This window comes from Lampetra planeri, chromosome 4, assembly GCF_965212315.1.
Source record: "Lampetra planeri chromosome 4, kcLamPlan1.2.h2, whole genome shotgun sequence".
In the NCBI taxonomy this organism is placed as follows: Eukaryota; Metazoa; Chordata; class Hyperoartia; order Petromyzontiformes; family Petromyzontidae; genus Lampetra; species Lampetra planeri.
In genome coordinates this window covers 5,283,188-5,355,276 of record NC_136110.1, presented here as the reverse complement: position 1 = coordinate 5,355,276, position 72,089 = coordinate 5,283,188, and the positions used below count along the sequence as shown (strand labels likewise).

Genomic DNA, 72,089 nt, shown 5'->3' with positions numbered 1-72,089 from the left:
AAACATTTCATCTACCTCCCTTCCAACGTAATGCACCAGTGATTTTAATAGAAATCATGGAGTCGCCATGCCTGGACTACCTCTCGTCATCTAACTTAATCACTCAAGCTTGCTCAAACTCTACGTGATGTCTCCCGAGTTTGGGCATCTTCACATTACAGTAAACCCCGATCAATTCTACGTTCGCCCATTTCAGAGAATGCTTCGTTTTCCGTAAAGCGGCGTGACGGTGTCAAGTTTAACTGTTTTCTAGGTCCAAATACCGGATTCTTTGGAATATAAAACACTCCCCCTTGTATCTTAAAGCAAACGTTTAGAGGACTTCTAATAGCCCACTACTAGGCTTCTGCGACCACATTTGTCATACTTTATTGACAACGGGCACACATCTGGTGTGCGTTTTATTCTTTCAAAACTTCTTGTAATCTGCATAATACGGTAGCTACGAGATGATCACCAAGGAGGGCAGTGAATGTTAAAGCTTCCCTGGTGCCCTGGAGTGTTCCTGGAACAAATGCCCATGACCGTGTCATCTGGTCATTGCCAGGTGGTCAATGCCCTAAAAATTATACGGCAAGGATGTGAGATGTAAAGAGCCACTGTGAATGGCGTGCGATATAACGGGACAAAGGGATTTTCTGGAAAATTGTAAAAATAATCCAATTTAGGATGAAAATAAATTGCAAAACAAATCTCATAAATAAATAATTTTCAAAAGTGAGGGCAATTAATGGTACAGTATTATAATTATCAGTGTGAAATTTACTTTTGCTTTTTGTATTATGCCGATATTAAATTACTTATTACCTTTGCTTGGCCTAAATTTTTTATGTAAAATACAAAATATTAGTTAATATTAATCAGGATGTTAATGAACAGGCTAATATGCAAAGTTAACTTTTTAATCCTGTGGGGAACGGTGGCGCAGTAGTTAGTGCACTGCACTACAAACCTGACAACCAGAGTTAAATTCCAGACCATGCCTAACATGTGGCGATTATTTTAACCAGCTCTGGGCCTCCCCTAGGTCGACTCAGCTGTAAATGAGTACCTAGCAACGTGTGTAACATCGTCACGGGGAAGATAACGGAAGCCTCGGCATGGTTCTGGCCACACCACCCCTATACGCCATTCCGGCCAGAATAAATGCACGCGAACAACACTGGCAGCAACAGTATATGAGGTTATAAGGAAGATCTTTGCTTTGTCACGTTTGACTCTCGTAACAATGCACACCCATCAAATGTGTAACTGATGAAGAAGTTACTCAAATACTTGCTCTAAAGTTAACATGCTTTAAGGCAGTTATGATTTCCTCTTTATAAGTGTTTTTTTTTACTGGTAGGAACATCCTGGTTACACCAGCCCACAGGGAATTATTGTGTCCGTCCGTCGTGAAGGGAGGGGTTGGGTGGGGAGGAAGAGGCTGGGTGGGGAGGGGATGGTGGGGAGGGGCTGGGTAGGGAGGGTGGGGCGGGGCTGGGTGGGGATGGGCTGGGTGAGGATGGGCTGGGTGGGGAGGGGCTGGTCACCCCATGGTGCCCTTATAAAACTCAACGTTTAACCTACTCACGCTGGCTTGTGCCCGCCCTCACAGTCAGGCATATTTGCGGAATACACCACGCCGCCGTTGACCCTGGCCATTGAGCGAGCAACCCAACGTTCCTACCAGCTCCCTCCACAGGAATGTGTTTAACGTGTAAACATCAGGCCATTACAGAAGCCTCTCTTTCACCCAACATTAAATCACACCAACCTCTCCAAATCCAACATCCTCATTGACATTTTCAACATTTTTGCAAAAACGTGATGTTCCAGTGATTCGGAGGGCCGCGGACAGGTAATCATCCCATTTTTTTTCAGGCAACAGTCGAAATTAGTCACTCCCCAGGGCAAATTTTCAATAAAACGGAGCATGTAATTACACAACCGGCACTTTTCTCCGAAATAACTAAGATCAGAAGAACACAAAAAGCAAGCTTCCCCATTGTGACATCGCAGGAAAATCACTCCAATTGATGGAACAGCACCCCAGGAATCCATTAGTCGGCTTGAGAGAGAACGAGGAGGGGGGTGCGCCGCACGGAGGCATCATTGTCCAACACAGTGCCACATTAGCATGTGCCATAAGGAATGGATTGCGTGGCAACGAAGATCTGCTTGTGGTTAGCTCACCCCAGCATCCATCACGCTGGCCGAACAAACCATAGCGGCCCCGCAGGCTTAGAGCTGTCCAAGATCTCTTCGTTAAATCACTGACTTTAATAGGTTTACTGACTGCGGTGCATGCACATCAGCTTTCCGTCCGTGTACATGTTTGACCATCGCAGTTTTTCATTGCTTCATCCACACATTACACTGCTGGATTTATATAATGCTGTGCGTGTGGCTGTGTGTTTTTTTCCAAGTGTGTACGTGTTGCGGGGAGTCATGGGGTAATGCTTTCATGCGCTGCCCTATGATCCCATTGACCTGAGTTTGATTCCCTGTAAATGATAACATCATAGGGCAGGTGGTTTTTTAACACTCTCCTGACAATCCCCTTGTATGACAATCTTAACGGAGCATCTGATGCAGTGGAGAGACAAAGACGGACTGTGTGGCGATGGCGACATCGCCACTCTGTGCACAGTACCAGTCGTTGTAGGCGCTGGCTAGGAGCACATGCCCGGACAGTCTCTTTGGCCAATCAGGGATTTTTGTATGTGTTCTGTTGGGAACATTGCTATGTATTGGCAAGCACATTATACTTTACAACCCTGGCAGCCCAGTTATTATGCCTGGCCATGTAAAGCATTCATTGGATTAAATTATGAATACAGAGTATAGCCTGGACCTCGCTCAGCTCTGATGAACATTTCATTAACATTAGCACCTGGGAGACAAAGGCAGACAGATATAGATGCATGCTTCTGGCCACATGTACAGCAGCCCTTTGTCAATCCACTGCTGGACGAGGGCCTCCCCAAGCCGCGCGGTGTATTGGGAGTTATTTGACCAATCTTCACCGCGCTGCTCAGGACGAGTTGGTGAAGGCAAGGAGCAAAGAAGTGTAGTGTCTTCAAGAATTACTCACACGGACACGTGGTAACAAGTCACACGCTTACCATTTATTACTCCTGTTCACGCGCCAGTTGTAGGCACTCCTATATCTATATTTACTTTCACATACACTCGACTTCTCTCCGCTCTCACCTATTCTGCACCTCACCTCTCCTGCAATCAGCAACTCCGCACTCAGTGACTTGCACACAGCAACTCCACACTCAGCGACTTGCACACAGCAACTCCACACTCAGTGACTTGCACACAGCAACTCCACACTCAGCGACTTGCACACAGCAACTCCACACTCAGCGACTTGCACACAGCAACTCCACACTCAGCGACTTGCACACAGCAACTCCGCACTCAGCGACTTGCACTCAGCAACTCCGCACTCAGTGACTTGCACACAGCAACTCCACACTCAGTGACTTGCACACAGCAACTCCACACTCAGCGACTTGCACACAGCAACTCCACACTCAGCGACTTGCACACAGCAACTCCACACTCAGCGACTTGCACACAGCAACTCCACACTCAGCGACTTGCACACAGCAACTCCACACTCAGCGACTTGCACACAGCAACTCCGCACTCAGCGACTTGCACACAGCAACTCCACACTCAGCGACTTGCACACAGCAACTCCACACTCAGTGACTTGCACACAGCAACTCCACACTCAGCGACTTGCACACAGCAACTCCACACTCAGTGACTTGCACACAGCAACTCCACACTCAGCGACTTGCACACAGCAACTCCACACTCAGTGACTTGCACACAGCAACTCCACACTCAGCGACTTGCACACAGCAACTCCACACTCAGCGACTTGCACACAGCAACTCCACACTCAGCGACTTGCACACAGCAACTCCGCACTCAGCGACTTGCACTCAGCAACTCCGCACTCAGTGACTTGCACACAGCAACTCCACACTCAGTGACTTGCACACAGCAACTCCACACTCAGCGACTTGCACACAGCAACTCCACACTCAGCGACTTGCACACAGCAACTCCACACTCAGCGACTTGCACACAGCAACTCCACACTCAGCGACTTGCACACAGCAACTCCACACTCAGCGACTTGCACACAGCAACTCCGCACTCAGCGACTTGCACACAGCAACTCCACACTCAGCGACTTGCACACAGCAACTCCACACTCAGTGACTTGCACACAGCAACTCCACACTCAGCGACTTGCACTCAGCAACTCCACACTCAGTGACTTGCACACAGCAACTCCGCACTCAGCGACTTGCACACAGCAACTCCACACTCAGTGACTTGCACACAACAACTCCACACTCAGTGACTTGCACACAGCAACTCCGCACTCAGCGACTTGCACACAGCAACTCCACACTCAGTGACTTGCACACAGCAACTCCACACTCAGCGACTTGCACACAGCAACTCTGCACTCAGCGACTTGCACACAGCAACTCCGCACTCAGTGACTTGCACACAGCAACTCCACACTCAGCGACTTGCACACAGCAACTCCACACTCAGCGACCTGCACACAGCAACTCCGCACTCAGCGACTCTAAGAACTCTGCATCTCCACCGCTGCCCTCACCTACGTTGCCTCATATCCGCTCACCCGTCTGTCACGGGTGGGGGGTTCAGCCAACACCCGCCCGGCGACGGCGTGAGGGTTGAGGCGTCGTCGACGGCTTGAGCGGCAGCGGCGAGATGTCTTCACTCTTGGTTCCTGGGCAACTGCCCTCCGCTCACGCACACTCCCGCTTATACCTCCCTTCTCATTCCGAGTCCTCACGTGCTTCCCCTTAAGCCGCCGCCTGCCCGGCGCCTGGTGTCCTCATTCATCTCTTACCATTACCCTCCATCTCCCGTCTCCCCGGCGACAACCTCCTGCCTCAACGTGCACACCTGCTCGACCTCGTTTGCACCGGCTTCTCCCCTTAATTACTGGCGGTTTGTCGTACACCCGTTCGTTCTCAGTTGAGCCCGATTAACTGCAAGCACCGCATATATATCTCTCCTTTACAGGGGCCGTCCATAAATGACGTCATGCACCTAGGGGGGGGGGGGTCAGACATTTGTGACGATGTGTGACGAGGGGGGGGGGTGAGAAATGTGACGTCACATCAAAATGCGCAACTTTAAATAAATATAGACAACACGTTCCACTTAAATTGACTTTTTTTTATAAATGTTTTCTCCTACAACATCAAGAGTGCAGCGGCACATTAAATACGCACTATAATGACAAAAGTTTAAAGCGATTTGAAGCATGTTTTATATATTTTGGGGGGGGCAGAGCTTTGTGACGCCGTGTGACGAGGGGGGGGGGGGGTCAAAAATCTTCCAAAATCGCGTGACGTCATTTATGGACGGCCCCACAGAAGTCCAGTACATACATCAATGGATTGTATGTGCACTGCCCTCTGCTTCCCACAACGTACATATGGTGGTCCGACGAGTTGAGGCGCACTTCCGGGTGATTTGGTCATAGGGTGGCGCAAAAAATTATCAACGATGGCATTGCTGGATGAAGACGTCCACCCGCAATGTCTGTCACTGGCTTTCATTGACCATAATACTTCATTCACCATAATGGCCAGTGTAGATTGATGATGGAGGGTCCTATGGATGTTTCAGATATCACTCCCCGCTCATGTGTGAATCAAACTCAGGTTGCGATGTGTTCATAAACGCACCGCGGCATTAACAGGTACTCACTAATAGTATGCATATTTTGACTAAGCATGTATTAGTTTGTGTGTCCATGTGTCAATAGTTTATTTCAAAAATCAGCAACTGCAGTCACGACGTTCCTTGCTGATTTAGATTTCATATATAGAAATGCCAAATGAATAGCATTTTATTTTTCATTAGCTGTTAATGAATATACAATAATTCTACAACATTGTCATCCATGGAAATGAAACAACAGGAGAATAACACCCAAATAAATATAAACTTTGAGTCCAGATTTTTTTTTTACTGATTTAATCTCGTATCAGACAGAAGGCATTCAATTTTAAGAGAACCCACTTGATCATCTGACAACCACAGAACTATGGGTTCAGATGCCCCGAGAGAGAGAGTAATGCGTCTTATGTCAATTTAAATTAGGAGTTTGCCTTCTTCAATTAATCCTCTAAAAAGGGAAATCGAAACAGGCCTGCTATACTTACGTTACAAAAGTCTTTTTCAATTAGACTTAAACCACTGAGCTCAACAAAGAACCAAATGTGCGGCCAATGGATGTATCCTGAGCTCACGGCTTTTCTGTAATATTTTTTCAGCCCGTTGTCAATCCACTTCTGAATGAAGAATCCGCATGTCGAGTCAGCCATGTGAGTTGCTTTTCCATACCTCACCGTGCTAGTCAGAGTGGGTTGGTGAAGTAAGATCATCCAAGATAACCTATGCTCGAGCAAGTGATTCTATAAATGTATTATGTGTATAATTAATCAAATGTCATTGAATTTCACGCATCCATTGCTCTGGTTTCTACTACATGTAAATATATATACCAATATTCCCTCTTAATTGATGACAGAATGGGTAAAACGAATTGATTTGCACAGTATCACAATACAAAACGTAAAGCTATGCATTATCCTTAACAATTAAATATATATGACAGCATGTTATAGTTTTTGATTAAAAATAACACTTCTCAAAATGCCAGAACATAGCCAGATGGGAGAAACAAAAATGAGAAATTCTAAATATCGTTTAAATGCATGCAAAATAAATGTACTTCATGAGTCATAAAACGTATTACCATTTTATGGCCTCATTGGTTATTTTTCAAAAGAACGCATTTAATTTCTATTCTGCAGTAAAGTCTCATGGCAAACATCACTTCCCATCAGTAAATCCATCAAGTGGCAGAGCAGCTACACCTCTCTCATTAGTTTAAGTGCTGCCACCACAAAGGAATGCTTGCCTGTCCTATTTTGGAGTATAGAACACAGCATCGGTGTTTATGTAAAGGAAACGTTTTAAACAAGAAGACAAAAGTAATCGAGTATAAATGAACACGCAGCGGCGAGAAACTTGCTTTACTGCTACTTACCTTGGGCGTATTAAACGTTTATTGTGAAAAATGCGGGATTTAAATTCAGCGATATATTTGTTTCTGTGTCCTGAAGAACTCTTCACCACCCGAGACAGCCAAACAAATTCAATTGTCACGCGGCGTGCAAGGCGTTTAACACGCAAAATATTATCGTTTCAGCTCACTTGTAAGTTGAAGTGCAATTCTGATCAACAATTGCAGCAATTAGCTGCACGTTTTCGTTTGAAATTACATTAAACATCATCAAGACAAGATCCAGGAAGCTAGATTACATATTTAGGAAGCCGATATTTCACTATTCATCCATAATAAATGGGCAATTACAAATCAAGTGTTTAGGTTTCTTTCAGTAATGACTGGATATTAGAACACCTCTTTGAAGCATGGATAGCAGTGCTAATAAGCAAATTGTAATGTAAGCGTGTGTTGAAAAATAGAAAATAAACCACAGTAAATGATCACAGGCAGATCAGAACCAAAATTATGAAAAATTCATAGTCTAATAAAAAGCAGGAAGAAGTGTTTTGGAAAATGTAGAATGGTAATGCAAACGGCATTGACAATGTGCCTTTAAGAAGAACATTTTCATTTAGTGAACATAAACCGCAATAGCACGTGGATCAAAAACATAGACACGAGACGGAGAAAAGCAGGGGGAAAGCCTCAAAAGTACAAGACGATGCATGCTGTGCATTAAAACTTGGAGAGACAGTACAAGGAATATATGGATTAAGGAAATAATGCATGTTAGTGGCATGCATATTCCATCGACTTTTTTTGGGAAAGTAAGCAGGCTTTGGTTAGGACATACGCCTATCAGGAATGATAGCTGATGGATGAGTGTGGTGACAGAACGCCAGCCGGAGGGCACGCGCCCAAGAAGACCACCACGGAGACAAAGCTATGAGAGCAGCTCACGTGCAGGAGTGAGATAGATTGTGATCTTCCAAAATAATTGAGGGACGGAAACAGAATGGGGCCCTTCATCCAGTAGTGGATAGACAATGGCTGATGACGAACCGTGAATGAAATATAAACTACAGAGAAGTCACAATGATAAACACAATTAGGTGCATATCTCACCGTTTACCGTTTAGCCGGTGTTAAGTAAATGTTATGGTTGCTTTGTTTTATTTAGCAGGCACTCGTTTAATGTAGCCAACGTTAAAACATTTTACCCCGAGAGGGAAAAATACTCACTCAGAACCAGTGCAAATATTGGAAGGCAAAGTTAGAGCAGCGAGTCTATATCACATTTATTTGAATAATACCCTATCTCTCCCCAGAGCTATCTATTCCAAGGGGTTGGAAGAGTAATTCCATTCTATTTAGTGTTGTTATCGCGACAAGTGCCATCCCAGCAGAGGCAGACAACCAATTGGTTTTGTGGAACCCCTAAACGGCACTCATAAAATTAGGCTGCGATTCTCTGTGCATCTCCTACTTAATGGCACATTGAATGCACCGCTGCCCGACTCCATTAAGACATGCATCAACGGTATTTTTAGGATGGCATAACAGATAACAGTGGAGTGCAAGAAGAGTCGGTTGCTTAATTTGCCCCCAATCAATCTCCATCCGGGTGGAACAAACCCAAATGAACATTATGTTTGTATAATGACGATGAACTTCTCTCCAATGACACATTATTCAGATTTTACAAGTGCATTTTTACGTGCAGTTAAGGGATGAGGCTCTCTGTGACTGATACATTATAAACAAAATGCGCAAATTTAAAAAAAGTGAATTGCAATGGGCAATCAAAGCCAGTTCTGAAACAAGCCATTATAAACGTATCCGCATGCTGTACTTGAGAAAAAATATTAACTATGACACACAAAAGCAAGCCATTTTAATCCAGGTTGCGGTAGCCCCTTTACATAATATGATGAACACAAAATCACTCTTGCGGATTATCAAAGCTCGTTCGAAATATAATAGAACATTACTTGTTTGTTAATATGATACTGCAATACAATATATCTGAAATAACAGCAACTATGTTAAAGAAAAAACTAAGGTCAACGCAACTGTAGATACACGTTAAGAGCAATAAGATATGTGATAAGAATATTATATGAACTATTGGATAGAAAATGTTCAATAAACAATTTATGACTGTACTTAAATAATATTCTTTGGGGAAGAATTTAATTTGAAAAAATGCAAGGGCTGCATTGAAATAACAGTTGATAAAAATAATAAAGAGCAAAAATCGGATTTATTTTTGTTGCACGAGTCTAAAGAATGAACAATTTTCGATGGCCCACAGCCCTGTGTTTGAATTCATTTTGAGAAAGGTCATCTCTGACCAAATAAAACCATAATATATTTCATTACACATCAGCAGCTATTTATTTCATAGTTTATGTTGTGTGCGTGCCAGTGTGCGCATGCACGCATCTTTTAAAATGTATTTGCAAAACTGTATAGAGTTCCTGCATTACGATAAGGTTTTGGATGTAGCTTCTGGTTGTTTTGTTATAAAATGTAGATTTATTTTTTCCCATGTGGACACATACATGAATATACATTTGTGTGAACTGATATATAGAAATGTTCACTACAAATAGGTTTGTCTTTGTAATTGCAAATCAAGAATGAAGCACTTCGATAAAAAACACAATTTATTTGAATAGCCTCTTATGCCCAAACTTACACTATTGAAACAAAGCAATAAAACATGTTACCATTCGCTGCTTCAAGTAGCCGACAGTTGTTAGTTCTTGTTGCATGAAGCAAGAGTCACAATAGGTTCATAAAGAGAGATCAAGCAAATCAGAAATGCTACTTCGCAGCATTTTTACATTACATTTTTTTCCCCACAAAATGTCTGCTCGTGCCTGGAATTGAATTCAATTATTAACTTCACTTGATCTGGTACAGAATGTGAGGTACAGGCTCATTAGCTAGAGGTGCGTGCAGTTAGTTTAGTGTGACAGCAGCATACAAAATACTCTTTTTGGGAAATGTTCGCGAGGCCTTTAACATTTATATTTAGGGTTGCTCTCTAAGACAACGGTGGGTTCTGATGTGGCCTCGCCGCATGGCACCTGTGCCAGGATGGACTATTGAAACCAATGAGCCATAAACTCGGGTGAATCCATCAAGCAGATCTGAGATTATTCTGCTGCCCTGGACAAGCTGTAAGAGACTACTCTGCCAGATAATGAAATATCTGCATTCACACAGCGCTGCTCATCTTCAATTAGACTTGCTTCATTACGGTACAGATAGGCTTCAGGCAGAACAAACCCCCTCTAGCAGTCACCCACTCATGTGTGAATACACCACCTTTTCGACCTAGCAACAAGCCCAACTTCTAACGACTGCAAAAAATGCCAACATGACGAAAAGGAGATTTTCCCAAAAAAAAAATTGCCGACTGCATTGTGACTTCAAAATCGTTATTGTGCGTATTGCAGTATTGTTGTTAACACAAATGATTCGTGCATAAATGTGTGTTGTAATTTCTTCCACGATGCAATATCGATGGAATATGTATTTCCGACTGCCATTTTCAACGAGTGCATATTGCACCTGCTATAATATATAGATCCGACGTTGCCAAAAATTTAAATGGAATAAAAGTATGCAAAAATAACGTTTTTCATCAATGTTTATTACCTGCCATGGTATAGATCAGAAACATGGCTACTGATGAAGAGGATGGAACAAAATCTAAAAAGTGTGCAATTAAGAGATAGTTTCTGGCTTGAAATCGCATTATAGGCAGAAAGATAATCGGAGAACAAACGCAAGGGACATCATATTGAGCGTGAAGAAAATTTGACTCAGGCAGTACTAAACTGTAAACTAAACAATTTATAATTTAATCCAGGTAAGGCCCACTGAGCTGTATAGTTCTTTTTCAGAAGCGACCCGGCCACAAATGATAGCTCTACGAAGTGGCTCATCATCATGTGGACATTTATAGCAGCCAAATAGTCTGAACGCGTGCTTCTAAATGTGAAGGGAAAAAGCAGAGGACCCTGAGAAAAATCCACACGACCACTGGGAGAGAGACACCGCAAACTGCAAACCTACAAGCGTCAGCGTCGGGATAGAACCCACGACCTCCTGCATACCAGGCGAGGTAGTTAACATCTCGCCACACACCGCTAGAAGAAACGATGGTTAATTGACAAAACCGGTGATGGAATGACAGCCTGAGAGGATGGGGGGCCGCAGAGATGGAGCAATGAAATAAACTCGTGCAAAGGAGCACGATTAATCATCTCATCGCAGGGCATGAGGGGTGGCAACAGTAGAGGGGGGGGTGCAAGGCCTGAATGCAGCAGTGGATAGATGAAGGTTGATAATAATGATGTATTTGATTTCATTAGCAACACACGTGAAACGGGTGCTTAATGAGTGTCCTTCTATCCACTCATTACTTCTACCATTCATTTCGTTTACTCTTCAGTAAAATAGATTTATAAGTGCACTAGCACTTGCATGACTTCCAATAGAACGATAAGTTTATACTGAAGCATGCCATACCACTTTTACAGACATTAAAGCACATCCATACATTTGTTTATTGACAGCAGTTATACCTGAACTGAATCCCAGGAGGTGCTATGAAGCTGCAGCTAAATCTATAAATCCAATAATTAAAACAATCACTGCTTAATAGGCGGTTTATATGTGCTTTATTTACAATTAAATTATTGAGCTATTCATAACAGCTGCCTCTATCATTACATTTTCAATAATGTGTTGTGTTTAAATAGGCAAAGGTACAAGTGCAGCCCTGTGTTTGCTTGCTCATGACATTGTTGGCAGAAGGGAACCACCACTTCAGGGAGATACAGAGTGCCCGCCCCGGGGTGGTTGATAGCCGACTTCTCCCACACTGGCCAGATGACTTTGACGTTGGTGAGTTTAATTTCGAATTAAAGCTTTCGTGACTGCAGTGATTCATCTTCTTGGTTCTTTCGGTAAAGTCACGTAGAAGGAAAATAATAAAATAATAAAAATAAAACATAATAAAATAATTATCACGACGTTTCGGCCACAACGCAAGCAGCCGTCTTCAGGTGGAGAACAGCTCTGTCTAGAAGGCAGAGTCTGAATGGCACGCCGTAGGCTTGGAGCGACTATTTATGTCAAGACGCTCTTCGCCCCTCCATCCCGGCATAAATAGTCGCTCCAAGCCTGGGGCGTGCCATTCAGACTCTGCCTTCTCGACAGAGCTGTTCTCCACCTGAAGACGGCTGCTTGCGTTGTGGCCGAAACGTCGTGAGAATTATTTTATTATGTTTTATTTTTATTATTTTATTATTTTCCTTATACGTGACTTTACCGAAAGAACCAAGAAGTTGGTGAGTTTGTACCCACACTTGACCCCACTACACACAACCTCCCAATCGTCTAACTGTGGTGTATGCCATTTATTGTGCTGGGTGGACATAAGTAGGGGGGATTTAGGAAACTTGCCTATTATTTTAACTGTCCTACCCAGAGATCTATTCTACGATCACTCTTTATATTTTTCTTTGTCACGATTTTATTATAAATGTTATGACATTTATTGTAAACATTTAGTGTTGGTAAATACTATTCTAAGTATGACTTACGGCCACTGTACATATCTTGTAGAGTTTGAACTGCTTGTGCATGTAATGAATTGAAGTCAATAAAAAAATAAGATTGGACACAACTCCAATTGCATTTTTTATAATTCGATTTTCATTCTAATCAATTCTGATTGTAACAATGTTAAGAAGATCCCTTAAACTGGCCTAATTATGAGGTTGGCATTTTTGATCGTACGCCAATCGCGATGCAATCCTTTCATTTTTGGGTGTAATTTTCATCGGAATTAAAGTTTTTTTTTCACATTTAAATAACAGTTGCTATGCCAGTGTCTGTTTCAAATGCTTCTGCGTGCGCAACACTCTGAGATAGGATGGAATAAGAATCCGACGGGTTGGGAATTACATTTTTGTCAAGATCCCGGGATGGTCAGTAAACATTTCTGACAGGACGGAAATGAATAAAATTGTAATTCCCGTGTCACTCACTTGCAGAAACTGGAGTACTTGAAGAACACCCACCACGCTCGTGAGTGGGGTCACACTCGACACCGCCTCCTCATGGCCGCCTCGTAGCTCCCTCAGCTATTGCGCTTGGTAAAGTCCTCGTGGTCACCCACGCAAGTACTAACCAGGGGTCAAATACCTGCTTAGCTTCCATGATCCAATGCACCCAGGGTGATTTGAACAAAGCATGTGGAATGAGTTTGTAAAATCAATTTTTTTTTTTATAAAATACATATATGCCTCATTAAAAATATAATCGCATTCCACTGATGACCAGGAGACATATTGACGCTTCCTTATGTTGAACTGTGTTTCATGGTTGTGTTGGAGCCTCGGCAGGCGCCTGACCAATTAGAACATGTCACGAATTGAAGCCTTTCAGTTAGATTGCGTGTTGTTCAGCACGATAGCCGACGTTTTCGCTTCACGTGTTTGGGAGTTTCTTCAACAAATTGAAAAATCCACAAAAGTACTTGGGACCAAAAGTTTCTGAAGAAGCTTCCAGTATGCGGAGTGAACCGTTGGACTTCAGACCTAACGACACGCGGGGAAGAACCCAAAAACACATCAGAGCGCTACTCAGCACAACCGCAAACTAAAACAAAACCTACGAAAGTTGCATTATAAAAAAAAGCATCCAGAAACAAAATACATATCGTGTTTTTCGTATCAGTGGAGTAATTTCTCCTCGGTCTAATTAGAAAGCAGTCTACGTAGCGGCTCTGCATGTTTTTGGCTTTTGAGTGCGATGAGTGATGCATAATAAATACATTTGGTAAACTCATCCACCTCAGAAGCATTTCTCCTACCCTATCATTATAAGCCCCTTTTCCCAATGACCATTTAGGTTGCCAGTATCCAATTAAGCTAAACCACTGTTAATAAATTATCCAATTAACAGATACACATACACATGGCATCCACAGAATGGCACTTCTGTTAAAGCAGAATATTTAATTGACAATTAAATAGTGCGATGGTTTGAAAAAAAAATGCACTTCATTAATTTGGCTGCGCGAAAACGGCAATATTTAATATAAGTTTGCAAGCATTTAAAAAATAAATATCAACGGGATTTAGAGGCTGTGAACATTTTAATTAACGTGGTTGTTGTGTGAACAGTTGGATGAGTAGCATTGAGCAGAAAGAAACAAAAAATAACAACGAATTTTAAATAGTATGCACTCACTGGCTTATTGCAATTTAATTGGGTGATCGCATTGCAAACGTGAAACAAATTGATAATGTTCAGAAAATGTATCTGCAATTAATTAAGTTGAATTTCTTGGTTATGTGGATCGAGTGGGAATATCTGGTGCAAGATCACACGAGTCAACAAATCAAAATTGAGACGAATTCGGCACAGGCTACGGTGCAGATGTGAAGGAAATGTTATTAAAACAGATTGGAGGAAAATCAAATGTCTTGCGGTGACCTTGACGGAGCATCTTCAACTAAGAACTCCGGCGAGAAGTGAATTATGCTGCAGTGTTGGCCTCGGGCAGTCAAAAAGGCTGAAGCAAGGCAATGATTGAATAAGATTGGATCATATTTATTTAATTTTAATTGGCGTATGTAAAATTCATTGTTGTTCCTTCTGAAGACCAGTTTACAGCAATCGTATTTTAAAGATCAAAAGCAGTTTGGAGAGTTTCAGTGCTGTGAAGGAGAAATACTATATGCCGTAGACACGTCAGGATCTAACTTTCATCTTATGCACCTGCAGTGCACACGGACAGCTTATTCTTCTATGAAAAAAGACAATTATTTGTTGCCACTTTATTAATAAAAAAATTAGCATAATAATAATCAACCACAACTTGATATTATAATTCTAATTGCAAGCGGTGGTATGTAGAATAATGTAATGTCAAAATTGTATCCCACGTAGTTAAACAAATGCTCAGATAGCGATCTCCGTGAGAAGCCTTGAGCAATCACACAAATTGAGCAGAAGCCTTAATTGGCCAACACACCTGCTCACCAAATGTGGGAGCAGATCCAAACATAAAACACATTCACAAATTGCATGCCAGTGCCAACATCAGGGTTACACGTCGACTTGCCAGCGTGTGCATCAGCTACTGCATGTGTTGGTCTGGCAAAAAAAAAACACGTCTCCGAGCATCAAGTGTACCAAACTACGTGCTAAAACTTGGGACCCAGAAGTCTAATTAATCATGCATCATATTTCACATGAGGAAATGTGAGCCACCAAAAGCGAAACTTTCCCACAATGCCAATTACTTAGTGACGCCCGTTGTGCAGAGATTGGAGTGTGCGGGGCATAAGAGGTTATTGATTGTTTTCTCGTTCAGGGATCTATTGCACTCATCCTCGCTGACTCGGTGCTAATACATCACCACATCGAACGCAAGTGCGATCGATGTCCTTCTAATAACACACACACACACACCTGCACGTCCACCAAAAGCTACCTCGTGTCATTAGCACATGTCGTTTTTTTTTCTCTCTTTCAAAACCATCCCATGAGCGCAAATGACATTTTGTATGCGCGCATAATTAATCCTGAATTATGCTATTCTTTTTTTTTTACAGTGAGAGCTCAGTTATATTTTTATGGGTTTTTTTTACCGCAACTTTACGGGCGACGCAGAGCAGCTCAGCGGAAAACCAGTCGCTTTCTCGTTCGTGTCTCTCCCCCCGTGCACCAAAGCAACAACAATACCGAACCAGCTACAGTGCAACATTTCATACCGGCGACGTAATAGTCCACCTCAATTCCAACAACAGCAAAAGTAACCTCCCGCTGGATGACGGATCATTGCCCATTCTCAACTAGCATCTAATTTATACTGCAGCAACTGGGTACAATTCAACATAGCGTATCCACACATTTTATAGACAATATGTTTGTGCAATAACCAATGACTCAGCCGAAACTAACAAACCTGTGGTACATGAGGAGATACATTTCCCAATTTTCCCACAATCTGCCGAGAGATAAAAACCAAGGCCTGAAGTGTTGGCACAACACCCTGATATGCTGTGTTAGACACAAGAACCACCTAGTCTGTTTCATTGTTTAATTACATTACATATAATTACAACTAATACTTTTCAATGACATACTCCAAAAATACATTTGCTGTATTTATTCTAGTGTAGAAATCGCGGCAAGTTTTGTGGTTTCAGCCGAGTCATTGGTTACTGCAAGAACGTTTTATCACCCAGAGAAGAAGCTATGGTTAATGCACTGCTGGATAAAGAATTCCCCAAACTGGACCCATAACTCACGATCCTACGACGGAATAAACAACCAATAAGCAATATATGTATCACACTGTACGTATAAAAAAATGTATTTCTCCATTGGATATTGCGGATTACAAAATGCAGCACATAAAACGGGAGTCATAAAATACATTCTAAACATAAAAATTAAACTGCTTATTACAAATGCAGAGAATGCCTGCGTATTATTACAGCGAGCTCGTAACTTTGCGCAAAAAAAATCACCGTTTTGTCAACCATGCTGTCCTGAATGAGAAGTACATACAACGGGCTATTAGTTTCATGAATACCGCTGCATTTTGTCATTTACATTTTCTCAGGAACTGTCAATTACAACCTTAAAGTGAAGGCAAATGGTCGGGCATATCGAGCAGGAGATATGTGCCTTTTCCTTTGTGCCCGAGCATTATCGGAAAATGTCAGATGGTATTTAGTCTCCGATGAACCTGCTGGAGACAGGAGTCATAGGAGCGTTGTGGGAATCACGTGGTAATAACTAATGAGTTGCTAGAATGTCAGCGACAAATAGCATCCATCATCATAAGCCTGAATGACAGACTCCTTTTATTTTATTGGAATGCAGGTAATGCGCTTATTTATAATGCATGTGGCTTTTTTGAGTGGTGGAGGAGCTGTGGGACAGAGCCAAGCGCATGAAGCCACACGAGTCTGCCCATCACACTCATTATAAGCGATTTCTTCACGCACATTCCCGATTTAGCCAAGCACTGGGGTGGGTCAAAGAGGGCAAATCATTTGAAGACGTGTAACCGCATACACCACATCAAAGAATGTCCTGCTTAATACTATGCTTTTGAGATCTAAAAATTGCATCATAATAAGCGATTCTGACATCAAGCGGGACACAAACAACTGGGTGGATTAGTGTGATATAAAAGCTCACATTCACTGCTCGCGGATTTGGCCAATCGGTAGCGGTTCCGCGGCTTGTTGCATAGGTTCGCGGTTCGAGCCCGACGACCACCCCGGTTAATACTGCGATGTGCTTACCTTTCCTATACTTTGCACTCCAATCGTGTTTTTGTATTGTTTGTTCTTGTAACTCTCTGACCCAGCCCCTACTGGACATCTGTGAAAAAGAGCTTCATAGTGCATCGGATTTCTTCAGAATAAATAAAGATCCTGATTCTACTGCGGTTATATTAACCATAAACAACACACGCTGTTAGCTACACAGTGGATGTTAATTATCCCGTGTTGTTTTTCAAAGAAGTTCGTATGTATCAGTGGCACAATCCACAATTTGCCAAATTTTATAAATTAGTTTAAATCACATGGTGAAATCATACCATACTCTTAAATTACTGCAGACTCTACTCCTCTGTGAAACATCATAGCACCGTTGTGATTGTCTCGTGCCATGAGAATGGCATGTATAACACATTTAGCATGAGTGATTTTATTTTATTTGCTCCTGGTACAGAGGCCATCAGATTTTAAGATCGCTTTAAAATCTGGCTCAGTATGGACTACCATGCCAATGCAAGGAAGCTCTAGTAGGTACTGAAACGTTTCAGAAAATGTGTTTAAATTCCCAACCCAGCAGCACACAGATCGACGTCAAAATCAAGAGACTGCACCGATGTCTGTGGTAGGGATACGCAATTAAGCTTCTTCACCTCGAATAGAGTCGCTGATTGAAAGTTACTTTCCAATAAATCAGGGCTGCTCTTTATTACGTAGCATGCAAATTGGAGGGGTGGAGTGGTGGCGCATTGGCTAGCGCACTGCGCTATAAACACAACAATTTCCGGCCGTGGCTAATATCAGTGGCGAGCAATATTTGAAATGGCCCTGGGCCACCCCGTAATCCACCTGGCATTGGCCAGCATGGCCAAGTATAGTCAAACGGAAAGATTGTACATTATTATGCCTTGCCCGATGCAAAAAAAACGAAATCAACATTAACACTTTTACATCATTAGACCTCCTTTTCCAGTACCAAAATATAATAATAGGGGTTTTCCCCTTTTTCATGGCAACAAAATTGAAACCTTTTTACGAGGAATCATGTGCGCATTAACTACAATACTTGTGGTCAAAATGAAAAAAAAACACTGATATTATTATCAGTGTGCATTTTGACCACAAATAATGTGGTTAATGCACACATGATTCCTTGTAAAAAGGTTTCAGTTTTGTTGGCAGAAAAAAGGGGAAAAACCCTATTATTAACACTTTTGCCAGGAGCTAACATGTTTAATAAGGGACTCAGTTGTTCAACTTCTCACCCGTGCCCCATGCCTTTGATTATTGCCACCGTAGTTGTTGTCAGACTCCCATTGCTGGGCAAATACCTCCCCTCCCCCATTTCTTCCACTCACTTCTTTCCTTTGTTGCCTCTGTCCAGGTGTGGCCCTCTGGTGCAGATGAACAACTACACCTTCGATTTAAAGCTCTCGTGACTGCAGGGATTCATATTCTTGGTTCTTTCGGTAAAGTCACGTTGAAGGGAAATAATACTAATTTAACAAATTTTCTTGCTGTGGGTTTCACACCAAATGATGATTGCTTGTATTGCAATGGAAACGTCGTGAGAATTTTATTGTTTATTTTTATTATTTAATTTTTTCCCAACTATACCTTCCTCCTCTCACACAACATTAAACAAACAGTTAAAGGACTGTGAGTCCCCACAGTGTAAAGTACAATTTCCAACTGCAAACCATTCAATCTCTCTGCCCTCTATCCCTGCTCTGCTAAATAACTCAACCCATTATATAGATATTTTTTAAAATATCTTTTAAAGGCATTATTATTTACCAATGTGGTCAATTAGGCTTACACAGATGGGTGTGTGTGTGTGTGTCTTTATATGTATCAACTAGCTTTACTACCCGGCTTCGCCCGGGACTTGGATTCACCACGCCCGGCCGCCTTTGTCTCCCCAGTGGCAATGTTCACACACCACACCAGTTACTCGTTTGAGGCCGAGTCGACCTAGGAGAGGCCCAGGACCGGTTCAAATAATCGTCACCGGTGGTGGCCGTGAGCGAGAATCGAACTCGGGTCGACCAGGTTCGTAGCGCAGCGCGCTAACCACTACACTACCGCTCCCCCCACACACACACACACTCGCGCGCGTCCATAGGTACACATACACGCGCTTGCTGCAGACACACACAACTTTCAGGGTGCGTACGGCAGTAAACGACTGAAATAATAAAGCAATGCTGCGCGAAGAACGCCTTAGACCTGCAACACATTTGTATGGAACTTTACTGGGGGGGGGGGATGCGTGACATCAGCAGGCACACTGCGTGACGCTTCCAAATGCGGGTGACATGACAGAGATGTGACGTCACAGCTCACTTGCCGTGCAAAGTATATACATTATTGCGCCCCCCCCCAAAATACAAAAGTCTATTTATATAATTGTTGCATGGTGTACAGTCTGGAAAGTACCCACATGGCAAATTTCAAGTTTGTTGCATGTCGGGAAGTACGCTAAATATTTTGAACAGACACACATTCACAAATTTCCCTTTTTTATATATATAGAAGTATGTATTGTAGACAACAATATCTCAAAATTCGTGTAATGACTGCAAATGATTATGTGAAAGATTTACAAGCTAAATCAGAATATTTTAATTGCCACATGAATGCTTCATTTAGGCAGTTAAGGCAGTTTTCACAGTTAAAGTAGCTTGTGTTGAAATATACATACAATGACCAAATATGTGTTAATGCGAAACAAATAATGAGAAAAATAACGTTCAAAATAATATTCTACTCATGTTTTGTGTCATTTCAAAAACTTTATATAATATTGCATTCTTCTAACGATGCAAAATGTGTAAAATACGGGTCTTAGACATTTATAGTGCTGATAATTAGTCATGCCAACACGTAGGCTTTCGCGACCAATATCATCCATAATAGAGATTTTTGGGTTAGATCGCATAAATAGAGGTTTTTGGGTTAGATCACGATCTAACCCAAAAACTTCTATTATTAATTAGTCATGAGTATCAGACAATTAATGCAACTAGGGATTCAATTAAATTAAGAACATGTTTTTGAGAAATGATTGTGGATTTGTGTGGCCCTGAGCCAGATGCACGTCAACCTATTAAGTGTGGACTCAGCATAAGTTAAACGTTACATACTTAAATGAGTCGTGTGTTTTACATCCAATACACCATTCTTGAATAGCGGTTCAAAGTACAGGCAGAAAATGACCTGTGCTCTCCACCTTTATTGCATGCATTCCTAGCCATCACCAACGGAATAGAGGGATTCCAGTTGTAACCCTCGGTGAAATATCACACGTTTTAATTAAAGTGGTATTACTCGGCTACATTGCACGGTGCCCACAATCTCAAGAGACACCATCATCATCATAAGCCATGCTCAATCCAATGCTGAATGAAAGCCTCCCCAAGCAACTATCAACTCTCATGACCCTGTGATATAATAATCCACATACCATCTGCACACACGCACACTTATTTCATCTTTTCATTCCTTGGCTACCATTCCGTTATACTGGTAGGAACCCACTGGTTCCACGAGCCCACAGGGGATTATTGTGTCCGTCCATCCGTCGTGCAAGGAGGGGCTGGGTGGGGAGGGAGGAGAGGGGCTGGGTGGGGAGAGTGGGGCTGGGTGGGGGGTGGGATGGGTGGGGCTGGGTGGGGAGGGGCTGGTCACCCCGTGGTGCCCTTAGAAAACTCAACGTTTAACCTGCCCGCCCTCACAGTCGGGAATATTTGCGGAATACACCACGCCGCCGTTGACCCTGGCCATTGACCGAGCAACCCAACGTTCCTACCAGCTCCCTCCGTAGGAATGTGTTTATTCTTGACCATCGGTCATCATCCCACCAAGCAACATATCCTGCCCAAGCCCACTTACTTTCAATGTCTAGCTTGAATGCTGTCACCAACCTGCCTTTGTCCAATAATCCAATGTGTTCCTCTTGCTGTCTCCCAATATAGATTCAAGCATGCATATCTCCAAGCTTCTCGATGCACCTTTCAGTTTTTGTTCTATATTTTATGTTTAATGCCTACGATTTCTGAACCATACGTCATCGCAGGATGTGCACGTTGATTTAAAATCCTGCTTTCCCCGGCACCCAAAATACTCAGTGCATCACCCTCCTGTACACTTCCCCCCCCCCGACCCCTTCTTCCCAATGACTCACGTTGCGTAACCTAACTCCTGTTGACCTTCTGTGAAGCATAAATCTACCGGGGGAAAAAACACAGGCGGTAATTCCTTTCGGCTTGCGTGCCGGCGCTGAGATGTTTGCAGCGAGCGTTTGTGAAAATGCTGTGTTCACGTCAAACAAACAAGCGTGAAAAGAAAAGGGGATTTAAAACGCAAAGGTGAAAGTAAATTAATAAACGAGAGCATTGTTTTGTTTTAAATGGTTGAGACTTCGTTTTTCACATTCAACTATTTAAATACATTTTCTCTACGCCCACATTAGCACAGCGATGGCGTAGAAACCAACAGCTAAATCTGCGTTATCGATAATTCACAAGTCAAGGTTAGGCGGTCATGCGGGGCTAATTACGTTGATGCCACGACACCTCAACTTTACTTCTCAATCCCCCCCTCCCCCGCCGCTGGAAGGTGACACTGACGGCTGCTCTGTGCTGCTTCCAGTGTTCAGAGGCCTGCTTAAGGCGCGGCTCCGGCTGGAGCACGCATACCACACACACGTTGGTGATGTGCACGTCTTCTTCGAACGCTGGGGAGCCGGAAAGGCCCTCTGCACCAGCGTGGACGGCACCCTCGTGTTCACCTTCTGAAGCGCTCGCTCGTCACCGTGGCGTGCGCGATGGCCACCACCACCACCACGTGACTTTTCTTTTGTATTGTGCGCGGTGCTTTCAGCGCCACAGCGCGTCGATTTGTAGCGTTTGTTTTTTATTTTGTTTGCTGGTGACTTTGTGTATTTCATATTGAAATCGCCTCCAGTGCTTTTGCTGCTGGCAGCAATAAAAGTTGTTTCAAAGTCAAAGTCTGACTACTGCAGTGGACTCATGCTGCTGGGTAAACAATCGGCAGGATGCAGGTAGGCCCACCTCTTCCGACAACGTCTGCTCAGCGTGGGAGGGGGTGGACCGAACGCCCTCCAGGATTCGCTCTCGTGGGAAGCCCTTCTGCCGGCAGTGCTGTGAGCAAGCAATTACGGGGCTGCGCCTTGGTCTCTTTTTCACATGACACATCCTATTCCGAAACGCCACGTTGCTTACTCTATCCCGCTGTGGAGATTCCCAGCATCCTCCCACGTGCACTAAAACAGGGACATCCATGGAGGCAGACAAAGAGAGAAACGTGTAGAGAGAATCGAGCACGTAAAATGCATTAGGGCACATCAAAAAACGTTCCGTAGTTACAATCGACCCAAATAAAAACAACGATCACGGTGTTTAAAGACGATCTCTGAGATTGTTATTATTTCAATACGCAATATGTGCTTTCCATGTGCCACAGCCCCACGTACATTTCCAGCAAGCAGTCGATTTTAAAACAGGTAACATTTCCCAGCAAAAGAAACATCTTTGAGTGATGGTAATTTGTATCTGAAACAAGGCGATTTGAATTAGGATTGCAGGCACGCTTTCACATATAAAATAAAATTAAAATGTGGAATGTTTCTTGTTGTACGGGGGAAAATACGCTTCGCTCTACAGCTCTTAGCACAATACAATAATTAGCAGTCTTGCCTGGTGTGCACAGCCGTGCAAGAGCTCTCCCTGCCTGCCTCATCCTGGCAGCTTGTTAATATTTCCACTAAAACATGTTTGATATGCCAAGGACACGCACTCCCTGTTTGCAGAGTCAACCCCACTTGGTCTGAGCCGTATGCCTTTGGTTTCCCGTGCAAGGCACCGGCGGTTGAATAATTCAGGTGGAAATCCACCACGACAAACCAGCCCATTAAAAGCGCCACAATATTTTAAATCAGCGTTGAAATTAAAAGGATCTGAGCGCAATGTGAGACACGTTAACCTTCCCAACCCACCTTTGCCTTTTTCAATGCGTCGACTCTGGTATAAATATATGGAGTGTGTATGCACACCAGAGCCAGGAAGGAAATGCTGTTCCCTTGTTATTTCTTCACACAAGGCACCAATAAAGTCGCGCATACGTAAAACAGGCTCGATTCAGTGCACCGAATTTACAATGTACTAATCACGAGTGGTAATAAACTGCAGTAGTGCGTGTGAATCTTTAACACACTAAATATTTTATTCTCAATAGCTCGCGCCTATTTTTTTTTTAGAAATGATAAAGAGTATATGTGTGTGCGCTTATATTTATAAATACTCCACCCTCTGATCTCATGCAGTTTAAGCTGCAAAACCGAACTGGCATTTTAAATCTACGCATTTAACCCACACTATTTAGAATGCATAATAATGCATGTGTAAATACGACGGTACTTTTTCCCTTAATAAGACTACATTAGTATTAAGTGTAACGTAATCTGTGATGGGTTTTCACACTTTACAATATTGGGTGCGTGGCCTTTGAGAGGGTACAGGTAACACAACGCGGTAATTCCTAACCTCTCCGCATACACGATGTCTTCGGTGTGAATTCTAAACTCGTAGAAAATTGAGACACTTGACTTTGTCTCGGTAAACAATGAAAGCCAACGACCTTAACTCTTTGCTCTACCGATTTATGACACACAAACAAAGGGCAGAAATGAGCAGCATCTTTGACCCGCAGCAGAGGTTCTGAAATGACCTCGAGCTGGCCCCAAGCTCCCCCCCACTCCAAAGACAAAGTTCCCCCATATAGCTTTAACAGACTAAAGGGCAAGTGCTGTTTGCGAGCACCTATGAAGGCCAGAACGGTACACGAGGGGGTGGGTGCCCAGCACCACACCCGACCGCCTTTGTCTCCTCAGTGGCGATGCTTACACACCACACTAGGTACTCATTTGAGGCTGAGTCGACCTCGGGGAGGCCCAGGACTGGTTAAGATAATCGTCACCGGTGTTGGCCGTGAGCGGGAATCGAACCCGGGTCGCAGGGTTCATAGCGCAGCGCGCTAACCGCTGCACTACCGCTCCCCACACACACATACAAGCACTTCACACGAAACATTGTGGGAAAAAGAAACGAAGGACATGGAAGTGCACTGTGGATAGTGGGAGTGGCTTTAGATGATGGTAAGTGTCAGGCCAGGATCCTTGCGATTTCAGTAAAGATACAGCCCTGACTTGGTCTCTCGTGCCCCTGCTGCTGCTGCTGGCAGAAGGGCTTCCACTTCTTCTTTCGTATGGCATGAATGGGGGAGGGGGGCGGGGATCAACAATTATAGATGTCATAGTTGAATACTAAGGGTCCTTCAACGAATCCAAGGCGCCAGTAGACGTTGGATGGATTGCAGCGATACCGATTGGGTGTGCGCGTGGATGAGTGACTCGTCCGTGATGCGAAGACAGAGTCTGAATGACACACCCCAGGCTTGGAGCGTCTTTTTAAGCAGGGTTGGAGGGGGGGGAGAGCGCCTTGACAAAATAATTTGCATATCAAGAAGAATTTAGCATATTTCGACAGACCTGTTCTTCACCTGAGGACGGCTGCTTGCGTTGTGGCCGAAACGTCGTGAGAATTATTTTATTGTTTTATTTTTATTATTTTTTATTATTTCCATTCTACGTGACTTTACCGAAAGAACCAAGAAGATGAATCCCTGCAGTCACGAAAGCTTTAAATCGAAAAATGGGTCCATTTGGTTCCCACTGCCGCGCCGGGATATTTAATCAAACCGGCGATGTCTGGACTGCAAGTCCAGTGTGCTGGCCATAACAACCCACGGCGGTGTCTGCACGCTCAGCAAATGCAACAAATGGTCATTGTATTTGCGTATGGCCTTTCGGCAAAAATAAAGACTACACTCAGGAACTTAACCGTTAAATATCGTCATCCGATTAATGGGTGAAAAGCGACATTTCGTAGCTTCTGTGCATTACTCTGCTTATACACACAACGTTAAAAAATATCATTGAAATGTTCAGTGCTCATGCCACACACTTATAGGACCATAAAAGACAGAGATAAACCCTTGACTTAAAGCTTTCGTGACTGCAGGAATTCATATTCTTGGGTCCTTCGACAAAGTCACGTAGATAGGTTCAAAGAAAATAACAAAAACAAACTACGACGTTTCGATCGCAACACAAGCGGTCGTCTTTTTATAGTTATTTTTTTTTTATTTTCTTTGAACCTATCTACGTGACTTTACCGAAAGACCCAAGAATGAGACAACGATAATGAACCCCTAGCACAGAAACCCACAGGGATTTTTGCTGCGTGGCTGCGTTTGTATAACACCGTAAAACATTTGAATCACCTGAACCTTTCTGTAAAGGCGGCATACAAAGAAATCTGAAATGTGTCGAGCATAGGCACTGTTTGTCGTGACTCAAAATATAAGTGGCGCTGGTTGAATAGTACCGAATCTGACCCCATTAACATCTCACCCGCTTGCTAGGAGCCACAACGTGTGACTTTAATGTGCACTGTGCAAGATGCTGGTAATTTGTTCATCTGTGTCACGTCTCATTGAGTAGGATGACCCATGGGTGACTTCGATGTGAACCAATGAACCCTTTCAAACTGGCTGGAGCTGGCGCACTTATATAAATGTACGACCAATGTCATGGTGTAATTAACTTGCTAAAAATCACACAGTACAGTACAATGTGTGAAAGAAACCAGCACAGTGATGAGAGTTATGTCAGTAAAATACCCAAGTGCAGTTTGTCTGACTTTTGACAATTAAAAATAATGATACGTCTTCTTTGGGAAAGTTATTATGCTTTCATCAATAATTTATGTCAAGTAGTTAGAAGGAAGTAATGCCTATAAACAAATCACCTACAATATGCCCGATACTATCAGACATCAGAAGATTAGCAGGGTTTGGCCGAGATAGTGATTGGATGGGTGACCATCATATCGAAAATATGTGGTAACGGGCCGTCCATAAATGACGTCACGCACCTAGGGGGGATCATACATTTGTGACGATGTGTGACAAGGGGGAGGGGGGGGGGGTGAGAAATGTGACGTCACATCAAAATGCGCAACTTTAAATAAATATAGACAACACGTTCTACTGAATTAAATAGACTTTTCAATAAATGTTTTCTCCTACAACATCAGTGCAGCACCACATTAAATACGCACTACAAAGACAATAGCTTAAAGCGATTTGAAGCATGGTTTTTTTTTTTTGGGGGGGGGGGGGCAGAGCTTTGTGACGTCATATTTGAGGGGGGGTCTGACTTTTTGTGACGCCGTGTGACGACGGGGGGGGGGGTCAAAAATCGTCCAAAATCGTGTGAAGTCATTTATGGACGGCCCCTAAGCTTTGTGGAGAGTGCAGCGAAATCCTTTGTTCTGCCCTCTTCCTCCACCTTCACCAGCCCGCATTGACCAGCGGGGTGAAGTATGGTCAAATAACTACCGACATAGCATGGAGAGGCCCTCATCCAGCGGTGGATTGACAAATGCCGATCATGAATCAATGTATTTCGACAGTAAACTCAAAAGGATGCCCATGTGAATATTAAACCAAGATCCATTTCACCATTTTGCGGTGCTGTTAAAATTGCAATGTGACAAAGCAACCGGAGCTCTTGAGTTTAATTTCAAAGTGCTCATTTCGCTTCGTAATTTACGATCACCAGATTAATTAAAGCATAATAATAGAAGGGGTATAACGATTCGTCAGTTGATCATTTCCTATTGATTTTTTAAAATACATATTATTGATCTTTCTTTCCAATTTACAACCACCGACCACAGCGTACAGGCGGCAAACGAAATGGAGGGATATGTAGGTGACCAAGGGCTTCAAATCGCTTTAAACTATTGTCATTGTAGTGCGTATTTAATGTGGCGCTGCACTCTTGATGTTATAGGAGAAAACATTTATTAAAAAGTCTATTAAATTAAGTATAACGTGTTGTCTATATTTACTTAAAGTTGCGCATTTTGATGTGACGTCACATTTCTCAACACCCCCCCCCCCCTCGTCGCACATCGTCACAAATGTCTGACCCCCCCCCCCCCTAGGTGCGTGACGTCATTTATGGACGGCCCCAACAACAACAACAAAGCATCATCAGTGATCTGACTGACCCCGGCCTTGTTTCTCACCTCCCCACAGACGTTGAACCTAATCTTCTAGACGAGTGGAAGATGATGACGGCAAGTTCCACACTCGCAACTGTGGAGCAGCACGTGGTCATCAAATTGGTTGCCACTCATCAGGTCCCATTGAACGGGCGGCACCAAAGCAATTCATCAGCTCATAGCCACTGGTCAACAAAAAAAAAACATTTTTTTCTGGCCTGGAATTTTGCAGCTGTTTTAGACTAATTTCAGGGTGCTGATTCCAAATCTGATCTCAGATTTGCTCTATCACATATCATTTTTATATATCGGCATACCCCATTTTCATTGATTTTACCCGAAATTAACTCTGTCACTTATGATTGCAAGTTGTTGCGAGTCAATGCCTGCTTTAGTGTTAAAATATGGTGCTGTATTTTTAGGAGAGTGTGTTTATAATATCAAATGCAATATTTGATATCTCAAAAACCTGATGTGATAGACAAAAACAGATTTGGAATCAGCACCCCAAAATTACGTTAGGACCGTTGGAATACCTTATGCCAGAAAACGTGTGTTGACCAGTGTAGTCATCGCCGATGGATGGGTGAAGAACCCGGACATCAATTCATAACGTGTTGTTGCCGTTCCAAAAATCAGTTGCGTATCAGCAGCACGCCATACACGAGCCGATGTACTGCAATAGTGTTATCAGCATCATATCGTGAGCCAAATAATCCACTCGAATATTGCGGAGCGTCAAAGAAGATGTATAGGGGGATTTTTGTAACAGGACTTCTGGCTTTGATACCTTTTAGACCAGTAGAAGGCGCGCTTTTCCTACATTCTACTATGAGAATGTTGCATGAGCCGAGAAGATTGGTACAAACTGAGCAATCACTGGAAGGACGTTATCAAACAGTTTAAGTCATAACTGGCTGAATGCCATTTCAGCACTGTCCGTTGCTCACCAGTTTTTTTTAACCCCCCCCCATCACATTAACATAACCTTCTTCGCCCGACATGTAGCAGCCTACCGTTTTTAATCCCTGACATTAACATAAGCTCCTCCTCCCATGCTGCCCCAGGGCCCTTGTGCCCCGCCCACTCCATTCTGACACTTAGGCTACGGCCCCTTTTTTAAACCTTCATGAACAGTTTGCCTTTAGAGGCTAACCCCTCTTTCTTCTGCACCTGATGACGACCGTTTGTGATTGCGATCGAAACGTCGTAGTTTTTTGTTATTTTCTTTGAACCTATCTACGTGACTTTACCGAAAGACCCAAAGAATATGAATTCCTGCAGTCACGAAAGCTTTAAGTCAAGATAAAAACAAATGTGGTTTCGATTAATATGAATTATGCATTTAGGCGAGGCTAATCAGAATGAACAAAACTGTACAAACAAAAACAAAAACAAAAACAGAAAAATGTAGGTGAGATGTTAAAACGCAGGAACATTTTAGCACTCAAATTGTGGTCCTGAAATGCAAAAAATTATATAATTGGCAGTTATACACTGGCATTGTCAAATTATTGTCAGTGTTAATAAATGCTGGCTACTAGGCTATTTGTGTAAAACTACAGGCATGCGCTAGGTTTAATGTTTCTTATTAAATTAGTCTACTTTTTGGTTAATCACTTACCTAGTTCAGATTAGATTGGTTTTTTACAACAGTTTTACGAACGAAAGATTAATGCAGTGGACAGATGATATAATAGGTTTTCTCAGATATCAAACTTTGAAAAGCTGCACCGTTAAAATTAAATTGCAGAAAAGCGTTGCCCATGCAATGTCGTGGTCTGTATATTAAAAGTGTCAGCTTCTGGAATACAAATTTTTGCCATCAGCAGTGTTAGGTTTTAGGATATTACTGGAGATAATTTGAGTACGAAAGCACTCAAATCCATCTCAATTATTTAATTAGCAAGAAAGCAGCACAATCCAGGTTAATGCATGCAAATTACACTAAACGGGTTAATGTCAAATTAGTTTAAATTACTTGGATGCTTCAATGAACATAATTTACTTGTTACACAAGGCCACGTGTTCATGTCATCACCGAATATTGATGGGCCATGGTTTTGTTCATTACATTAAATTATACCACTTGTTGAGTGATAGTTGAGGTGACATTTGCTTTGTAAGGGGACATAACAAGACCACAAGAAATAAGCAAGTAATAAACCAACCAATTATAACGCAGCACACAGTATGCAGCGCTTTGGATTTCAATTAAAGTTAGGATTGAACAAAAATATCTAATAATGGTGAAGAAATGTTCCAGTGAAATTAATTGTGTTTCGGTGACCTATGAAGAAAATGAGATTAAAGGCTTATTTATTTTGACTTTTAGTGAAACTACTCTATGAAATTACATTATGCAGTTTAAAGACATCCCCTTATTTTATTATTTCCCCCATGTTGATCATTTACTATTTCGAATCGTTTAATTGTCAGTTTTCATATTGGATGCATTCAACTTGTTAACCTAAACGTCAGTTGACCATGAATGTTGAAACAATTCCTGTCTGTTGTGGAATAATCTTACATGTGTTGCAACATAACCTTTAGCATTATCAGTGACATGGCACATTTTCCATTATCCCTCCCACCTCTGAGAAATCCAGATTTTACCATTGTCAAAGGAGTTTAAAGGAATGGCAGGATTGAATCAAGTGTGAAGTCATGCATTTGATCTTGTGAACTGGTCAGGCAAAAGCCTTTCAACTCTTTATTAAGAACAAAAAAAAGTGCGCATTGCAATGTTTACACGTGCACAAAATGTAAGCGAACCACATTAAACATGACGAGCATAAGGATGCAGTGGTCGATTAATATTGAGTTTAAACTCACGATACATTCATCATAATGCATGTGTACGAATTATTGTTAATACAAATAATATATTCTGTATGTAATGGGTCTGCGCCAAAACATTGCACCAATCGAGGTGCTACTATTCATCACAATGTCAAAACATCACATTTTGGATCGAATCGTGAAGCTGAATGGCAATATTCCATCTCATCACTCCAACCCTGTTAATAACTGGTGACCCAATTGTCACCAGCCATGATCTACCCACTGCTAGATGAAGGCCTTCCCAAGCAGTCGCCATCTCTCACGGCCCGGCTTGTCGTGATGTTATCCTCCTCGACTGGTATGCAGGAGAGGTCGAAGGTTCGATCCCGACCCTGACGCCTGCTGCTATATATTTGCAGTTTGAATGTTCTCCCCGTACTCGCATGGATTTGTTTTCTCTCCGGGTCCTCCGTTTATCCCCCTCCACATTTAGAAACGTGCATTTAGATCGTTTGGTTTATTTTGCTGCGATACATTTCCACAAGACACGTCACTTTGTTGACCTATCATTTGTGGCCAGGTCGCTTCTGAAAAAAAAGTTAATACTTCAGTGGGCTTTACCTGGTAAGATTAAAAAAAACATAGTTGAATTTCGATTTAAAGCTTTCGTGACTGCAGGGATTCATCTTCTTGGTTCTTTCGGTAAAGTCACGTAGAAGGGAAATAATAAAATAATACAAATAAAACATAATAAAATACAATTCTCACGACGTTTCGGCCACAACGCAAGCAGCCGTCCTCAGTTGCAGCCGTCCTCAGGTGACGCCGTCTTTCCGACAGACCTGTTCTTCACCTGAGGACGGCTGCAAAAAAAACATAGTTGACTTTATTTCGATTTAAAGCTTTCGTGACTGCAGGGATTCATCTTCTCTTGGTTCTTTCGGTAAAGTCACGTAAAAGGGAAAAATAAATAAAAAATAAAACATGATAAAATAATTCTCACGACGTTTCGGCCACAACGCAAGCAGCCGTCCTCAGGTGAAGAACAGGTCTGTCGGAAAGACGGCGTCTCCTGAGGACGGCTGCACCTGAGGACGGCTGCTTGCGTTGTGGCCGAAACGTCGTGAGAATTATTTTATTATGTTTTTTTATTTCCCTTCTACGTGACTTTACCGAAAGAACCAAGAAGATAGTTGACTTTAATTTGTATATTTAAGCGATTTGTTTACCTTTCCTATACTGTTCTTTGCAGCCTATCGTGTGTGTCAGTTGGAACGTTCTGATGCCGTCCCTACTGAGCATCTGTGCAAAAAGAGCTTCATAGCTCATGGGATTCCTCCAAGTATATAAATAAATATTATGATTCTGACGTGGATGTCCTCTTGGGGCACGTCCCCTCTCTCCGGATTCCCACTCCATTCGTGCCAAGGCACCTGCCATCATCCATTACGTACAGTGATGTGTCTTAACCCAAGCCCCTTAACCCATCAGAGAAGTTGAATTTCCGTTGTGTGTTGTGCAGTTGTACGAAATAGTTGCAATTGGTTATAGTACAGTGCAGTATTCGAATTTGTGTCGTTACGATCTTGTACAAAACATCAATGTTTTGTTTGGCAGAACTGACGTTTGAAAATGACCAGTGGACAAAACGAAATAACGTATAACCGAGTTATTCCGAGTATGCTATCGATCTAAACTTCGAATTTTGCAACGTAACAGAATCAGAATATATATACTGGAGGAATCCGATGAGCTACCAAGATCTTTTTCACAGAAGCCCATTAAATAACCTCCCCGCCTAGGTCAAGTAACCCATCCGCAGAGTAAGTACGTTGCACATCTATAGCTTTCTTTACTTTCAGCGATGGATACAGCGTCGATGCGTCCACTCCCGTTGTGTACGATGCACATGCAACAGCAGCGGGGTGACAAAAATGTGTATGTTAATGTATAAACGATGTTTAGCTTTGATAATTGGTTTATTACCCTTTTATCTGGCAACAAAACTGACACCTTTTTTTTACAAGGAGTCATGTTTGCATAGACCACAATACCTGCAGTCATAATGCAAACAAAAAACATAACTCTGATAATGTGTGCACTGTCCGTGAAGTTGATTGGTCCACACCCGAGACAGCTTTCCTTAGAGCCTAGTCTCACATGGTGTTGGACCAGATGACGCCAAAAGGCGCACTGGTCCAACACCATGTCCAACACCATGTGAGACTAGGCTCTAAGGAAAGCTGTCTCGGGTGTGGACCAATCAACTTCAAGGACAGTGCACACATTATCAGAGTTATGTTTTTTTGTTTGCATTATGACTGCAGGTATTGTGGTCTATGCAAACATGACTCCTTGTAAAAAAGGTGTCAGGTTTGTTGCCAGATAAAAGGGTATAAAACCAATTATCATATTTTTTCTTCTGGCAAATGAGGTTCGAATGTTTAGCTTTGTTTCGTGCCCACCGTAATACAATTAAGAGTGAATGTGCATTTTGGAGTTTAAACTCGTGATGATTATTATGACATCACTGAAAGCAGCACACTGCCACTCGTCTTTCACGAATTATATGAATGTAAGTCACCCCCCCCCCCCCCCTATTAATCTTCGTATTATATGGGTCGGTGCCCGGAGTATGTGTCCCCTGATTCAATATGCGAAACGAATCATCCCTTTTTATTAAACAGAGCACACACTATTTGCTCAATACTCTGTGTGAATTAATATATCTTCGTTTAATTGAAAGCAAATTGCTTTTGCGACTGCAAAATCTCGGTTTAATGGTTTCTCTATTCATACCAATTTACGTGGCTTCGAAAGTTCAAAAACACGGAACGTGGGACATTTTGTTGTTGTTGCTTATCCTCCACCAGTCATATTTAAAGTGTAATTTCATAACGTTCCAATATTAAGTGAGTAAATTGAAACATTGTCATGCGTATTTGAACATCAATAGAATGCATTAATGCAAGGTCATCGTTTTTTGCTAACACTTGCCGAGCTCAAGCCCTAAACATCACACAGCCGACACGAAAGTGCACAATCAAAGTTATTATGATCACCTTATGCATGTTTACCTGCTCTTTCCAGAATTGAGATCAATCACCACGAATCACGTGCCTTGATTGCATGGGGGAATTTTGTCTTTAATACTTTATATACACTTACCGAACACATTTGTCAATAAGACTGCCGTAGAAGGAAAACAAGCATATGCTTGTATTTAATAGGGAAAGTTTTTTTTGTAATCACCCATCCTTCATAACACATAGAAAGGCCAGATAGATGGAGTGAATACTACTGAAGTTTGTGACTGCCTGGATCGAAATGTAATTTAAACATACTTACCTCACCTTTTACCGGAGCTAGAAATGTGCATGGGGGGAAAAAACATTATTCACTAACCTACATTTAATCTTGTAATCAAGTCATCTATCTCTCTCTACACTAGCAAACAGCATTACGATATTAATATACAGTATCAATAATTGAGTACTGTATTCTCTACCTCTCCATATAATGGAGTGTCACCAGACTCCCACAGACTGATTAATGGGTCTAATGGTATTGCATTAAACAAATTTTTTTTACAACTATTAAAACAATTCTAGAAACAGCACGGTATACGTAAACGCAATCACACTTTCCGTGATGTATATCAGAAAGACGTTACAGAAATTATGTTAATATTACAGGTACCTGCATTTTGAATACAATCCCTAAATGTTTATCGTGCCCTTTGCTGACATTCAGATAACAACAATCGATGCAGTTTTAGGAAGTAGCGAAACCCATGGCAGCCGACCGGGTTGTCCCTCTTGGCCACACACACACTTTGATATTTAATTATTTCACGAAAAAAATGTCCGTGACTTTTTACGTCAATAAATGTAGCAACCCATTTTAAAAGTTTGACATTTTGTGTCGTCCCCCCCCATCCGCCACTGCTTTTCAGACTCACGTTGTGATCATATTCTTGAACCAGCCTTGAATCCGTAAGTGCCCCCAAAACAAAAGGGCCTGACTTAGGATTGCTAAGCTGGCTGACAAAACCACGCTGGTTTAACACGTAGGCTTTCACGACCAATATTGTTCATAATCAACGATTTTTGGGTTTAGATCGCGTTATTTATAAATGTGTCGTAACCCTCCACCACCCGACACGGCCAATCAGTAAAAAAAGTGTCACGTTGACAAAAGACAAATAGTTCACTGCTTTAGCCCACCGGTGTGTTGAAGCGTGGAACCACAACATTTACAATTTGAGTACGACGTTTCGCTGGTAATTGCATCCAGCATCATCGGGCAATTCGCCAGAATGGTGAGGCTCTGCTGTGTCTCCCGTTCTTATATAGAGCAGCAGCAGGGTGACGTCATCATTAACTCATTAACTCATCAGGTGCAAAGATTTGAGGGGGGGGTTATTGTAATTATATACTTGATTAGTAATAAGGCTATTGTTACGATGCGAGTTGTAGATTAGTAATCATTTGGAATGTGTTCTATTGTGATTATGCTACATTAATAATCAGTTAGTGCTTGTCTCCCTTATAAGGAATTGTAATGCATCTTATTTAATAATACGCTTCCAGGCCGCACTAAGCCTGTAGCTGTCTGAGCGATTAAAGTTATTTCTGTTTCTCTCAATCTCAATGGATTCTCTAATTAGTCTTTGCCAGTAGTAACTAGTTTTACACAACACTTCAACGTTGTCAAAATCAATTGAGTGTCCCTGTTGGCAAGCATGTTCTGCCACTGCCGACAGTTGTGTTTGCGATAGTTTAATATTTCTCTGGTGTTCTTTTAGTCTTACACTAACGTTACGCCCTGTCTGTCCAATATAGCATCTGCCACATACACAATTAATCCGATATACACCTTCTGTTGATAATTTAGGTAATTCGTCTTTAGTGCACGTTACTAGTTGTTGAATTTTGTGTACTGTACCAAATCTTACTGTAATGTTTTGCTTTTGCAAAACACGGGCTAATTTGTCAGTTACTCCTGAGATAAATGGTATTTTTATTGTTTTAATAATCTGATCGCTTTCAGCAGTGTTGCTTTGCGATCGTGATTTGGCATTTAGTGCTCTGTTAATTTGAGCATTATTGTAGCCATTCTGTCTTAGTGCTTCTTTAACATGTTTAATCTCTCTCACTAGACTTTCATCATCTGACACTGTTTTAGCCCGATGTATGAGCGTCTTGATTAGAGAGGATTTCTGAGCTGGGTGATGATGCGATTTCGCATTCAGATAGGCATCAGTGTGCGTTTGCTTTCTGTAAACGCTGTGTGTTATTTTACCATTTAGGCCATGCCCAAGTAAAATATCCAGGAACGGGAGTGTGTTATTCACCTCCATTTCCATGGTGAACTGAATGGCCGGGTTTTGTGCATTGAGATGATTTAGAAAATCGTTAAGTGTATCTTTACCATGTGGCCAGACAACCAAAGTGTCATCCACATATCTAAACCAAAAGGATGGTTTTAATGTGCTCGAGGCAAGTGCTCTGGTTTCAAAGTTTTCCATGTACAAATTTGCTATAGCAGGAGATAAAGGAGAGCCCATTGCTGCTCCCTCCCTTTGTTTAAAGAATTCACCTCTCCATAAGAAGTAAGTGTTATTTAAACAATGGTCAGCGAGTTTCGGAATATCTTTTGGTAAATCTGTATTCTTTACCAGTGTATCAAGTAATTTAAGCGACTCGCTCACTGGAACCTTAGTGAATAGCGAAATCACATCAAAACTCACCAAAATATCATTAGGGTTAAGTTTAATATCTTTGATCATATTCACAAGATGTTCTGAATTTCTTATGAATGATGATGTCCTACCGATGTAGGGCTGTATTTGTTTAGTTACATATTTTGCTAATTTATATGTGGCAGAGCCAATTGTACTGACTATGGGTCGTAAAGGGATGCCGATTTTATGGATCTTTGGTAGCCCATACAGTCTAGGTGGTTTTGAAGCCCTTGGCTTAATTAGGAATTGCTCATTTTTTGGGATTAATGAATTTGCAATGATTGCAGTAGTCTTACGTTCCAGAGTATTTGTTGGATCTCGTTTAATTTTAATGTAGGTACTTTCCTCTAATAAATCTTTAATTTTATTATCATAATCGGCTCGTGACATCACTACAGTAGTGCGGCCCTTATCAGCTGCTAGGATTTGAATATCTTTATTTAAACGAAGCTCTCTTAAGGCTTTTGCCTCGTTCGAGCTAATATTTACTTTCGGTATTTTACTATTCTCAATTATTTTGGCAACCTCGTGTCTAGTCATCTCTGCCTCATTATGTGGAAGGAGTCTTACTGCTGATTCTACCTCAGCAATTATCTCATCCACTGGAATTGTGCGTGGGGTAACGGCAAAGTTAAGGCCTTTAGAAAGGACAGAAATCATGTCAGTGGTTAAATTAGTGTTAGTCAAGTTCATTACGGTTTTGTTTTTAAATTGTTCGTTTTTAATAGGGATTTGTTTATTGTAAAGTCTAGAAAATTTGTTAATTTGGTTAGCATTTGTTAGATTAAACACATTATCAGCCGATTGTTGTGTTATAGTATCGATTATATTCCAATCATGCATGGACACACTATTGCTTATATTTAAATGTAAATGCTTTAGCGATTCAGAAATGCTGGATAATTCACTCCTGTTGTGTTGTATTCTCTCTATTAATAATAATTCGCTAGCTTTGTGTAGTATTTTGTTAGCTTTAGAAGACTTTATGTGATGTGTTATTTTAACTGCGTTTGGTATTACCTTCGAATCTCTGCACCTTTTGAGGAACGCCAATGAAGATATCAATTTCATCCGCTTAATGCGGAGCTTCTCCAATTTTCTGGTTTTAAGAAAAGTATCCTCCCCATAGAGGTTAGTCAGTTTAACACGTAGGCTTTCGCGACCAATATTGTTCATAATGCTTGCCAACAGGGACACTCAATTGATTTTGACAACGTTGAAGTGTTGTGTAAAACTAGTTACTACTGGCAAAGACTAATTAGAGAATCCATTGAGATTGAGAGAAACAGAAATAACTTTAATCGCTCAGACAGCTACAGGCTTAGTGCGGCCTGGAAGCGTATTATTAAATAAGATGCATTACAATTCCTTATAAGGGAGACAAGCACTAACTGATTATTAATGTAGCATAATCACAATAGAACACATTCCAAATGATTACTAATCTACAACTCGCATCGTAACAATAGCCTTATTACTAATCAAGTATATAATTACAATAACCCCCCCCTCAAATCTTTGCACCTGATGAGTTAATGAGTTAATGATGACGTCACCCTGCTGCTGCTCTATATAAGAACGGGAGACACAGCAGAGCCTCACCATTCTGGCGAATTGCCCGATGATGCTGGATGCAATTACCAGCGAAACGTCGTACTCAAATTGTAAATGTTGTGGTTCCACGCTTCAACACACCGGTGGGCTAAAGCAGTGAACTATTTGTCTTTTGTCAACGTGACACTTTTTTTACTGATTGGCCGTGTCGGGTGGTGGAGGGTTACGACACATTTATAAATAACGCGATCTAAACCCAAAAATCGTTGATTATGAAAACCACGCTGCCAAACCTAGCGTCAACAGAGTTCATATGACATTGCCTCAATAAACACCCCAGCCCTTGCAGCTCTGCACACAAGCCATTTCTGCAGCATGTATGCAGTTGAACTTCTTTAGCACCGTAAGTAGCCAACCGTGATAATCGGGAGGTGCGGGGGAAGGATAAAGTAAACATGAAAAAGCAGTTAATGAGAAATTAGTTTTCAAACAAGATTTTAAAGTGCATAGCTCAAGTGGCTTCCGAATATCGGAAGAGCGTTCCAGACGGCCGTAGAAGCACATCTGACAGCACTGGTACTGGATACCTTTACAAGTCGCCACGGACAGTCCTAGCAATGTTTAAGCCTCAAAATCACAAGACAAGCCACACAGCCGTTCATTGTATAAATACTACCTCCTCAGTCAATCGATCCCTAAACCTGGATACCCACATTTGCTTTCATCCAAATTGCATATTTGCAGAGCAATGCAACGTGTTAGATAGCGACTCACGTAAATGTGTTATCCCAGAGCTACATCTGAAAGCCCTTAAAGAGACCTCTTGTCCACAAAGTAGAGGGTAGCATTTTTCCCATTCACCTTGGTAGAAAGTAATGGCATCACATGAGTCAATATTTTTACTTCTCCAAACTAAATTAAGAGAGCCAAATTGAACGTGATAGTGTGCACGGTAATTGGTGGCCAGTCATAGAATGTCAACTCATTACACTTGAAAATCTGCTGTAACCACAAAGCAACTTTCTGCTTTTAAACCCATTAACTTTTGTCAGCTCAGCACTTGGACCTGTAAGCCACCTGTCAAGAGATATTTGATCACCCAGGACTCGAGGAAGTTTATATTTTCCCAGTTTTGCGACCAATCTTCCATGGAGTGCAAATACCTTGGCAACACGTACCCCGTCTGCTCATGCTTCCGTATGTAGAAACGGAGACAAAACCGCCCAAAAAAAATCTCCATCTGGGACAATATGTATTGAGACACCGCTCTGTCAAGGTTGTCAACGCGCAGATAGGTGCAGACCTTCCACCTTTTGAAGCTCGCTTCTCACGCCACCAAAACTTGAGCACACGTGACAAGAGCTTGAATGCCAATCGCTGAAGATCCCTTACTGCGATATGCAGGGACATGCCCGTGACCATCCCTAATGCGCACATGCAGGAAAGCGTCTGTCAAGTTAACTTACGCAAGCCAGTGTTCTTCCAGCGTGTGGATGAGGCGAATCTCGAATCGATTGAAGGGAATATGCCTTGGACTGCAGGTGTGATACCAGTCTCATCATCAGTGATAATCAATCCATTGCTGGATGAAAAACTCTAAGCAGTTCTTATACTGGCATGAAATCCACCTAGAATTGACGTCCACACTATTATTTTCCCTGGCACATTGATCTGTGGCTGGTGGATTAATAGGCTCTGCAGACAAGCATGAGCAAATGGGGTGCTTGCTGCCAAGGGTTTGAATTTCCAGACTCCTCAGTGGATGCACTCTGACTCATTTCCCATAAGTCCCCGGAAAACCAAAGCCCTTTGTCGGGACTAGGTTCTGAGATTCCAAATATCTTGACTTAAAGCTTTCGTGACTGCAGGAATTCAAATTCTTTGGGTCTTTCGGTAAAGCCACGTAGATAGGTTAAAGAGAATAACGAAAAACTACGTTTCGATCGCAACACAAGCGGTCGTCATCAGGAAAAGGGGGTTAGCCTCTAAAGGCCTCTAAAGGCTAACCCTTAAAACAAAAAAACGAAACGTCGTAGTTTTGGTTATTTTCTTTGAACCTATCTACGTGACTTTACCGGAAAAGTCAACGAATATGAATTCCAAATACCATTGTGAACACCTTCAGTGCCACCAACTCCTTCGATTTACACACGAGGACGTTATACGCATTCGGTGTGACCAGGACCTCAGTCCTCTGTGGCGAGTAACCTTTCACCAACAGGCCATTATGCACTTCCAATCAGCCACCAGTTAACTTCACTGTTGTTCTTTTGACACGTGTGTTGGCAACCCCTCGTGACATTGGAACGGTTAATTCTGGGGTCTAAGGCAGGGGAAAAGGCAGTGGCAGGTGTCCATGGAACACTTGCCTCATAGTGAAGCCATTCAGCTTTTTGTATCACCATGGATATGGTGGCAAAACCGTGCTGCACTAATGAAACCCCAAACAGGATGACTCACTGAGCCGAGGCAACGTTTTGTCACGCCTGGAAATAACCTCTCACTTCCCAACACCGCTGCAATTTGTGCTAAAATAAAATAATCCCACCAACTAAATTGCCAATATGGAGTTTAACACGAAACCTACGGAGGAAAACCCCACCACTCAACTTAATTTTAAGGTTAAGGATCTGGGGGAAACGATTTGGTGGTTGCTTAAAACTATTTCCAGTTCAAATATTCTGGAATGGGTTCGAGGAAGAGTTCAAAAGGCGAATCGAACATGCATATCAGCAGCGAATGGAACCCAGTGTTAAAATAGCAACGTAATAAACATATACTGTAAACAATGAAGTCTACTCGTTTTCCATATCAGTTAAGCATTTCTCCATACTCTACTTAATGACAGATCAAATATCACCAAGCCTTTCGTGTTAATGCATGCCAATCCATCTTGCCCCTAAAGCACTGGAGACCAAGTTGATTCAAATTAGTGGATGTATAGAATTAACCCTTACACAATTTTACTTTCACCATGGCCAGTACATTGCTGAAGGTCTCTATAACATGTGGCATCGTTTTGCCATAATTCACCACGCGAGTCAGTATTGGTTAGCGAGATGTAGGGCAGGAATGGTTCATATTTCACTCACCACTGACGCACGCCGTGGCTGTGAACTGAACTTGTGTCACCTGTTACATTGTGCACTAACCATCGTAAATTGTTTGGCTACATGTGCTTTTGTCTGAAATGTCATGACACGTATAGCATGATGCCAATGGCCATTGCAGGTAAGTGACAATTCTACGTGCTTAAAAATACATCGTTAAGCCCATCTTAAAACTTTATTCGTGATTATTATTCATTACAGAGCAGTAAGGTAAAATAAGACATTTCTAACACTACAGAACATGCACTTAAAAAAGCAAAATAAATCAAAAACACTAATGCTGAATAAAAAACACAACAGTTCACCTGCTCACTGCAACTCTACCACTATAACCATGCACCATAATAATTACAAGACATTTCACTATACTTAGTTACTGTAGTTCTTTTATATCTATGTGGAAAATAAGAAATTGTAAGGTTTTTTTTCTTTTTCTTTTAAAGCACAGTCGGTAGATGAAGATTATATTTTAGGATTGCATAAATACCACATAACTTCCTTTGTTACACTTTAAAATACCAGTTACAAAATATGAATGAACTCCTATTTTCCAGTATAACTGTTTGTATCTATTGGCAGCTATTTGCATACAGTATAAAATGAAAATTTAATCAGAAAAATGCACCAAATAATTAGAAAAAGTTCAAAACCTAAACGTTACTATGTTGATAGGTTGACAAACATAATTGTACTGTTAAAATAACTGTTAATGAAACCTAAACCAAAAACTTCAAAAAATTAAACTACAGTATTCAACCAACCTTCACTTGATGTACTTGAAGTGTATTAGTATAAAACTTCAAGGAATTCTAACTATTGATATATTGTTAGATTTGAGCCGATTTTATAACTAAACATTAAATGCATCAGAGACCGAATGGTTAAATACTGTGCTTTGATTTGTTTTACTTTGCATTCATTGACATTAAAGGGCATTCACCTTATATGTTTTATGCAGTGTTCAAATCGGCCAGACTGAATACTTCAAAATCTATTTGCACAAAAAATCCCTTTGAACTGGATGCTATGTGCATTTTATCCATATGAAAAATACTAGCATTAGCCATTCATAACAGATTTGTAACTCATAGCAAGCGTAGTCATTACCTGGACATTAATGAACCACATTAAACCAATCTATTTCGAGCAATATGAAATAACCGAGAGCACTGCCAAAGAAATTAAGATGCCTGGAAATGTCATTCTTTTATGTACTCACTTTAACTTTTGTTAGTATAGGAATGAGTAGAAACTTTACTGCAAACCATCCAGGCAATATTTTATTGGTACCTAAAGAACTAAGAATTTTCAGAATTTGGCATATTATATATTACTAAAAATGTAAATCATAGAATATAAATTAATCTGGATGTATAAAATGTAGGTATTGGGTTAAAATGGCCATTAACACGAACATTTCTGATTTGTGACATTTTCAAAGCTAATGTAGTAAAATGACTCGTGCCATGGGTACCAATAAAATTTACCCACTTAAAAAAAAATCACATACAATATACAAGACACATTTAGGTTAAGGTGACCCAATCTAAACCAAAACTAAAGTAGAAAAGATGTTTGCAATGATAAACAATAGTAACCGTTTTATTAAACCACCGAGTAAAATAATTTTAATTCAACTTGGTAAAATGAATAGCTTCAACATGTCAAGCCACTGAAAATGATTTTAATCCCACATGAGACAATGTTTTAGAAGCCATGAAAATCATCTTGAACTGAACTTGTACGCACAAGTTTGCGAACAAAAAAAAACTTGTATATACAAGTTTGCTAACAACCTAGCCTACACACACAGCCAAGTCATTCAAACAGGGGAGAAAACTTTCCAGGCTGCTGCCACACTAGTACGTTTCTCTTCCCTTAAATTCACTGAGGGCTTGGACTGGTGAGATATGCTTCTTCTGCGAGCCCCGACGGACGTGCGAGCTGACGTCATCACCTCGCTCGCGCTTCACCAGCGGCTTCTTCTCGGGCGCTTTCATCTTCCAGGACACAACCGGCGAGTTGATGTTGGTATGCTGCACCTTATGGAACTTGCTGGATGCCACGTAGGAGGCCTTGACAGTCAGTACAACAGCGTTCATCAGGTTCTTGGCTGCCTGAATCAGAGATGTTGCGCTGTCCAGCTGAAGAGGAATACACAAACATGTAATGAGTTCAGAGATGAAAATGAATGCACAAAAGCCTCAAGTGACGTATACTGCTGACTAAGAATGTTAAGATGCCCGTGTTCTAATAAAATTATTTATTAAGCCAACAAGATAAATACATCAAAAATGCATATGAGAACTGATCATTTACAATTCTTGCAAATTGTGCGAATAGTATGCCGTTACATTTAGGTTAATAAGTAAACAAAACTTTACATGCAGAACAAAGAAGAAATGAGATGGTAAAAATAAGGCATTACAGATGCCTTAATCAAATAATTACTTCTCAAATTGCCATCGGGCATGAATCATGTTATGCCCATAGCAGACAAAGAAATATCTGCACAGATTTTCAAACATTTTATATATGCCAGTAAGTTATGAGTCTTACCCCAGAAACAACAACTTCTCCACTGATGTTTTGAACTTCAGCTTTTACTTTGCTGCAGATATTCAGCTGGTGGCAATACAGGGCAATGCGCTGCAAGTAGGCCAGCAGATCCTGCTTTGAAGCTGAATCTGGACACTGTCCAGGAAAGAAAACACCATTTCAACAGGCACCATTAATTGAATTCAACATACAATGCTTTTCTATTTTTTTATGACATGCACACATACATGCATTCAGAAACAACCAACCATATGCATCTTCTTGGTTCTTTCGGTAAAGTCACGTAGAAGGGAAGTAATAAAATAATAAAAATAAAACACAATAAAATAATTCTCACGTTTTGGCCACAACGCAAGCAGCCGTCCTCAGGTGAAAACCAGACGACATTCAGACTCTGTCGCCTCGACAGACCTGGTTTTCACCTGAGGACGGCTGCTTGCGTTGTGGCCGAATCGTCGTGAGAATTATTTTATTGTGTTTTATTTTTATTATTTTATTACTTCCCTTCTACGTGACTTTACCGAAAGAACCAAGAAGATGAATCCCTGCAGTCACGAAAGCTTTAAATCGAAATTCAACCATATGCACTTTAGAGTCTCAGGATCTGCAATTACCTGGTCAGCAATAACACGAGCAAGTTTGTCCATCTTAGAGCCCAAGTCTGCAATCTTTTTGGCAGCATTAATGACATTGGATGTATTCTTCAGTGGCCCTTTGCCTCTGCAACAGAGATGTAAAACAATTGGGTGAGAAAGAGGTTACACGACATGACATTTTAAAAGGTATTAAGGGTAATGAATTATGAAATTTACTTCAAAGGTGCAAAACTCGTTATTACAGCTTTGATGATAATTATCCTCAAATTGTTTCCCTGAATTACTGTTAAAAATACTAAATGTGTTGCTCAATTAACACCACGTATCTTGACAGACGAAGCATTTGCAAGTATTACATTTATCAGTTTTTAAAACAAGAGAATGTTTGAAACTAAAGTTACCAAAAACCTACATTAAAGTTACATGGTAGCAAAATATCTAATCTATTTCACAGCATGATGCGTTTTTACAAAAGCACTTGCAACAGACATAAGACAAACAAGTAAAAAAAATCCAAATCACATGCAGCAGGGCTACAATACCTGGTGAAGTCGGTCATTTCCATCATGATCATACACATCTGCTTAGAAAGGACAATAATGTCATTGCCACTGTCATCCCACTTGGCCACCTCGGCATCCAGCTTGCTCTTCTCCTCCTGGAAGCGTTCCACTTGCTCAGCAATCTTGGCCTTCTCCTCTTGGGGCAGCTGAGCCATGAGGGCCTGACAAGTCGAAGAGATTGCAGCACACAGTTTACACTTGAGCTTAATAAAAAGCCAAAGGTGCCTAGATATCTACACCAAACGAGAAAATCACATAAAGCACTACCAAAACACGTGTTTCGTCAGTTTTCACCAACAATCGTGTACATTTTATATTGGTTGAAAACATTAGATAGTAGCCCATTGAAAGAATATGAATTCCTGCAGTCACGAAAGTTAAGTCAAAATTTACCTCGTAAACATTTCGGTGAAAACAAGAAATTCAAGCACATACATCAGAGAACAAATGCCAATCAGACAAATCTAATTGACTGCCAAAAAAGAAGAGACGATTGATCCAATGGACAAAGCTGGTATCATAATGGTAACCACAGGAGCAAATATATCCTGGTGAAACGACCACTGTGTGCATGTGGTGAAATTAGAGCAATTTATGTACAAGGAGATAGATTGTGGCATCACAGGACCATGAGGGATGGCAATGGCAGGGGAAGGAAAAAACATGCATCATGATAATACATTTTAAAATAATAACCACCCCACTGAATTTAAACTACAAACTGTAAAAGGTAAAACTCATAATAAAGTACTACATTAATATGGAAATATTCTAATACCTATTAATACACAAGTAATCTTAAAGAGATCAAATGTTAATGGTGAAACCATTACCATTACTATTTTGTCATGGACCCATCATACTTTACATAATCTGCTGTTGAACAGCTTGCCAGGAGGCACGGTTAATAAACAATGGCTCTTTTGACATGGAGGACACTTCTGTGAATAGACTGTCATGATGCGTGCCAGCATTATTCATCAGTAAAAAGACCTCGCGCAGTTGCTGCAGCAATCGACTGACATCTAGTTAAAAATGCACCAGGTTGACCTTTTATGTCCGAGGGCAATGACAAGAGCTTTCCATCACTTTACTGATCACACTCCACGCAAGTGTGGACACAGCTCTTCCCTACAATGCAACAAAAACTCAAGAGCAATAAAAATTAGCAAACTTCTTTGCGTGGTAACAATAAAATGGAGTTCTAGACAAGTTTAATGCTGTCCATGGTCTATCATATCATTGGCAAAAGCATCACTTTCATGCAGGCCGTATGAAGCAACGTTGGAATTGTAATTTATATTCTTTTTTAAGTGAACAATTTACCCGAGCACTCCCTTCAATGATCTGATCATTCTCAGTCTTCACGCTCGTATAGCTGCGGACTTCCGTTTCATCCTCCATGTCAGAGTCATCCAGCTCATCAGGAGTCTGTCAATAAAAAATGGCAATAAGTTAATCGACGATTTCAAGGATACGGCATGTACAGAAAACGCTTTAGCTACGATTACATGCAAAGTAAAAAAAATCCATGAGGATATTAAATATAAAAGAAAATGTAAAAGAACAATGAATCCATATAAGCATGACTTCGTACCCTGATCATAAGCACAGCCTTCCTGATATCACGTATTCCATCATACACCAGACGAGAAGCATCGATGAACTCATTTTCATCCACGGGCCTTGAAGGGTTTGAACTTAAAGCATCTATTGCATTTTCCACTTGCTCTGCAAATCTTGGCATCACTGGAAAAAGGAATGATGGTTATTTGTGAACATGTTTGTCAATAAAGAATGGCAACAATCCACTGAAGTAAAAGTACAGACTAATTATAAATAACAGCCATTTAAAGAAAATGACTAACCTCACAAACCAAACAAACATGAATGCTATGTAACTTTAATGGGAGATTTTCCAAAAAATCTGTGATACTGTGGTTTATATTGTACTTGATATTAATCATTGTCAAAAATATATGCCCAAAAGTAGTATGACCTGTAAAATGTATAGTGGTTTGCCCACTATGCTATGAACCAAATTATTCGAGATCAATTCCAAGCCACGGTTAACATCAGAAGTGAATGATATCTGAAAATGTCATGGGCCACCCCTGCCCTTCACCAACAGTCTAGAGTGGTGAAGTATGATCAAACGCCAACTATGACCGATGCAGCAGCCAGCATTGAATTAACAAAAGGCTTCAAATTAAATAAAGATGTATCATTCATTATAAACACTGAACCACGTCAAAAAGTAATAGGCCATCGACAGCAAACGCATAATTGAACACTATTCATATACAGTATTTCAACAATCGGGTTTTGCACAATGGAGTTGTTGGCATATCTGCAATGTCTTTGTTCTTTTAGATTATCCACAGCACTCACCGCTGTCGGCCAACATGGTGGTGCTCTCGAGCACCTTCTCAGTGTAGATACCCGGTTCGTAATTTTCCATTTCTCCATTGACCACATGAACCACACGTGCAGCGCGGCCACGAATGGCGCCAGCTGTGCGATCCAAGGCATCCACATCGCCCTCCTGCAGTGCCATCACGCATTTATTCACATCCTCTAGGATGTGGTTCTCTGAAAAAAGCCAAGCGGAGAAAATGTCAACAACAAAATAATGTAGGCAGTGGACTATCCCGCAGAATCCCGCTGGTAAACGCAATGACGTGACTGTCACTGTAACAGATAATCCACACATTATTTAATCCATCCCTTATTGGAATTAGAAATACTTCAAAGCAAGATAAATTGCATCCTGTTGTATACAACCATCCATAACATTGTACATCTACTCCATAAAAGATACCATGCATTCCAACTGTTTGAGATAAAAAAAAATCACTCGAGAAGTAACAAAGCAATTATACATTTGAAGCTGGCTATAAATAGCCAGTGTCACACTCTTGATAGAATACTTTATTCAATCATATGAATGCAATTTGCAAAGCATCGGTTTGTAATTATAAATTTGGAAGCTGCAAAGTACCTGCTGATCTTAAGATTAAAAAGGGTTATCCCATGTACATCCTTAAAAGAATGAGACCTTCATCTGCAATGAAGCTCACAGATCACTGGGCTTTTCAATGAAATACACATATCATGTGATATCACAAACATGTACAAGTACAATACAGATAAAAAAACTAAAATCTGCATATTTATCCAATACATATTTAAGTTGTATATGTGCACAGCTGACTTCTGGGGTGGACCTAAATAGCTATTTTGTGTACGTGATTAATGGGTTGCCCCTTGCCTTTCAGGGTAATTTTATTGGTCTTATTCATGAAGTATTGAGGTCACAGCAATCCATTACCTCTATGTCACCATGGTCTATGTTTATAGCCTTAATTAGGTTAATTTATCTATTTATAAAATGGCTCGTTTTGAGATCCCACAACAAAATAAAGTTAGGTTATTTTTATTATGAGTAAAATAAATAAATGACGGTATGAAATTAAAGGTTCATTTTGCAAGTCCTTAACAGAAGAACGCAAGTCTAACAATATACATAAATAGGTTTGTCAAAATAAACAGCAGCTTACCAGAGACTGCCAAGAAGTCATCAATGCTGGTAATGTCATCTACCGCTTCGGTGAGGAGTCGAACTTGGTTTTCCCAAGTCTCCTTAAACACATCCATGTTATCTTGAGCTATCTTGCTATTGGGCTTGGCAGCCAGCGTCAGGGCGGCATTAATGACCTGGATAATTGGAGTCGGCAATATTTGAAAACGGGTTAAACAGTTGGGCGCTGAAAGCATTCAAGCACATGTTATAATAAAGCAAACGTTTCACGGATTTTTCTTCTTAAATTGAGAGGTTTATCGTGGCATGAATGGGTTAATGTTAACGTGGAAATTAAAGTAGGCATTATATGCAATCCAACACACATATTCTAACCTGAGGGCACAATGTCTCGATTTGCTGTGCTGCCATGCGGACAAGTTTCACTCCTTCCTCATTGCTGGACAGGGAGCAGGCGAGATTGGCCACCTGCAAGAATGAATTTAAAATTAATGCACACACGTATAACAAAAGGTTCAAGTACAGCACGGTTCTATATATTTTGCAAACCATTCAATAAGCATACATGAAATGTAATCAAAGGAGGTAATGTAACATTCCACATTTTAATGAAAATTTAACTTCATATGCTTCCTGTTTTTAAACATTTCAATCCACTGCAGAATCAAGGCCTTCCAAAACTGCTGTCATCTCACGATTCTAAAATGTAATCACCTAGCAACTACACTACACGAGAGCTGCTTTCATTGCTCCATCTCCCGTGAAGACATCTCTCAGATGCTTTTAATCCCATGGCTGCCACTCATTTATTAATCTTTACCGTTTGCCACTATCCCCCTTGGAGTGACATGTCCTGCCCAAATCCACTTGCTTTTTTAAAGTTTGGATTATGTATTTAACCTTATGCACTTTCTTATCCATGTATTCTTTCTCTCTCTTCAAGGCAAGCATCATTCGAAGCACTTATTTTCAGAACATTATTATATTAACATTTAGAATAACACTGGTCAATGTGTCACTTGTCAGACTGCTCCTCTTAATGAGTTATGGTACTTTTATTCTTGTACTCTTTAAATATTAAAAAGAAAACCTCATAAAGACATTTGTGTTAATTAAAGCAGCTGCCATTACATTACATTATTTAATGAATAAAAAGTGACAAATGGGGAAATGTCAGGATATTTAAATATGCACACAATCATAGGACTCGTTATCTAAAGAAATGTTTTTGGAATATAACAAAAACAGAACCTACTGCATTTCTTCAATGAAATAAAGTTTGTAATCTAAATTAATGGTAATCTTTGAACATTATAAACTGATGTGTTTTAATGTTCAGAAAGCACGTGATTAATTTCAGTGGGATTCGTTCCATAACCTTTCATAAGTGCCCCAAATTAATCAACATTATGAAAAAACACAAAGCATCGAAAGCTATGTGTGTTGCTTGGGGCAAATGCTTACACCAAGCAATATTTGTGATTTGCAATCAAGTTGGCTGCTTGCCAGAATGGAAGGACATGTCGGCACTATTTACCAGCCTAAGTGCTTGAATGCTTACATTCCAACAAGAATTGTGTGGCATCATGCATATAAATGCACATATGCACAGCCCTGTTGTCAATCCACTGCTGGATGAGGGCCACACCACATCGTGTGAGTTGTGGATATTATTTGACCATACTTCACCAGACCGGCCATTGCGGTTTGGCAAGGTGGGGAGCAAAGACAAGGGAGCACAAAAGTACAGGACAACAAATGGATTTTGCTGCACTGCCCAATGATGCCACCTTTTGGCCATGAAAGCCCCATAACAAGCTTTTGTGCATGGTGGTCACCCATTCAAGCACTATCCAATCTCAACCCTGCAAAGCTTTATTTTTGACAGAATCAGGCATATTCCAGTTAATTTGGTTACAAACCCACATCAACTCGGCCATATGTAGATATTTTTTGAGAAAATGTACATTTTTCACGGAAACAAATATGAATTGTATTTCAAGTATTTGCAAATAGAATAAATAAAACAATTATCGTGTTAATAATTTCCAATCGAAAGGAATCCGTTTCCAGTATGGCTTTCGATGCTTTGTGTAAAATAAAATGTGATGAACAAACACTCGCGTACAATCGTATTTCAGAGCCTACGTTCTGATTTTCTTGACAATCAGTATCCATCTAACCAAGCCATAGCTCTTTTCTTGGAGGTTATTCAAGGTGAGGAACTTGCACACAATAGGTAAAGACCGCTCACCTCCACCAGTTTGTTGGCATGCTCACGGAACACTTGGGCATACTCCTTCACTTCTTTTTCATTGCCCTTTTTGGCTGCCTCAATCAGCACAAGAAGGGGCACTGTGGTCTCCAGGAAGGAATCAGAAATGTGGTCCATCACAGCTTTACGCAGCTAAGAAACACACGAGCCAAGGAAATGTTAAAGCAACACTTTGAAGCTCTGAAAAGTTATTTTCTTCCCTTCATGACAATTTTACATGTACAAAATATTGCAATTACACAAAAATAAAATATCCTAAAAATACAAATGAAGTTAACATTTTATTTACATGTGCAAACATATTTTCTACTAAAATAATGGTCACCTTACAATGCTCCGAGAACCAGAACAATATTTGCATTGCACAAGCAGTGAGCTCCACTAAGACTCAATAAATTTTCTAACAATGGTCAAATCTTCGTAATTATAAAATCTGTGCTTTCAGCTGCTAAATCCTAGAAAAATATTTTCAACGCGACAACCCACAAAGCAACCAAGGAAATGGACAATTAAATATTAATTAAGCAAACATATACAAAGGGAGATTTATAAGAGCTGGCACAGCCTGCTCAGGAATAAGAATGTTTTGCATGACAAAAACACAATTAAAACCACAATACCATTAAAATCCACTGAAAACCAAATCAAATTCATGTGCACCATATTAATACTTAATACACTACTCACAATGTAAAGCTGTTCTAAATAGCGAGCAGTCACTGGAAGATAATCGTGTATTCTTTTACGAGGAGCATTCCAAAATGTGGGTGTGTATATATGTAAAGTGCATTAAAAATGAACTTGAGCATCCATCAAGCTGCCCTTCAATGTGTTAAAAACAGACATGCTCCACTTAACACACACACCTTGGTAAATGCAACATTCCAAAGAACATTTTACTTGCTACAGTTTATTTATCGTACATGTAATAATCTCCTAACAAGACAGGAAATTGCTTTGAGCGCATTAATACCTACAGTATCTTAACATAACTAGCTATATAATGCAAATTCAAAGAACATTAATTTCCAAGCTAATTGTTGCACGAAATATTAAGTTTTAAATACAATAATGGGAGGAAAATAACTCAATTTTTCGGTCAAATTGTAGTGCCGCTGCACGTATTTAATGGGGCTTATCTAGATGTAAATCTGCATATATAGTTGCAATGCAGTAAAGAACATTGGACATATCCAAACAACAATGTATATTTCACTAGAAAGAGAAAAAGGAAACTGCTTTGCAAGCTTAAACACTGCCTCACAGTATCACTCGAAGGGTAAAGTTCTCACCTGTCTGCGAAGGTCTCGTGTCTTCTGGCACATTCTGTCAATTGCCACATTGAGCACATCAGTGGGCTCTTTGCGACCAGCCTGAAAAAAATATGAAGGTCATGTCAATTCCATATTTGTTGCTTTTACAGTTTTTAAAGTGTAGATTTACACAATTCAGATGACAACAGAATATAATCTGTAGCCAGTGATGTAAGAGCGATATTGAAACCAAGACCATTTATATTTTCCACTAAAGTCACCACCTCAAATGTTTGTTAAAATATGATTAACATAATAGGTAAACAGTTAAAGGTGCAGTCCTGCCATCGCTTTCTTGTGCGACTTGTGGTTTAAGCGCTTCTCCTCAAGGGAGCTCTAGACACCACCCTCTGGAGGATATTTTGGCCTACTCATGCTGGCTAGAGGCCATGGAAGACATGGGAGCACCCACACTTTACCCCACCAATCGAGATGTGATGATCTAACCTCTGGATTGCAAGTCCAGTGTGCTCACTATTACACCATGGCAGTATCCCAACAATTTTTTTTTATTTTAATCATTTAAACACACCTCTGTAAATCCATTGAAAACGAAGTGTAAGACATTGATTTATTCATAGTATATGGCTGGGAGATAACACTCTTCTAGATACCAAGAACATTTTAAATTATGTTTTTATATTTTGAGGGCCATTCACTATGCCCGTGAGAGTTGTAAGACACCTTAACTGGCAAAACTATATCCTTTGTGATAACACCCATAATGTGATAATTAACATGCCCAATAAACGAATTCCCTTCATAAATATACGTAGCTTTAACACTCGTATGCACATTCTAGAGGCAGGGAATTATAAATGTTTACATATCAGCACATTGTCATGCATTACTTTGAAATGCAACTCGTATTCTATTCCATTTTGAACGCCATGCACAAAAATTCTAGAAAGGTATTATCAGCAATATCACATTTAAAAAAGATAACTTATATGCATGCCACCACTGGTCTATACAAGCATACAACTTTTGAGCACACGCTCAACAATTATTTATTTTTAATAATTAGCATTACCAGAGCGAAAACTAAACCAAACGATCCACGTTAATTTGAATACATCTCATTGTCATAGAATGTGTCGAAATGCCCTCCGAAATTGAGTTTTGCTTGCTAAAAGCATGAACATAAAGGTTGGGCTAAAATTGGTTTCATTTTAATTACATGCATTCTGCTAACATTCTAACTTGTGCACTATAAATCCTGGTGCAAGTGGAATATAGACACCGAAGCAATTTTGCAAGGAGGCCAGCAATGGCATTTCAATCAGCTCACTATCAATCATGCATAAGGAGATTGTGTAATTATCAAATCGCCAAGTAGAAATGCAGATGGAACTACACTTTTATGACATTACCAAATCAAAACATGTGCTTTTCCAAATCCAGAGAAATGCTTCCAATTATACATACTTACTTCACATTAGTGTATCACCAATGCTAAAAAAAATCTAGGTTAATAAAGTTCCATACCACGTACTAAAAATCCACTCCATCATACCAACTAGACTTAATCCAAAAACTAAAAATGAACCCAAGTTAAGCTTAAAGGTTAACATATTCAAGGATCTGTTCTTTTGGAACAATACTGTGATGCATTTTTCTGGCCAGTTTAATTAGCTGGCCAAAAATTAGCCACCGAATGCTAAGAATCCATTTCTGTCTGTTGCACCTTCCAGTTTAACACAACATGCAGAGCACTGGTTGATTTCATGACCATAAGTGGTGTTATGCATTGAATGTGTACATTTTAATTACTCCATACAATCTAAACAAAATATGCTCTTGGTGCCAACGTTTGGTAAAATATCTGCAAGGTGGCAAGGTATTACAAACAGAAATGGTATTTAAGCAATTCGTATCTTTCCGCGTAAACAGGGAAGTTTAACAATTTAATTCGTTTTTAAACCAACCAAAACAAATATGTTAAGGATAATAAAAAAAAACAATGTTGAAGGTGGAAAAAAGGCAAACTACACCACTTATTGTGAAGGTCGGTCTTGTTTCTAATTTACTCACTGGCAGAGCAAATTACTACGATAATGAGCCAAGAATGTGTTTGTGTGTAACGCACGTGACGTCACTTCACATGCCGCACCCCCCACATCATTAATAATCATGAGCGGGTGGATTTTACACTCACGCAGGTCGAGTTGAATTTTTTATTTCGCAAATTCGCTTTAAGTTTGACGTTGCTTTATTGAAAGCTAATCTAATAAATAATTATACGCAGCAACAAAGTGGATTAGATGTCTCCATTTATTTCTTCAGCACTTGAGACGAAAGGTAAGTCTCATTTCTGCTTCTACATTATGGTAAAATATAAATTTCTCGGTTATTTTCCAGATATTGTATTGAATTCCAATTTATTTAAACCCCAGCAATCGAAAGCAGAAGAGAATAAAGTATCAGAGCAGGGAATTCGAACAAATTGAAGGTCAGTTATATAGTGCTAGTGACATGAAGAGGTGTTTTATGACATACTTTGGTGCAAGATTCACTGCCATTAAATTTACCCAAGATACAATTACACTCTGCTCAATTTTTTCATAAATATTACAGCTTCCATCCTAGGATGGGCAAACAAGCTAGTAATATACATTTTAATACTACAAATGTGGAATGCTTTAAAGGAGCACGAGACTTAAAAATGAACACTGATCAAGCCACCATCAATCTTCAAATTTACAGAGTACCATGCAAACCCTTTGGTGCATTCTGTACCTTATTTATCACTGTATAACCTGGCAAACACAGCCTCGTTTGCAGCTGAGTGTGACCGTTGTAATCTCAAGCGTGAAATTTCCTTTCCATGGATTTATCATCGTGCCCGAATACAGGCAGTGCTCGAAAGCTGATTACACCAAGACATGAGAAATACTTTGCTTCTGTAAAGTTGGCAATTACTTGCCTAACGGCCAATGCACATTCAAGTCAACCAATAATTCCATGCACCTGGTCATTTCAGTACAGTGCTGTGAAAATTGTACCCAATGCTGGCTCTAAACCAGCGTCTAATTAAATTTAATTAACGGTTTACAGCAATATATAAACCTTAATTGTTGATCAAGAATGACAAATTAACATGTGTTGAGAAATAATTACGTGATGAGAGGAAAATACAAGCAAACGCTTTTTCATTTCATGGTACTTTTCAAACACTGGGGAGGTTAATCATTAATGTCATTAACAACTATGTTCGTTGGATTTTTTAAAAGTTGGTTATTTTCATGCCTATTAATGTTAACTTTTGACCTAATCTCCAAGCGAAGTCAGGTTAGCATGCACAGCACCCAAGGTGCCACTTCTAAATGCAATGTTAATCACACCGTGTAATGCCTTTTCGCTCAAAACAAATAATAATGTAGCTCTCCCCAAACACCAAAACCCACGTGATAAGCGAGGGAAATAAAATATATTTGGATGATTTTGGTACAATTACCTGAAAAACAAGTTAAGGGCTCATAATACTGCACACCAATGAAATTGCTTTTTATCTGGTAAAAAAAAGTGTGTCAGACTTTTTATTTATTTAAGACATTCAACAAATATAATTGCATGAGAATTCAAAAGAATGCTATTATTACGTATCTGAAAAGCTGAAGATAAAAGTATCAGATACATTCTCGTTCTTTGCCAACGGTACTGTTTTTTATATGTGCAGCACTTTATGTTATGCAAGAGAGAGCATTCTCACACTTGATTGAGGGAGTTGTTTGACCATTCTTCACCATGCTGGTCAGTGCAGATTGGTGATGGGGACCGGTTTTGCCTATCGCTTATCACAAATTTTTACCATGGATGGAAATCCAACTTCAGTTGCTAAATTCAGTGCAGTGCATACTTTGATCACCGACCATGAATTAGACATGAGACAATTTAACAAGAAATTGTCCTTAAGCTAAAATCCATTGTTTTCCTTTCCCCGAGAAACATTAATTACGTTACCAATTGTTGTTTCGACAGCAAAGAGAAATGGCAAAAGTGAACATTACCTTCCAAAGCATCAAAATATCAAAAGTACCCGTTATAGTTCGTAATGACACCCAAGCTTACAAGAGCACTCCATAAAGAATACTAACATGACTTGCAATGCCACTAAACTCCATTAAAGATCAGCACTAAAATATGCAGAACTGCACTGTCCTTAATAGAATGTTAAAAGGCAATATGAAGACAGCTTAAATTAGCAATAGGATAGACAAGCAATTCATCTGTACTTCGTCAGAGGGGGTTAAATTTTCAATTCATTTTGATTGCTACACAGCAGTTTGCAATCAAACTGTCACCATACATTTAATTTAACAGGCTCAAAAGCCTAACCTAGTGCTTTATTTGAAACACTTATTAGATTTGATCAGGGAATAAGTTTGAATTCTTATTTATTTATTACTTGTTAAATATTGAACACAAAACAATGGAGGCATGAATTGTCTATGTTAATGTATATGATATAAAATGATACAAAAATATTCCAAGAAACACTTTGCATTTTTCAAGACACATGTAATAGGTTTAGTGTCTGCCAAACAAAATTGATTCAAAATATATTTGAAAATACAGTTAAATGCCAAAATAGACATGTTAACATGATTCATGTCACCCAAGTAGTTCATGATTTTATGACAATAGGAACAATACATTTGGTCAAATGCTCCATTGTTAATGAAAGCAATGCAAAATTACATTTTATAACTTCAACCATTAAGCAGATTCCCATTGAAATGTCAAATTACTGTCAAACCTACAACCACACAACACCATTGAATTTAGATGTTCAGCCCAGTAAAGCAAATTAAAATTATTAAAACTGGTATAGTAATTGCATATGCTTTATAAAATATGAAGATTCATTATTACAAGAAAACGAATGTATACTTAACTAATTTCAACGTGTCACTTTGTACTTGTTAACCACCACGAATAAAAGGCGAGGGGAAGGTAAAAAACATGAATGAGAAGCCTCATTTATGCAGGTCACAATCAAAAAATCCACATGGGAACAGCCTACTGTGCAGGAAAGTAATAACGCTGGGCCCATATCAAGGAACACAATCACATAATGAAAAAATCCACTCGCCCATCTCGATCGCCATCTCGCCATTTATTGAGAGCTGTCGGAAGTGACCATATGAGCCTCTGCAAGGGATTTTATGGTAATGGCTTTTAAGCGCTGCAAGGTGCTTGCATTTTCAGCCAGAAGCCTTCCCCCTACTCAGTTCATAATTCATTTTAGTATACCAATGCGGCTACGGGCACGTGGCCTTTCCATCGGATTAAATCTTTCACGGCTTCACCATTTTAAGTCGGCAGCGCAATTTTTGCAATAAATAAGGGTCATAAGAAACTTGCACTTTCAAAAACTAGTGTCTTCAGCACATTTACTGAACCATATTGCAATTAACTTTAAAGCAGTGCAACTGTAAGCCAAATCACATTAACTTAAAATTTCAAGATACACATTTGTGCAGTACAAAGTACAATGTACTTACAAATGTTTCATATCCATAAACATTACACGCCAATAAGCATTATAAGCAGGTTATGGTATTTCACAAAACTGCAAAGGGGCTAAAGGGCATTATTCTCAATGCTTAAACTTGATAACCTTTTACATTTTTTTTATATTGGATAAGCTGAAGACTCTCCTGCTTTGTTTGGTAAGAGACAAACCATTTCAATGCCCAAGAGTAAAATGTTCATGGAAAAACCTTTAAAATAGGAAGCGAGCTTCCGTTACACGAACATTATATTCTCCAAGCATAATATTAACCATGAAAGACCGGGTTTATCACAAACTTCCATTGTGCATTTTTGAAGTTTGGCATGAGCACACATCTACTTACATTGTTCATGTACTCTGTCAGAAGGTCCTGCAGGGCCTGACGCACAGAGTTGCACTCGGCCACAATTCTTTCGCGTCGATCATCCCGAGTGCAGGAGGAGTCTGCCATCAGAGCTGCTCCACTGATGATGCTCTCCAGACGCTCCTCCAACGATGGACGCATACGGGCCTCATTGTAGGTCTTGGGATCCAGCACAATCTTGGTCTGCAAGGTACACATTTATTTTCTGATGACGCCGATTGGGAACGAGCTCACCAGAAAACAAGTACTTAATTTAGCCAATAGAAACCACATGTTTCCTAAGCCAAGCGATCTTAATCTGAATAGGTCTCCAAGTTTGCTTAAATAACATCAGATGAAATCAATACGTTGTTCATGAATGTATCAGACAAGTGCAAGCCAAGCATTCGTCATGTCAACCTGGGGTATTATGAAAATGCACTGTATTTTTCAGTTCTATGCTCAGCTAAGCATCTGAAAACACCAAAAATGTCCTTTGTACGTAGGTTTTTGCAGTCAGTCGTAATCCAAGAATGTCCTTCCGGCTGAACCCGGAAGATCACACTTGGATTGTAAATAATTTATATTTTCAATCTAAGAGTAGATGACGCAAAAATACACCACAAATTGTCCTTTGTAATATTTTTGACAATACACAAGTAAAATCTGGCCAGGGAGTTGCATTATCGATATACAGCTGTATACTACTACCCCCTTCCCCCTGCTAATGTCAGTGTAACCCCTTGCAAAATAAATACATTTGTACAAACTATCATTATCAATACCCAGAACACATCTTAAACGGTACCAATAAATAAATGCAACATAAGACCGATATTAACTGAGAATATCAAGTTTGTCATTGTAAAACTAAGACTTGCACAATTACTTTTCTACAGCTAATTTCACTCATAACAATGCAAATTTATGCCAAAATTATGGTATTACTGCTTTCATAAAAAAAAAATACTTTACGTATGATAAATTCAATGGAAGGCAAATAACATTTTATGAACACAACCTAAAATGTCTCGGGCAGCCATTCTGTGACGTTTGCCATATTTTTATGTCCGTGCACACCAAGGATGCTTGTACATTAATTTCCAAAATAACACGTTCGTCAATAACAGCAGGTGGCAGCACAGTCCATAATTTTATCAGTACAACTTAATGCATCATTTGTGAAAACAGTGCCACACAGTGGGTATCACCGAGTAGCTTTTCCTAATTTTATATATTCGCTGATCTTTCGCACCAGAGCGACATGAATTCTGGTCTTCTTCTTTCGTATGGATTCATAGCAGCAGATTAAAGATGCAATTTTAGATTTGCTATCCACTCAATTGTCTGTTCAGACGCAGAGGGGATCTCGTCCCTTCCTTCTTTAAAGGAATGAAGACATTCGCTGTTCATGTGGTCGATCGTTTTGGATAGGGGGCCCGCACTCGCAGGCCGCCGAATCTTTGATGCGCCATTTGTGCATCGGGTGGCCGCATCGGCCATGCCCAGTCACAATTCTGTCGCTGGTCGACCATTGGCGACGTGGAAGGTTGAAACGATGAAAGGTTGAAACGGGGAGGGGTCGAAGGTGGGGTCTTGTATGAGATGTATATTTTTGACGTCGGCCGCAGTGTTAATTCTGGTAATCTTGTTTATACAGATAGGGACCTCAAACTTGGTTAAAAATCTCTACTTTGAAATCCAAAAGCATGATTTCAAATAGCAAATGGGGGGTTGGGTTAAGTGAACTTTTTTTAAACCAAGTCGACTAAATATTTCTACATTCGCAATCATCCGAAAACCATAATTGTTCATTTTGGATACTGCAAAGAGAGATTTTTTTTCTATTTCATTGCGGTGATGAAAAATTATATCTGTGGGTTCTCCAGGGTGCCAAATACAAATTACATTTAGATTAACATTTTTTTGTGACGTTTTCTAAGTGATGCTCAAGCCAGCAAAGTAGAATAAGGCCACCGTCAGTCACTTGCAATTTTATATCGTGTAAAAGTGTTTTAATGTCAGTTTTAAAGTTATAAAAATACCTATTTACAGATTAATATGGACAACTATAACTGCAATACATAATTGGTAATACAATTCCAATGAATAGCAGGTTCACTCCTTTTATGTAATTTCAGATATTAACGCAAATACTGTTTTGTATGTTCAATGTAGCACACACAATTATCAATGTAACATCACACGCAAGTATTAAAACTTAATTTGTTGCATAAAAAAACAAAGTACACCCTGCATCATGTAAAACTACTGACAAGTAACTTATTTCAAATTATTACATACTTTCCTCCGAGTGGCTATGCACAAAATGCTATACCTCAATGTGAAACCAAAACAAGCACACAATTGACTTACATCAAAGTCATTGAGGGCAGCAGCCAGCTCGCCCACATTGTCTGCGGCCTGCGTGCGGCTGGGCACGGAAGTTGCCTGAGCAGCATTGGAGATGCTGGCAATGGCCTCCTGGACCTGTTTGTAGACGTAGTCTCTGTTGGCCTTGGTGGCCGCCACATCTGGGTGGTTGAGGAAGGCCTGTGAAGCCGTGTACAGCATGGTAGCATTCTTCTTCAGGCTCCCACGTGCTGCTGCCATCTCATCACGCAGGCGTGGGTCCTTGAGGTCCTACACAACACCATGCATTGTTTTTTTTGTAAGCGCTTAAATCACTTCAAAATCTATTCCCATTAAACAGGCAAAGATAAAAAGGCCAAACTTACCACTGTACAAAGTCAATGCAGAAGTCAACGCAATGAATGCAGTCATTATCCTTTGCTGAGCAAGCTACAAGCCTAGAAGCATTTTGCTGCTTGACAAAGGCAGCACCGAAATACAAAAAAGTGCTAAATTAAGCAGTCCTTGGTTGCTTGTCACTGCTATAAAAGGAATGAAAAAATATCCACTCGTAAATACTACTGCGTGATTATTCTTCTTCAAGTAAAGTTTCAAAGAAAAATGTGCAATGTAGGGCTTTAATTCAAACTGGTTCTGTTTTAGTTGTAGCAGTCCCACGTAATGTACTAACTATATTGAACATGAAATAATACAAAGTCAAGGCCATTAATGGTAAAAAATGCCTTTTTTAATCTGCCAAACATTCTAAATCAAAATATCGGAACCATTGCTGCTTATCAACTCAACCATGTGAAATGATGGCCTGCAGCCTGAAACAAGCACCACAATCTTGTTTAAAATCATAAAATGGGTAGGCATGCGCCATTGGGCAGAGGTGTGATAGCAGAAGGGAGCTGTTAAATCTCAATGGGCTTCCCGCTGTACTTGAATACATTGATGAGCTATGATGATGATTCGGCGAGTTGACTGGCAAGCATTGAGTCTGTGGTGAATGTCTGACAAGTCAGGTGGTGCGAAAGTCATTACCTCCAAAGTACATTGTACATATTACATTAACATTCATTATATGTATATGTATAAACAGTCAGGGTGCACAACAGATAGAGCATATGGCTTGCAAGTTAAAGGTTGTGAGTTTAAACCCTTGATAGGGGTCAAATAAGCCCTTTAATTCCTGTTGGATAGACAAAACGTGTTTCACTTTGGGAAGTCAATAATGGTGGGCTTTCCAATAGATTACGCTTGCCCCAGCCACAAGGATGTGGAATTGCAAACACTGGGTCAGCTCTGTAAGCAAGACCCTGAGCTCTGCACCACACTGGTTTGTGGTAAACTGATACTTTAAAAAATATAGTATTTAAATTTACCAAAAGAGTGTTTAAATACAATTTCTTACTTAGATGTTTCATTTGCAAGCGATTCTTCATATGTAGTTTGATATTTTATATACACTCTAGGGCATAAACACAATATTTCTTACATGATAACAAGAGCACCTACGTACCTGCTGTCGTCTGGCTGCCAGATGGTTTAGAGTCACCATCTCCTGGCCAAATTTCTTAAAAGTGTTGGCAAGCTCCTGTTGACTTCCAGCCATGCGCACTTTCTCCAGAGTTTCTTCAACCTAATACATACAGCAGGAAGGACACTTTTAAATTACTGATCATTACAGCCAACAGCAAATGTTCATGCATTACTGCACAACAGTGTACCAGGTGCTGTGGTTAAGAGTGCACATCTCATGCAAAGGCCGCAGATTCATATCCAACTCGCAAGTGGAATAAGCACTGCACCTCTTTCAGAGCAATTTGAGTACCATCAACAGCAGGGCAACGAGCCTTCCTCATAGGAATGGAATTTAAACCGCTAGCTCAGAGACAAACAGCAGACAAGCAATACGTCACTCTCGTAATTAGAAAAAAGCTGGCGGACCAGCCAAATTACAGAGCATCTATTTCATAAGGGGATTCCACTGTACAAAAATACAAATGCACATATGCATGCAGATGTACAAACTTACATCAAAATATGAATGGTTTAACAAATGTATGCATATCACGATGGGAGTTTGCTGAACTGAAATTCATTTCCAAATTGTAAAAAAACTATCCGGACAATGATATTGGTAAGTCATGTATTGAAGTTAGGTTTAAGGGTTGTATAGAGCTTTTGTGAAAAGGTGGGAAGCCATCTCAGCTCTATCAAAGCAAAAAACATTTTCTAAACGAAACACTCCTCTTGTAAAACCAAAATACACGCATTATCTCCGAACTCATACCCATAAATGTTCTATACTTGAGAAAATAAACGTGTACATGCATTACCAATTCACCAAGGGCAGAAACATTCACAACAAGAGTACAAAGAACGCACGATGCGCAGGTGTCGCAGGAGCTTCATAACGTCGGCCATGTCAGCGAGGATGAGCAGACGAGTCACAGCCGTGAGCAGGGCACGAGCAGCGCGCACCATCGCCCCACGTTTCATTGACGAGCACGGGTCATCGGCAAACTCCCCGGCTGCCGAACGCATGCTCTCGCCTGAGCACAGCAGATGCAAGCGCCGAAAAACGTATTCAAGAATGGTGGTCCTTTTTTCCAATTCATACATTTTGGCAAATGCAATAATTGTGTATTACTTTATTTGCCAAGTACTTTTCAGCAACATAAAAAAACTGACTTCAAATTATTTCCAATGGTAATTTCCATCAAGTAATGTAATTTTTTGCTTGCAATTGTCAATCCTGAGCAAAACAATAAGTGTTTGTAACATGAATCATTTACACTTGGCAATGAACATTTTTGCTACTCATGTTTACAGGAGTCCATTTCACAGGTGAAGCTAAGCTTCCAGAAAAATAAACTTTTCAATTAGAAAACCGAAATATTACATTAATACTGTAACACGCATTCACATTTTGTTTACATAAATTTTTAATGTTTAATGATTGCAAAGAAACACCATTCACACTGTACCATAGGCATATACAATTATCACAAAATCGTTCATTAAAGAGTCAAGAATTACAGCTACAGCCTTACCATGGGTGCGGACTTGCTCAACTGCATCCATAAGTTCATCCTTGAGATATTCACTTTCACGGGCAATCTGGTCTCCCTTGTCAATAAAGTTTTGTGTGGCCTTTTCCACTGAAGCACTGAGCACATGGGCCTTCTTGGAGCGCCCTTTCTTCTTGTTGGATGGTCCCTTGCTGTTGATATTCACCAAAGTAGTCACCTAAAGAATGTTAAAACATACGTTTAATCGGGGACATGCAAGTGCTAAATAGAAAATAATACAAATTGAAACGTACTTTCAAAGGCTGCATTGAACATTGTGCAGTCCATTACGTTATCAGTGTCACGGGGTCCATATGACATCACCGTAACCTGCAGACATGACTAGATTTTTCAGTGGCTTTATCATGTGTGAGCGATGGGAAACATACTGCAGCTATTTCCATATCGTGGATGTGACAGCACTTTACACTTTGACACGATATTTTTAGCTTAATAATGTATACATTGACTAGACAGTGAATTTCATATATTAAGATTGCACGTAAGTATGCAGCTTTGATGTCTTTTTTTTCCATTAAAAATATATAACTAGAACAATAATCAAAACAAACTGTCAACATCTTCTTAGGTTTTTTCGGTAAAGTCACGTAGGTAAAACATCAAAATGAATGAAAATAAAATAAAATAAAATCAAAAATCACGACGTTTCGGAGGCAACACAAGTCTCCGTCATCAGGTGGGACCGTCACAGCCAGATTAGCTGCATCAAGTGAGGCAATGATTCAAGATGTAATCCCTTAAAAGCGAGTAAACTGTCAACACTTGAATGGATTTTGTAAACTAAACGACACTTGTATAATTTCCTCCGCTTTCCAGTAGGCATCAGTGCTACATGGTGATAATTCACTTCACTCTAGATAATGCTCATGTTAATGGCGCAGGATACGACAAAAAGGTGTTACCTTCATCTTGAATGGAAAAGTGTCATTACAAATGTCACCTTTGCTCTATGCCCCTTATTTGTGACCTGGGTAATTACTGGAGTTAAACAATAAGTCAATCTAATTATCAATTTCTTATCATTGATGGTATTGTGTGTGCAATAACAAACAAGCTTCACCTGCTGCACTAATGGTTCCAAGGTCTTTTCCACCGAGAGGGTGCGAATTTCGAGGGTTTTCGGATCCCATTTGAACTGGATGTTTGGAGACGTGATGGAGGACATTTTGTTCTCCTGGAAAACAGCAAAAATATTTCGGACTCAAAACTTTCGCTCAAGTCTAAAAACCATTCAAACTAAAAAAACAGGACAGTGTCATCAAAATCTCAAAGACATGCCCTACTTTAATTTATTTTTTCCAAGTAAACGAAATGTTTGTCACCCAAGTTGACCCATGTATTTTTCACTCGCATGTTTCAACATTTATAACCACTCACAACTCACCTACACATTCTTACAAAATGTTAAAGCAAGTATTTCCGACAGAACAATTACACAATTTTTATGTCTTTTCATCGGACCATGCTCAAGGGAAACGTTAAACATATTTTCATTTATTGAATGATATGGAATTGATAATAACATTTATTTACAGCACTTTCAATCCACTGCTGGATGCTGGTCAAGGGGGTTGTAGAAAACTTCGCCATGCTAATCAATGAGAGTTTGTAAAGGGGGGAGACCAGGAGTGATTAGGATATCACTCGTTATCAGTGGTCGGCAATAACTCAGACCTCCGGGTTCACAAAGCAATGTGTTAATCCCTAGACAGCCGCTCAACCTCACCATAATCAATGCATGCTGTTTACTGACGTAATTGGATAGCCATGCGGCCTGCAACAATGTTATATATATATCAGTTCTAAAACTGTAAATTTTACAAGAAAATATCAAACTAATGTTATAATAATTAATACATTGTCAAAATAAAGTGATATGACTTGTACACTGCTGGCTAGCATTTTTTTTTACGTGATACTCCGAAGTAATACACTTTTATGAGAACACATCCCTACTTTAACACATTTCTACCTTTTACTGCTACCACCAACTCCTAAATAAACCTCCCTTAACGTAAAAAAACAATCATTTCACAAAAACACAGAAAAAAGTATCGCATTTACTTGCAACCGAAACTCGACCAGATTAAATTAAACAAACATTTAAAAGTTGGATTAATAGAATGCGGTCTGCAAGTTTATCACCCACATTTTGGTTCCCGAAGCTGTCATGTAACATCATTTACGATAGTAGACCCGTGTGCACAAGTCAAAGGCTAAAATACCAAATATAAAAAGTACTGGAAACTAAGTAACAATAATCCCTGCTTTTTAGTTTAGTTTGCAGGTAGATGCTTATCTATTTGACGAAGGCTCATCTGCAACCATATTATTCATTCATGCATAGACATACAAATCTAATTTAACGTGGGCTTTGACTACCAATATCATTCATAATGAAGGTTTTTGGGTTAGATCGCGTAAATACAAATGTGTCAACCTACCACCCGCCAGCCAATTAGTAAGGGTTGTCGCGTGAAAAAGTGCCAATTAGTGACTACAGCACACCGGTGTGTTGGAGAGTAAACCCACAAGATTTACGATTAGAATAGACGTTTCGATGGTGTGATCACAACCAGCTGCATGGCAATTTGCCAAAACAGAAAGCTCCTGACCTCTAGTTGTGATGCGTGTGATAAACACACCACATTGTGGATATAGGACAGACAAGCAAGTGATCCTCTAAACTCTCAAACACAGATGTTCAGGTCTACCTTGCAAAAACATTCAAAAGATAGGTATTTTAAGGATAACCAATGTGAACTCATACAAAAGCACTGTGGTCACATGGCACAGACAAGAGGAAGCAGACTTCTAAACTTTAAAATAATGGTTGGGCTTTTGCAAGTCTACTGTGCAAGACGGATTACAGGCAGCGATGTTCTCACCTGGTTAAATATAAAACACCAAACTCACACCAAAGCACTGCGCACCTGTTGGAGACAAGATAAGGTAGTCAGTCCACTTAACTCTCAAGCACGAATACAATAGGGGTCAATCTTTCCAGACCACGTCAACTGTCCCATGTTAAAGGACAAACTCAGATCTAAACACCGAGGCCATGTAGCACAAATAAAACAGAACCATTACCATTCATGCGTTGATGAATAACAGGGATGTCTCACCTGGGTTAACAATACCAAATGTTGACCTACACCAAAGCACTACATTAAATGGGAGAGACCACAGCAGGCTTGCCTATAAAATCTCATAACAAGGTTGTTGGGTGTATCTTGCCATAATAATTACCGGGATGTTCCACTGGTTAAATAGAGGACACACATGGCAACTCGCCAAAGAACTGAACTTATAGCACAAAGTTAAGTGGCCGTCTCATGACCGACATGGGAGAAATGTGCACCCATGGCTGATGACAGGGATGTCCCAGTTAATCCGGCCACGGTTTAGACAAAGTCAAGCGGCATCTAAACGCTAAAGAATGAGTGTACAGGTCTACCTTGCAAAAATAGTTTCAAAAGGACAGCAAACAACCGAATGACCCGAGAATATAGGCAAGATCTCAGAAGCAGAGTTAAGAGCGCGGACAATTGGTGGGGATTGATTCGGTGACCATCATGCATAAAAAATGATTTTGGATGCTACAAGGTCACGTTGTCCAGATAGCAGTGCAGAACATACATTGTTGTACTGTCCCAACTTGTATGATCCTGCGATCAACCCGCACTGACTAGCAAATAACCCCCATTTTTCCACATGAGGAGGCCTTCATTGAGGAGTTTGAAAAAAAAAGGAATGTGCATATACATATTACATAAATTCTAGATTTGAAGCTTTCGTGACTGCAAGGATTCATAATCTATGTTTTTTTCGGTAAAGTCACGTAGGTACAACAATCAATAAATAAAATTTTACCTACGTGACTTTACCGAAAAAACCAAAGAGTATATTACACAAATGTAAACTCACCACATCAGCATGCCCATAGCGTGCACCGTACACAATCCATTAACTCTCAAAGACAGCTACGTCGAGGCCAATACATTGCTAGATTCGTTTACAGAGGACGTCCCACCTGGATTAGGTAAAATAACGTGGTAATACCATAAGGGGGAACCAAATGCGTATACTTTATTACATCCCTGTGACTTAAAGCACCGTGACCATGGGCGGGCCGGGGTTAGTCGGCCCGAACTCAACACAGTACGAGACCAACAATGGGCATTTCCGCCCTGCAAGATCCGCTTCAAAACCCACATTTACACGCAGCAAAAGCATCGTTAAAAAACGCGTTAAGAAGCACAATCGTCTAAGTGTACGTATAACATAAAAAAAACCCCCACAAAAGCCTCCCCCAGAGGGCCTCAGTCCCATATCACCACAAACCCAGATGCGAAACTTTAGTCGTATAAATAATCTCCCCCTCCCCGCCCGCCCGCTCGCTCAACCACAGCGCGGGTGCCTTTTAATTATAACGAGAGAATCGTCAACAAAAATCGAACTGTGTGTGCGTACCTCAAAAAGGCGAGAGGAAGGAGAGAAAGAGAGAGTAGAGAGATAAATAAATGTCTAAAGTCGCCAGTCGAGGAGGGGAAATACAAAAAAAAACCAGCGCCCAACATGGCGGCCCCGTATTAGGTGGTGGGCACCTCCCCAGGCAGTGAACGACCCATTTACAAACCTCAACGCAACATTTAAAACCCAACGCACACACACACACAAACGCGGCCGCCGTCGTCGAGCTAAAACGATAACTCAACTCTGGTAAATTACGCAAGGAAAATGTGCCTCAAAGCTGCGGAAGCAAGGCCCGTACCTGCCGTACCAAAGTTGAAGGCGACGGCCGAGCAATGGAAGCGACGACGAGCAGACGACGCGATGGTGGGGGCGTGGCTTTGTTGTACGAGTGGGAGGGGCCTTGTGTGGAAACAGGCGTGACGTAGGCCAGCGTGGGCGGGGCTTGCTCGCTAGTGGGCGGGTTTATTTGGCCAGTGGGAGGGGCTTGCTCGCCAGTGGCCGTGGCTAACTCGCCAGTGGGTGGGGCTAACTCGTCAGTGGGAGGGGCTAACTCGCCAGTGGGCGGGGCTAACTCGCCAGTGGGCGAGGGGGGTCTCATTAATTGAGGTGGGTGGTAAAAAATGAAATTAAAATTTATAAAAAATAAAAGAATATTAATTTTAATTTCATTTTTTACCTACGTGACTTTACCGAAAAAACTAAGAGTATTATTCCTTGCAGTCACGAAAGCTTCAAATCTAGAATTGAGGTGGGTGGCTTGGGTGGTAATGTTGGGGGCGCGTGTTGTGAGTGGGAGGATTTAAAGGCATGAACATAAACAATTCCCGAAACGTCGCAAATTATATATCGAGGATATTTATTTGTACTGGAGGAATCCGATGAGCTATAAAGCTCTTTTTTTCACGGATGTCCAGAAAGAGCGAGTAAGAACGTTACACCAACAAGCAGTAAAACAAATACGATTATGCAAAGTACAATAAAGGTAAACAAATCACCCAAACACATACAAATAAATCATCCCCATCCTACCAGTAAAGCCCACTGAGATGTTAACCAATTTTTCAGAAGCTACCTGGCCACAAATGATAGCTCAACAAAGTGGTCCATCATTTTTAAACTTTATCTTTTAAAGGCATTGTTGTCGACGAGCGTGTTGAGTATTTTCTTGACATGCAACAAGGCCACGCCTCCCCACACACTTGTTCTAACATCAACCATGATCAATCCACTGCTGGATGATATCCTCCCACAGCCGTAATAATATCTCACAATCCTGTTTGTGCAAGAATCCACTCGGCGAGCAAATTTCATCACTCCATCTCCTTTGATGGATGTATTTCTCGGACACATTCCATTCTCTGGCTGACAAACCGTCACTGATCTTGATCATCGGCCATCATCCCGATGATCAAGAGCAAGCAGAGCTGGGGTTCGATCCCGACCCTGACGCCTGTATATTTGCAGTGTGCGTGTCTCTCTCCCCGTGGTCGAGTGGCATGATAAGCCGCTTCGATGAGCTATCATTTGTGGCCAGGTGGCTTCTGAAAAAAATCTGTATAGTTCAGTAGACCTTAGATGGTAATTAAAAATAGTTTTTTTTTGTGACGTCTTCTGCCCAAGTCCACTTCTTTTAAACGGTTTTGAATGATGTCATTAACCTATGTTTGTTCTCGAATCCATGTATTCATTTTCTCCCCATGCTTATTTGCACACTCTTTTGTTCCAGGGGTATCTGCCATTCGGGGTTCCACAAGTGTTTAGGAATCCACACATTCTAAGGAGGGGTCCCATTTCAGACTGTAACTCACTTGTCTCTCACCATCTGTTCTGAAGAATGTTCCAAGCTTGACTGACCTCTGGGTGCCCACTACAGCACAATGTCTGTCTCGGTCAACCGCCCCCACACTTGCCACGCCTAATACGCAACACGAAATTCCCTCTTGGTTTGTCTTCGAGTCTAGCCACATGATTTAAACTGGGTTCGCCACCTTTTCCACAAACTAAACACAGACATTTTATCAGTCAGCCTACATCTATCAAAACTGTGCAGAACACTATAATAGGTCATCAGATCCCTCCAGTATAAATACATATTCTGATCCGATTTTATTCTGATAACGATGTGCAACAGAGTTCTACCATATCTCATTACAAAACAATTCCTGCCATCCGAACACAGATGCCAATTCCCAGACTGTCCAAGTTAAATCTAGACCGGTGGCAATCCTAATTTAAACTTACAGTGTCATGTACAGTAATTGTTTTCCTGGCAGAAAAAAAAACCAACGTTATATGAATAAGACAAAGCATGATGAGTACTATTCTAAATTGCATTTATCAAGCGTGTATCAGTGGTGTGTGAAATCTGAGCCTGTTCTGGGCCCCCCTTCATCAACCCACGACGACCAGTATGGTGAGGAGTGGTGAAACAACCCGATGATTGACACGGTGTGGGTAGCCTTTATCCAGCAGTGGATTAACAAAGGGCTATAACAAACTAACCATATACAGCCCTGTTGTAAATCTACTGGAATGCAGGTCATGGAAATATTTAACCATACTTCAACACGCTGGCCAATAACGGATTGGTAAATGGATGAGCATATGCGAGAGCATAGAAGTAGAGCACATTCATGGATTTGTCTGCATTCCCCTCTGCTGCCCACAATGTAGCACCAAATTAACCTATAGTACCTGGCATGCGTGGTGGTCACCCATCCGAGCCACTTCTAAGCTCAACCCTGCTTAGCATCTGCGTTCTGATAAGATTAGGTTCAGTCTGGGTGACTTGGCCACGTATATTTACAAGCATGTCTGTAAAGAAATGTGTCATTTCTGTGTCGTGAGTATGTGCCAAACAAGTTAGGTCGAAGAGAGAACGGAATATGTTTTCACAAAATACAGGAAACGCTGAAGAGAGATTTCCCCCTGCGAATGACCTCATCAACATTCCATGACTAAACAACAATCAGATGATGCAATCAGGATTACCCCCGACGCGTGCGGCGTGTGAATGGACTTTTTCTCCTTTGTTGCAATGAAAAATCTACAGCACACTTGCACAATACAGTACAATGTGGATTCATATGATACAGTGTGGATTTATATAGCGGCGTCTAAATGCAAATCGCATCTGAATAATGCTGTACGGAAAGAGGTGGCATCATTATTTTTTTATTTTAACTCATAATTTTTTTAGACCTTTCTCAATCCACTGCTGGATGTAGGGCTCGCTACGCCAAATCGGTTGTCGAGGTTGTTTGACCATACTTCACCACTCTGGTCAGTGCGAGTTTGTGAGGCGCGCTAGGGACCTGTTCGGCCAGGAATCAAATTCAGGTTGCTGGGTTCATGATGCAGTGCACTCAAGCACAATGCCACTGTTCCACCCCACTTATGTTATGGAAATAAAGAGGCATTCGCTGAGCAAAAGGAGGATAAGGAGGTGTTGACTTGAATATGGACAGAGAGTCAACAGCACAGTCAGCTACGGGGGGGGGGGCGAGGAAATTCCAGATCATGTGGCCAGTTGAGGAGGAATGAGCGACCTTCCACTGAGCAAATGATGACTCGGGAATTCGACAAAAAGCCATGGTCCGCTGGAGCGGAGGGTGTGTGGACAGACGTTGAGTGAGACGAGAGGGAGAGAGGGCCAAGTCCACGGAGGTTTATGAAAAACTTGCACATTTTGAAGTCTAAAATATATTCTAAGTGCATGCACTTCAAAGAACAAGCTCTTACTGCATATCAGACGCAAGCAACCCCGCGTCTTATCTAACGTTTAATACTCTCCATATGGAATGTTTGGACATAGGCCGTCGAGCCGCTGGCTACTAAACAACTAAAAACCAGCAAAGGCTTTACGTGCTCCCAGGAAATGACTAAGAACACAGGAGGGTGTGACACATGCTCACATTTGCCCCGTACTGTACTGCATTTTTGTGGTCACTTATCGGATTACTTAACTCCCATGAACTAGGGCCTGTATGTGTGGCATCACAACAACAGTCAGAAATGTATTTGCGTTTCGCGATAAAGCTGAGTCACGTATGACACTATGTACATAACGATGTTTAGCTATGACTGCACATATACAGATCATCCCCGAGTTACGATGGCCCGACTTACGATATTTCGATCTTACGATGGTGATAACGATACGACAAAATTATACGCATCTCTCGCCTTTCTATTAAATTGCAGTTCATATAGGTAGGCTAAGAATTTACCTTGTATTTTTTACTTTACATTTTGCTGTGCAATACAGTATTGTAATTAATAAATACATACAGTATATAGTTTATACAATTGCTCTGTTTTGCTAAATTATCACCATTCTTTAAGACTCATGGGTAGGCTTGACCATCTTTAACTTACGATATTTTCGACTTACGATGGGGTTGTCGTAACGCATCTCCATCGCTAGGAGAGGACTACCTGTACTGAATGCGTATCGATTTATTCCGTAATACAGTTGTTTATGCCCTGATTAAAATTTGCTTCATTGCTGCATATCATTTGATTTTACGTCGTATTGTAATTTTTGACGCAGGTACTCCTTGCCAACGAAACTGTGCTGGTGTATTGAGTTCTCAACTTGAAATACAAATACACTTAAATAGTCTCTTTGGTTCTCTCGGTAAAGTCACGAAGAAAATAAAATCGAATAATAATAGAAGACGACGTTTCGATTGC

The 72,089-nt window shown here is 40.6% G+C and overlaps 1 protein-coding gene across 3 annotated transcripts; it reads right to left on the bottom strand.

Moving 5' to 3' along the window:
• Window positions 1-40,913: 40,913 nt before the first annotated feature.
• LOC144717612 (catenin alpha-2-like) lies at window positions 40,914-67,794 on the bottom strand. 3 transcript variants are annotated; one of them, XM_078593110.1, is made up of 19 exons: window positions 67,702-67,789; window positions 65,807-65,851; window positions 63,979-64,092; window positions 62,880-63,075; window positions 62,212-62,378; window positions 61,343-61,462; window positions 59,842-60,108; window positions 57,466-57,669; window positions 51,584-51,664; window positions 50,271-50,423; window positions 48,392-48,484; window positions 48,036-48,192; window positions 46,867-47,067; window positions 46,073-46,224; window positions 45,802-45,906; window positions 44,455-44,636; window positions 43,931-44,036; window positions 43,317-43,451; window positions 40,914-42,901 (listed from the first exon to the last, which is right to left on the bottom strand). In XM_078593110.1, the coding sequence occupies exons 3-19, from the start codon at window positions 64,081-64,083 to the stop codon at window positions 42,617-42,619; spliced, it is 2,709 nt and encodes a 902-aa protein (XP_078449236.1). In that variant the 5' UTR covers window positions 64,084-64,092; window positions 65,807-65,851; window positions 67,702-67,789; the 3' UTR covers window positions 40,914-42,616. The 3 variants fall into 3 exon arrangements, with proteins under 3 accessions (XP_078449236.1, XP_078449237.1, XP_078449238.1); XM_078593111.1 differs by lacking the exon at window positions 67,702-67,789 and adding an exon at window positions 67,392-67,479; XM_078593112.1 differs by lacking the exon at window positions 65,807-65,851 and having other exon boundaries at window positions 67,702-67,794.
• Between the last annotated feature and the right edge of the window lie 4,295 nt (window positions 67,795-72,089).

Coding starts and splice junctions, on each gene's coding strand:
- LOC144717612 (XM_078593112.1), bottom strand. CDS start 64,083: ATGTCCTCCATCACGTCTCCAAACATCCAGTTCAAATGGGATCCGAAA. Junction 57,670..59,841: donor CTGCCCTCAATGACTTTGAT/GTAAGTCAATTG, acceptor TGTACCTTGCAG/ACCAAGATTGTGCTGGATCC. Junction 46,225..46,866: donor CACCATGTTGGCCGACAGCG/GTGAGTGCTGTG, acceptor TCCTTTTTCCAG/TGATGCCAAGATTTGCAGAG.